The sequence below is a fragment of the Pseudochaenichthys georgianus genome, chromosome 22 (genome assembly GCF_902827115.2).
Source record: "Pseudochaenichthys georgianus chromosome 22, fPseGeo1.2, whole genome shotgun sequence".
Taxonomy (NCBI): Eukaryota; Metazoa; Chordata; class Actinopteri; order Perciformes; family Channichthyidae; genus Pseudochaenichthys; species Pseudochaenichthys georgianus.
In genome coordinates, this window is record NC_047524.1 from 26,652,059 (window position 1) to 26,724,147 (window position 72,089).

A 72,089-nucleotide genomic window follows, 5' to 3' on the forward strand; every position below is an offset into this window, starting at 1 on the left:
CTGCACCCATGCCTTGTTGAGGATTATATGAAATCTTACTTCCCTCTGTAATATATTTCAAGGTGAACACTCATCTAGAGGCAACAAGTAGATTTATATGCCATCATGCTAATGATCATCACTGCTTACATTATCAAGGGATTTGACATATCCGCTGAATTTGCTTTATTACATTACATTATAAGAGTATTAATCTCTCTGATACAGTTGCTCCTGAAAAAGCAAACGTCACATGACATCAAACAGTTAAAAGTCCACACAATTATTTGGCAGTATTTTGATACAAGCATAACAATTATGTGTTTGGTGAAGTATCACTTAGTGAAACAGCTGTTAACACACTTGGTAAATAAAATGTCCCCTTGGTAACGTTTTTTTTTTCCACTGTCCACATCCAAAGAATCCTTGGGTTTCCATCATGATCTTGTTTGGCTTCATACCCTCTCATCCTTGCCAATATCCACAGTTGCGCAAATATGTCTGGATAGTTTCAGACTGTGACACATCAGACGAGTAAATACAATATCAGGGGCACAGGGTACAGAAACAGAAATACAGTATATAATTCATTTAACATAGTGTTCGCAGTAAAAAAAAACTCATTCTTAGTCGGTTTGAATAAAGTAAACATGTATGTGAATTACATTAACACTGCACATGATGTTATTGAAGCACACTGAAAGAAGTTTCCAGGTATCAGTTTGGTATAATCTAACCATCCAGATAATAATATCTTTATGATCATTACAATCTTAAAATGATTCTCAATAATAGCCTCAGTATGTGGTTACAGCACATGCAACCTTACTTCAATACATGTCTTTTCAGTAGTTAATAACAGTACTCCATGATTTAATATTGTACCTACATTACCAGCTGTAGCCATTTCTCAGTGTCAGAAAGTTTGGAGTAGAGAAAGAAACACTGCCGGACTGGAGAGTGAGGAAGAGAGAACCTGGATTTGAGTTTTAAACAACGCTGCCAGAAAAAACTGTTGTGCAAACATTAAGATGGGCAGGGTCTAATCGTAAAGTAAGGCACACAATATGAATCCAACTGAATTTAAAAGTGTGTTTATAAGTGTTGCTCTTGGCAAGGCAAGGAAAGGCAAGTGTATTTATATAGTACCGTTCAACACAAGGCAATTCAAAGTGCTTTACAAAAATGTAAGTGGTAAGTTTCAGAAACCGGCTCGAGTGCACTACAATTTGAAAGTACACAGCCGAAAAGAATCCGCCCCTTCCTTCAGACTTCCTTACAGAGCACCTCCTCCAACACACATGAACGCGCACATGACTTACGCCCGTCTACACTACAGGCATCGAAAAATGCTTTCAACGCTTCGCCCATTCACTTGAATGGGGTGACGTAGTTGATTTTGAATCTTCGCCGAACTGCATTGTTGGGAGCATGGCATGGCTTTGCAAGCATCACGAGCATCTATCGGCATCAAAAATTGAACAATGTTCAACTTTTGAGGCTCGATGCTTGGCATCAGCCAATCAAATCCCGCGTATGCAAATGTGACAGTACAAGGGCTAGCCAATCAAACCGCGTGTATGCTGGGAGAGACTACGCAGGTCATTTCCTCATATTCAAAAAAATGGAGCGGTAGTGAATCACCCGGTGCTGTATGATCAGTCTCTGTTGTGTTCATCTACCGGGATACAAACCGGAGGAGCCAGGCATGGAGGGAGGTGGCAGAGACAGTGGATGAAACAGGGGGTTACGTATTGTAACCCTAGTATATAAGCACAGGCGGAGCCCTCTACTGGACTCTATGGGTACTACTCTCTATCATGCTGTGCGTGCTTTCACCTACTGAGTTTTACGTAAATGTAGCCGGCCAATCGGGGCGAGCCTACCTGAATGCGCGCGCAGGCCCACAGTATATAAGGCGGCTACACCCGCAGCCCATTATCCTATACACTCTTCAGCGAGCGGACTAGGAAAGACAGGGCCTCCAGGTAGAGGGCTCCGCCTGTGCTTATATAAATAGGGTTATAATACGTAACCCCCTGTTATATTTCACACATGCCCCGATGCATACACGCCCTGTCATCCACCAACATCAGCCCACCACACCGTCCCTGACCGGCTTTTGGCTAACATCCAGTGCATCCCCACTTCCTCCCATCCGGTTGTAACCGCAGAGAAGCCGGGGCCGCAATTTGGATAAGGCACACTCACGTGCATATGTCTTCTACACTCACGCCGCTGAATAAGGCTGTTGACACAGCCACAGCCCATGTAGAATGTGCACGGACCCCAGTGGGGAGGGCTCTCCCCGCCTGTCCATAGGCATGTGTAATACACTCGCAGAGCCATCCTGCTCGGCGTTTCTTGGAGAGAGCTTTTCCAGCCACCCCATCCCCAAAGCACACAAACAGTTGGTCAGTGCGTCTAATGGCAGCCGTGCGCTCTACATAGCATGCTAGCGCCCGCACTGGGCAGAGGAGGTGCAGCTTAGCCTCCCTGGTCCCAACATGGGGTGGAGGATTAAAGCCACCTAACTGAATAGCCCTTGATCTGAATGAACTCCTCATACTCTTAGGAGTAAAGGAGGGGTTCGGCCTGAGTGTCGCCCCGCTACGGTCACCCCGGATCAACAGACAGCTTGGGTGCACCGACAGAGCGGTCAACTCAGACACTCTTTTGGCCGAAGTCAAGGCAAGCAGCAATGCTGTCTTCCATGACAGTGCTTTCAGGGAGGAAAGCTCCAGAGGCTCAAATGGTTCTGTGACCAGAGCCTCGAGCACAAACGGCAGGTCCCACTGTGGGCCGGAGGCATGCACTACTGGGCGCTGCCTCCTGACCCCCTGCAAAAACCGCGTCATAAGCGGCTGACTGAAGGCTGACCTGCCTCCAAATCCCTCATGGCAGGACGAAATGGCTGCTGCATACACCTTAATTGTGGAATGAGCCAGCCCCCTGTCCACCAGTATCTGTAAGTAGGTAAGAATAGAGCCCAGCGTGCACAACAGAGGCTCTAGACTCCTTCCTTCACACCATCGCCGGAATCCCGCCCACTTTGGCCTGTAACAGGCTGTGGTAGATTCTGCTCTTGCTGCTTGGATAGTCTGAATAACATTGTCAGACAGCCCCACCTGTCTCAGCCTGTCCCTCTCAGGAGCCAAGCCTGGAGAGGTTGGCCCAGAGTGGGTAACGCCCCTATTGCACCTACTTCCTGAGACAGCGCTCCCCAGACCTGAGGAATCACCCAGGGCTGGCCTCTCAAACATTAGTTTCAAGTCTTTTCAAAACAACATTTTGCAAACTGTGGATCCATTCAGGGTTATGATTAGGGTTATAAAAGCATGCTATGCTTAGGGGTATGGCATTATTGTGTTGAACAAGCCCTACCGTAGCATTGGTGTAGTAAAGAACCATAAAGACACTGCTGTGAATTTCTGCTAGTTACTGTTAGGGATTAATTTTGTCTTTACTCCTAGACATTTTACCTTATTTTGTGTGTTGACATTTATGACCATCCCTGCTTCTAATCTCCCGTAAGGAATGTGTTAATGCAGTCGTATGTTGATTTTACAGCCTGACCTGCAGGGCACAGGGAGGTTTTGCGAGTGTGAGAACGCTGACTTTCAAAGCTCCAGAGATGTGAGAGACATCTCCTGTGTCTGTAGATGTTTACGCCCATCCCCAATATGTGGATTTGACTCTCTGTAAACTAGTTAAAAGGTCTACCAAGATGCGAGGCTGATCAGATTTGACATGGCAAACCACCCGTGCAGTCAGAACCTTTGACTGTGTGACTTGTGATGTGAATTTCTCCGGCCGATGCTTGTATTAAATATCAATCCTCCTTCATGAGTCGGTGACTCCCACTGCATTGCTACACAGAAGTTTCCTCCATAGTTACTACATGTAGTTTTTTGGCTGGTCCAATTACCATCACAATTTCAATCACTTTAATCACGGATGCACCTTACTAACTTAGCTAAATTGCTAGCTATTATTCCCCTGTTGTGTTCAGGTCAAATCTGACCGATTTACTACTTTCAAATCAAATCAAGTTTCATTTATATAGCACATTTATAAACAATTTTTGGTCGAGCCAAAGTGCTGTACATATAATACAAATAGCCTACAGTAGAGACACTTTACAGCAAATACAACAGCACAGATTGTTCAGAATATCAGTATGAGAAAAATGACACCCTCTATCCTTAGACCCTCACATCGTAAAAGGAAAAACATCCAGAGAAAACCCACAGTTTAAAGGGGAAAATGGGAGAAACCTCAGGGAGAGCAACAGAGGAGGGATCCCTCTCCCAGGACGTGCAATAGATTCCGTGTGTAAATCGAAGAGATAATACATTTTACAGCATATAGACCGAATGTTATCAATTGATGTTTCATCAATCATAACATTTGTGTTATATCTCTCACAGGCTCCGCCCTCTACTGGACTCTATGGGTACTACCCTATCATGCAAGCATTCACCTACTGAGATTTCTATAGACGTAGCCGGCCCCGGGGCGGGCCTACCTGAATGCGTGCGCATCTCACTTCCGTATAAAAGGAGGCCTCGCCTCCTGACCACCATCCTTTACTCTTCAGCGAGCGGAGGTGATAGCCTAGCACTGAGTCCGAGACGTATTTTTTGAGAGAAAGGAAGAAAGAGAAAGAAAGATAGCGTGCGCCGATCCCCACCACCTCTGCTCCGAGTGTTTGGGGGACCAGGATATGGCTAAGGCGGTGCCATTTCACATTCGCCATTCCTTCCGAGTCCGGCGTCCATGGAAGTCCACCGCCCAGGGCTGTACTCTCCCTGGATGATGATCATGGCGGCGGGTGTGTGGGCTACTCGCTCATTGCTAGAGATGCCCCCCGCCTCACCAGGTCAGAGCGATTATTGGGCCGCAAGGCCGAATAAGTAGCTTGGTCCACGAGCCTTGCCCCAGTTTATCAGTTCATACAATTCAATTCAAATTCAAAAGCTTTTATTGTCATTGTACATATATACAACGAGATTCATGGTTGCTGCTCCAGCGAGTGCTTTAAAAACAGACATATTAAAACACAAAATAAAAGGTCTGACAGTTACGACCAGCAAGTAGTGCACACAGCTTCGGATCGTCAAGTAGATGACCAGGATTAATAAATAAATAAATAGATGAATAAAATAGAATTATGATAAAATATATATATATGATAAATATTACAGTATACATAAAAACAGACCAGGATTATTGCACAGTGGGGATGTGGGGAGTTATTTTTGTGTGTTTAATGTCCTAATGGCCCATGGGAAGAAACTGTTTGTGAGTCTGGAGGTGCGGGCTTTCAGTGAACGGTAGCGCCGGCCCGAGGGCAGCAGGTGGAACAGATGACGGGCTGGGTGGGATGAGTCCTTCAGGATGGAACTGGTCCTCCTGAGGCAGCGAGACCTGGTGATGTCTTCCAGGGAGGGCAGAGGGCAGCCAATAATCCTCTGGGCCGTGTTAATGACCCTCTGCAGAGCCTTCCTGTCGGCAGCCGAGCACCCTGCATACCAAGCAGAGATGCAGTATGTGAGGACGCTCTCAACTGTCGAGCGATAGAAGGTCACCAGCAGCTTCTGATTCAGATGGTTCTTTCTGAGCAGTCTCAGGAAGTACAGTCGCTGCTGGGCCTTCTTTATCACTACCGTGGTGTTTGTGGACCAGGTGAGCTCCTGGGAGATGTGGACTCCCAGGAATTTAAATGAAGGCACCCTCTCTACACAGTCCCCATTAATGTAGAGGGGGCGTGGTCTATGCTTGTTCTCCTGAAATCGATAATGATTTCTTTCGTTTTTATGGAGTTAAGCAGTAGGTTGTTGACCGCGCACCACTCCGTCAGTTTACGGACCTCCTCTCTATAGGCTGTCTCATCACCTCCTGAGACGAGCCCGATGACAGTGGTGTCGTCTGCATATTTAATGATGGTGTTTGAAGGGTAGGTGGGAGAGCAGTCATGTGTGTATAAGGCATACAGGAGTGGACTTAGCACACAGCCCTGGGGAGAGCCAGTGCTGAGTGTTAGGGTGGAAGAGAGATGGGAGCCCAGTTTCACACATTGTGGTCTGTTTGTGAGGAAATCCTTTATCCAGGCACAGGTGGAGGGGGGCAGGTGGAGGTCAAGAAGTTTATTGATGAGGATGTCAGGGATGATGGTGTTAAAGGCTGAGCTGTAATCTATGAAGAGAAGTCTAACATAGTTCCCTGGATGTTCCAGGTGGCTTAGTGTGGTGTGGAGGGTTATGGCAATGGCATCCTCCGTGGAGCGGTTTGTCCTGAAGGCAAACTGATGAGGATCGAAGGCTGAGGGGAGGCAGGCCTTGATGTGATGCGAGACCAACCGCTCAAAGCATTTCATAACTACCGATGTTAGGGCAATGGGCCTGAAGTTGTTTAGGCAGCTGTTGGCTGCTGTTGTTTTGGGGGCGGGGATTATGATTGCTGATTTTAAGCATGATGGGATGATGGCTTGGGTCAGGGAGAGATTAAAAATCCTGGTGAAAATCTCAGATAGTTGGTCCGCACATGACACAAGTACCTTCCCAGGTACACCGTCAGGTCCTGCAGCTTTCCTGGGGTTCACTAACCTCAGTTCTCGTCTCACTTGGTGTTGATGAAGTGTTAGTGAGGTGCTGCTGTAGACTGGAGGGGGCGCTGTTTGTCTGACTGCCTCAAATCGTGCAAAGAAACTGTTTAATTCCTCTGCTAGCAAGGCGTCAGAATGGACTGTTGTAGTGATCCTGCCCTGGTAATTTGTGAGGTTCTGTATTCCCTGCCATATTTGCCGTGGGTTGTTACTGTCCTGACTGAGCTCAGGCACCTGCAGCCTTGGCTGTTGGGCTCTCAGTGTTTTGTCTCCCTTTTCCTGCCTGTTGGCATCAGCTGATAGAGGTGTTATACTTCTATCTTGTTATGCACAATGTTGATTATTCTCTCTGAACTAGCTAAATACATGGGTCTGGGGTAGAGATCTTCAGAATTGATTGTGGCATCTTAACCGTGTGGTCAAACCGTGGCCCGTGACATGTCTTGTGAATTCTCCGGCCGAAGCTCCAAATAAACCGTCAGTGTTTGCCATCAAAGCTCCGGCTCTCCATCGTGTCTCTCTTTGAGTCCTGACTCCAATTGCTTCAGAAGTTTCCCCCACAGTTATGAATTGCTCCCGGGTTGGAGGCAACTAGGGCCGACATTAACGAAAGGAGTTTCATATGCTTCCTGCATAATAATTATTAATAATGTACGGAAGAAAAATTGGAGCAGGATCACATTTATCTATTTCAGTACAGCTGCTCCTGAAAAGAGAGTTTAAAGTCCACAAAAGTCACCTTGTAAAGTATTACATTTAATAAATCATTCATAAATGAAGGGATTGGACTTTAAGTGTCTTTGGCTTCTTTATTAAATTCCACAGTGGAACTTGAATTGTTAGGTTTTAACCATGACCATGTTGACTTTCTGTCCCCTGATATTTGCCAATATCCACAGTTTCACAGAAATGTTTGGATAGTTTCCAACTAAGTCAAACAAGGACATGCAATATTTAACTTTGGCAGAGGAGGGAAACATACACGATATTCCAAGTTAGTTTGAGTTAAATATACATACTGTAAGGGAAACTTCTGTTGCAATGGAAATCAGGACTCAGAGAGACACGGGAGGAGCAGGAATTCTGAATGTCAAACACTGGGATTTATTGAGAGATCCAACGGCCGGGAGAGATTACACAGCATAGTCACATTTTCATGTGGTCCACCTTGCAATCTCTGAAGACATAGCTAAAATACATGACGACCCCCACTGTCGGTGCATCGAGTGCCTGGGGTCCGACCACGCGGCGGCCAACCTGGGCCCGCTTGCAATCTGCAGCGCCTGCCAGCTGATTCCTCGCCCCGGCCACCATCAACGGCTGGCGCAGTTCGAGGGTTGCTACGTCTCGCTGGTGGAGGACCCAGAGCTCGACGTGGTGGAGATGGAGGACCTCGAGGTGTGAGTGCCCTTCGTGTTCGCCATTCCAGTGGACCGGGCGGGTCCGTGCGTCGGGTAGAACAACGACGATGGCGACACCTCGTCGTCTGATATTTCCCGCGACCGCCAGAAAGGCCAACATCACAGGTCTGCACGAGAGGACTTCCCGGCCGTGATGGCTATGGTGGCGGAGCGTGCAGGCTTGCCGCTCCCCCCACCGCTGCCACCGAGGCCGCTGAGCCGCCTGCGCCGGCTTTCGTTTCACATCTGGCGGTGTGTGGAGGCCACGTGGTGGCAGCCACTGAGAACGAAGGCTCCGGTGGCTACATGGGCAACGGTTTGCAGTTTTTAACAACCTTTGTTTGTATTCTTATAATGCAGTGGTTCTCAAAGTGGGGGGCGCAGAGACATGACAGGGGGGGGGGGGGCGCGAGAGACCAGCAGGGGGGAAAAAAACTCATTAAAGCTCGGCTCTGTGTGTGGAACGAGCCATTTTGTGTGCGTGCGCGAGCGAGAGAGAGAGAGCCCACCGGTACCGGAGATCGTTGATGTTAGCTTCTGGTGCTAGCGAGCTACACTAACGGATATAAGGAGTCTTTTCAACAACAAAGTGGAGGAGAGTCCTCTCCTGTCAGACTGAGAGACTCCGTGAGCTAAAGCAGTGGTTCTGAAACTTTTTTCAATAGTGTACCCCCTTTGAAAAGAAAATTCAGCCAAGTACCCCCTGATCAGCGCAGAAACTATTTGTTAGGGAAGAAATGCCTATATAAAGAGGTACAGTACAGCGCTGCACCATCAGTGTCTGATTTATTAAAACAACAACATTGTAACTGAGAAACACTTAAATGCTACATTTCAAATGTTTACAATCCATCACTAAATCTATGGCAAACCAATTTTAACATCATGCAATAACACTAAGACGACATTAGTTGCATTGAACTGATCTTTTTAATAAGTTGTACTTACAATGTAGTGAGAAACATGGGCTTGTGCTTCACTGAGGATCTTTGTCATTCTGACAGGGAGGCAAACTGCAGTTATTACACTTCTCGTTTTGAAATATGTGTACTCTGTTCATATAAAACCCACACTGCTCAAACGTCCTTACTTTTCCTAAAATTGGTATATTTATTTATTTTGGGGCGTGGGGAATGAAGAGGAAAAAAAGATATGAGCATTTTATGAGCATGGGATTTTGACCCCTCATATAAACATATGCATAATGCTGCGCTATACTTTGCGGCCACATGCCGTTGCCAATCAACGCTTATTGTTTAGGTGTCCTTGGCTTTGATAAGCAGGCAGTCATATGATTAACTAGAACTACCTAGATCTGATAGATTTGGACATAAACGCGAGTGAAGTATAACCGGACGCGAGAGAGATCAGAGATCAGATCAGCGCTGCTGACGGAGAACATGCAGCTCTGCATGATCACAGCTCCGCCGCTGTGAGGTGTTATCTGTGACTGTGTTATCTACTCTGGAACAAGCTAAACTAGTTATAAATATATTTATTCTTTACTGTCGGGTCACTTATTACAGGTTCAGCGAGCTGCACGAGACTGACGGGCAGTCAGGAGAGGGAGAGGAAAAGACCCCGTTTATTTTCCCCATTTTATTATCCAGAATTACTGTAAACCTTTGAATAAAGTAGTTACTATTAGTAGTTTGTTTAAATGCATTACTTATGTTGTTTTTTTCATTAACATAAAATAAATCTCACGTACCCCCTGCAGTACTGCAACGTACCCCCATTTGAGAACCACTGAGCTCAAGGACTCTCTCAGAGTTATCTCAGTGGGTCTCAAACATTTTGATCACCATTAATGTAAACAATTATTTCCGAGACACACGTTTATATGATCATTATAGTTATAAAAAAATAAGAAAATAAATAAAAAACAGGTATGAAATACTATATGACATTAAAAAATGAATAAAGTTTAAAAGGGGAGTGATTTGTAAAATATCCATAAAGAAATAGTAAATCTGTTTACAGTTCTGTTTCATCTGGGTGTTGAGAGATGTATCCATAGATCTCTTCATTTTGCTCTCAAAGTGCACCCGATTGAAGCATTTAACTTCAATATTTAAAAATCTTCCCGGGGGAGCTTGCCCCAGTGCTAATTAAATAAATAAAGTGCTATTTTAATAGGTGTTGTGTGGACCTCACATAGCCCCCCCTATGTGAGGTCCACACAACACCTATACAAATAGCACTTTACCCCTGCTTACACCTATATGCCGTGAGCTGATATTGAGCCTTCATTGTAACAGTCGCGGGTACATTGTGTATTTGCGTGGGGGATTGTTGCAGTAGAAAATTCCACTGTAGCGCCCGTACATTAATGGGAAACCCTAAATGTTTGAGCACCCTCTATGAAACGTCAAGCTACCCCACAGCACCCCCAAAATAAATCTCTGGCGCAAAGGGGGGGCCTGACAGAAAAAGTTTGAGAACCACTGTTATAATGTAACACCATTGCCTGTGATCTGTTCATTACACATTGATATGGTCTGTATAAATATTGCATGTATACTGTGCATCATTTGATACATAATCCTATTATCTGAATTGTATTGTGTGTATGAATATTGTGTCAAGATCCCTAAAAAGTAATTACCCAATTACCAATTGCTAATTAACTGCATTAACTGCAATTAGTTGCTTATGGATTACTTCAATACCATATATGCGAAAAAAGACAAGAGAAAATAAATGTCAATAATATGATTTTTATTCAATCTCAAGTAGTGATTTGATTATAGTTTTTTGGGCTGCAGGTCATTAAATGATTTGTGTGTACATTTAGTGAAAGCAACATAGTTTTCTTATTGTGGAGAGACACTCAGGACTGTCCGGATGCTGTGGAGCGAAAAAACTAAATTAGAGGTAAATCCTGAAGGATTGCAAAAGTACAGAAATAAGTGTAAACCTACCATTTGCCTTGCTTCATCAGTTCAATGGCATCATTGACCTGGGCCAGGGTCATGTTGTGGGTGATGAACTCATCCAGCTTCACCTTCTTGTCCAGGTAGCCTTTGACCATCTGAGGCACGCCATCCTTACTCTTAAATCCTGAGCCACAGAGAACAAACACATTTGGAAGCACATTTGATCTTGTCTCAATAATAATAATAATGGCTGAACGATTGCGTTATCAAGTATTAAGCCATCTGAGAACTATCACAGCACAGGTAGTGGAGATTAAATGAGGGGATTTAATTTCCAGTAATTCTACCGGCTAATAACAGCCCATACAAACAAGAAAAGCCTTGGTTACCTGTCAACAAGAAAATGATTCGGGCCTTACAAATGGTAATTTGACTCACTGGCTCACATTACTTTATTACTAATAAGACACCCCTCTAGAGATTAACAACACATCAAAAATCAATCTGATAGTGACAGTAGTGTCAATAGTTAGTCGGGATGGTCATATTTGATGGACAGGCGTCTGACCTCCAAACAGAGAACCCTTCCATGTGCGTCCAGCGATGAGCTGAATGGGTCGGGCAGCAACGTCGTACAAGTCTGTCCAGCCAACCAGAACGCTGACACCCCAACCTTTCACACAAGACTCCAAAGCATTGCGCAAGAACAAGAAACACAGATTATGATATTGTAAACCTAGTCATATTAGCACTGGTAGAGCCCTCTACTGGAATCTATTGGCTAAACTCTTCAGCAAGCAGTGAAAGACAAAAAAGCTTTGTTATAGCTCACACAGGACTGGCACACCAGTGGACTGTATCCCAATGATTGAAAGTCCTGTCCAGGTAGTACGTTTCTAAACTCGGTTGAGCCCTGGCCTAACCTTGTAAATGTCTAAAAAACAAGTTGTAAACACTCTTCACTGTGGCAGCTTGGATGGCATCACTGATTATACACTGAACAAAAATATAAACGCAACACTTTTGTTTTTGCTCCCAATTTTCATGAGATGAACTCAAAGATCTAAAACATTTTCTATATACACAAAATAACCATTTCACTCAAATATTGTTCACAAATCTGAAAAAATCTGTGATAGTGAGCACTTCTACTTTGCCAAGATAATCCATCCCACCTCACAGGTGTGGCATATCAAGATGCTGATTAGACAGCATGATTATGTGACAGAAAGGGCCGTTTTTCCCCAGAGGGGCCATCCCCCCCCAGAGAAAAAAATGGCCGATTTTCCACTGAGGTCCCTGAACGCCCCACAGCCCGCTCTCGCGAGAGCGCACGGTCCGCCGTAATGTTGTTTTCTCTCAAGAAACGGTGGTAGAAAGTCACCATCCCCAGAAACTCAAGGAGCGACCGGGCTGTGAGCGGGCGAGGAAAAGCCGCAACAGCCTCCACCTTCGCTGGCAGAGGTGTCGCACCGCCCTTGGTGACGCGGTACCCCAGGAAATCGATGTCCGACACCCCGAACTGGCACTTTGCAGGATTGATGATTAATCCGTGTTGGTTGAGCTGTGTGAAAAGGGCTCGGAGGTGGGACAGGTGCTCCTGCACTGAAGCGCTGGCGACGAGTATGTCGTTGAGGTAGACAAACACAAACGGCAGGTCCCGCAGCACCGAATCCATCAGGCGCTGGAACGTCTGAGCGGCATTCTTGAGTCTAAAAGGCATCCGCAGGAACGTGAAACGTGTCTGCCCCTGACAGCCCGTCGTACGCTGCGCTGCCAAGTGTGCACACGAGGGAAGAAAACGTTAAGGCATCAACCAAATGCCTATTCTTAACGTCCACTAAGAGTCCATGAGCACACAAAAAATCCGCTCCGAGGAGGGGAAAAGAAATGTCCGCTGTCACGAAATCCCAGCTGAAACGCTGTCCTCCGATGCACAGACACATAGGCCTCACGCCGTACGTGCGAATGGGACCGCCGTTAGCCGTCGTCAATCGCGGTCCGTGCCCCCCACGGGCGACGTCTTCACTCGACGCTGGAACTACACTCCGTTGAGCGCCCGTGTCACACAGAAACAGGCTCCTCGAAACGCTGTCGCTGACGAAGAGGAGCCTGCACGTGCCGCCGACGCTCAGACCCACTACTGAGCGCCGGCCCCTCCGTTTCCCGGGGGTTTGTAGCTGCACGGAGCGATGCATCTCTTCGCCCTTGTCCCGAAACGTGCGTGGTAAACGCACTCTCCGGCGTCTCCACACCGGCTCGCCACAGCCGTGTCCGGCCTCCGCCACGCTTTCTTGACTGCAGGTGGGCCGCTGAGCGTCGCGGCTAACGTCTCTGCACCGGGCTGTTGTGTAGCCAGGAAAAAACTATCTGCTTCCTCAGCTAAAGCACGGGGCTCCGTGACAGGCGTGTTGGCCAGTGCCGTCTGGACCCGGGGAGGCAAGTGATGCAGGAAAATCTCTGTGAATAAAATCCGGGGATCTTCCCCTCCTAGCAGATTTAGCATTTTCTGCATTAGCTGGGATGGCTTGCTGTCTCCTAGGCCTTGAATGTCAAGTATCTGGCGGGCCCTCTCCTTAGCAGATAAGCTAAATGTCTTAAGGAGAAGGGCCTTAATCGCCTCATATTTGCCATGATGTGGGGGGGCTGCGATGAATCCCACCAACCTGGACGACGCAGAGCTGCCCAGCGCTGCTACCACATGGTAGTATTTCAGGTCCCCGTCACGGACCTGTCGGCAGGCGAAATGCGCCTCCACATGTGCGAACCATGCCTCCGCGGCGTGCTCCCAGAATTCCGGCAGCTTTACGAACACATCGCGTTCAGCCATGCTCGTTAATTTCCCGGAAACTTTCTCGGAAACGTCGGGGTCACCAGTGTAGTGCCAGGAATAGGGAGTCGGAGGCGATGTATTAAGAACAGAGTTCCAATCTTTATTAGCCATTAATAACAGACAGGTTATCACATCAACTGCTCTGCTTGACGAGCTAGCAGGAATGGAAGCTAACGCTACAGGTGTTCCCACTAAAGGGTCCGTGTGGCAACACAATAAGAGAGGTGAATTATGTCCAATAACGTGTCACCACAAGATAATAAAATAAACATTAAAATAAAAAAAGACATGAATAAAGTGACAGTGCAGTTTATGGAATAGTTCAATTAAAAGCAGCGACAAAAAGAAAAGTCTTCAGCCTGGATTTAAAAGTAGTCAGAGTGGCAGCGGACCTGCAGGTTTCTGGGAGTTTGTTCCAGATGTTTGGAGCATAATAACTGAACGCTGCTTCTCCATGTTTAGTTCTGACTCTGGGGACAGAAAGCTGACCAGTCCCTGAAGACCTGAGAGATATGGATGGTTCATAATTTAGCAGTAGGTTAGAAATGTATTTTGGGCCTAAACCATTCAATGCTTTATAAACCAGCAGCGGTATCTTAAGTTTATATACGACATTACTGTAATGGTCAGATCAAATCTGAAATTAGACTTGCTTCACAGCAGCTCCATTTGCAACATTAATAAGGACAACATAACAAAAAAGACCCTTTAGCGTGCATTTGAGCTGTGATTTAACTCTGTGTCTTTACTGTTAGTATTGACTGCGGTGCACAAAGGAGTCCTTCAGTCTGACTTTATTAAAACGAGGGACTCTGTATCTCCGATAGGATTTCAATAATTCATATTCTCTGTTCAGCACATGGTTTGGGTCAGAGATGATGTTGTTGGACAGCCTCACTAGGTTATTATGCAACCCAGTCTCACGGCATTTCGTGTTCACCAACACGATTTTTAATCTATTGATTCGTGTTCACCAACACGATTTGCCCCTTTTTTTTTCGTGTTGCACAGCACGATTTTAAAAGCAATGTATTTCTACTGGTAATGTGTTTCGTGCCTGCAGGCTGCAGCACGTCTTTTTCTCCGGTCGGGTCGTGGAAGACCGAAAGCTGTGTGGTTCATAAAAACATGTTCTTACTCAATATCAAGCCACAGTTATTGCTTTTATTTTAAATCGTATAATTTCGGACTTTTGTTGTCGTCTGTGAGGAAAATAAATGGGGCTCAGAGCCTCAGGATACTGAAATCTGTATTTTTTAAATCTTTTTTTCCTTCTAATTTGTTATTCTTTTCAAAATAACACACTGTTATTTACTCACCAATAACACTCAATTATCCTTGCTTTTATTTATTGGTTTGATTCCATAATCTCGGGCTTTTTTGGCGTCCGTCAGGAACTGAATTTCAGAATAAATATAACCGGAAACAGACGTAGGCATTTCGAGCGATTACCCAAGATCCTCAGCTATGGTTTTAAGCTCGCTGATTGGATGTGTTAGCAGCAATGCATGCTGGGATTTGGTGTTTATATTATATGAAATCCGGAAAACATTTTAAAAGTATAAAATAATACTTAATTCCGAGTGCTCTTGCTTTTCTCTTTGAAAGTCATCACATAACGGCATTGTAATACACGGTTCGGCTGCATTACATATTACAGATCTGCCGTAGTTCTTTATTTAGAGAGCCCTGATGAGAAGACCTTTGGAAAAACTGGAAGAAATGGCGCCGAAACTGAATACTTGACGTGGATCATAAATATATCAACAATTAAACAACATCTTCAATTTCTCTTCACACAATACGTCTCCTTGCAGTATCAACACTAATTCGGCTGACTTTTATATTTGATCTAATTCATAGATAGGTTATATTTACACCATAACGGTGCACAGCTGATAGAAAAGGACTGTAGTTTTCAAAGATATTACTGATTTTCTTTAAATGTAAGAATGTAAATACTGAGTCTGAAATAGTATAGCAATATGCTGTAAAATGATGTGAAAGCATGCATAAAACTATACATCTTCAGATGTTATACATACACACTAATAATACAAAGTTATTATGGCTGTGTGCACCTTGTGTGCACCTCCTAGTGGTTAAAGCACGTTATTGAATTATTGTTTTTATGTGTTATATTTGATTAAAAACATATTAAGAGTACATACTTTCATAGGGGGAAAGTATAGATATAGAAATATAGAATATAAAAAATCAAGAAGATACTATAAGTCAGGGGTCGGCAACAGGCGGACCGCGGTCCGGATCCGGACCCAGACGCCGACCTATACGGACCCGGAGCTATAATCAATACATTAATAATTTTTCGGCGCCTCCCGCTTTTTTAACGCTGATTTGGGTGACTTGTGTAATTCGTGGAGAACCGAAGAGTTTTCGTTTTGGGGGTGGGGGGGAGGGAGTCAGTCCGACAGACGGACAACTTCTCACTTCAAAAAAGAAGAAGAAATCTAGACCGCAAAAATAATTAAACAAGCGAGTACCTGTTTTTCCTGGCCAAGGACAGGTTCATGAACACAACACGAGCGTAACGTGTCTTCACGTGGTATATGTCTCGTCTGAAAGGAGTTCTGAGCACCGGAACGCCGCTCCAGCCCTATTATTGCAATACCCATAAGGAGCCGTACACATGCCGCAGTGTTTGCGTGGCTGTGTCTTTAGTTGTAAGCACAGTGGCGATCTGTTGTTATTAGCATCTGGTTAGCTAGCTATGCTAACGGATTAAAGAGCTTTTCTACAACCAGGTGGAAGAGAGCTATCTCCTGAGAGGCTCACATAACCTCAGCTCAGTGAGGTTACGGCACACCTTGATATGATCAATACAGTTATTAATGAGACTAAATGAAAAACTGGTATAAAATACTATATGACAGCAACAAAAAAGTTGTTAAAAATAACAAGAATAGAGTTTAAAAGGGGAGTGATTTGTAAAATATCCAAAAAGGAAAATATGCTACAGTTGTGTTTCATATGGGTGCTGAGAGATGTATCCATAGATCTCTTCATGTTGCTCTCAAAGTGCACCAGATTGATGCTTTTAACTTCAATATTTAAACATTACACATATCCACAGTATTTAATGTTAATTGACAATAAATATTGTTGTTTTTGAATTGTACTTTCTTTATTTGATTGGCAGTCAGTTGTTGATTACATGCAGACGTTGATAAAGCTGCTGTCACTTCAATATCACACTAATTCATGAAGCAACTTAGACATTTTGATGTTCCGGACCTTTGCATGGGGACATTTTCTCTAACTGGACCTCGCTGTCATGTGGGTATACGGCATTAATATAATGCTGCACATTATGGACACAAGTGAATTTCACCCATTTATTAATTATATGTTTTACATTTGATAACACCAATGTGTTTAATAATGGCAACTTCTAATTGTGGGAAAAACGAAAACGTTCAGTAGAGACGTCCCCTAGAACATTTTGGGAAACACAATAGCCAGCATGTGTAGTTCTGGAGGGGTGTTCGATTCCAGTTTTGGATAGTCTGGCATGGTTTCGTTCCATTTCACACAGCTGTTTGACGCTCGTAACTTTACGGGAACTGTAGTCCTAAACGATAGCTGTGGATTATGGGTAGTGTAGTGTCTTCGGCCATCCTAAACTCTGAAATGTTGACAATCGCAATGATGCTCGAAATGTCCCTTATAGGCCTACGTCTGTTTCCGGTTATTTTTATTTTGAAATTCAGTTCCTGACGGACACCAAAAAAGCCAGAGATTATGGATTTAAACCAATAAATAAAAGCAAGGATAATTGTGTGTTATTGGTGAGTAAATAACAGTGTGTTATTTTGAAAAGAATAACAAATTAGAAGGAAAAAAATATTTAAAAATACAGATTTCAGTATCCTGAGGCTCTGAGCCCCATTTATTTTCCTCACAGACGCCAACAAAAGTCCGAAATTATACGATTTAAAATAAAAGCAATAATTGTGGCTTGATATTGAGTAAGAACATGTTTTTATGAACCACACAGCTTCCGGTCTTCCACGACCCGACCGGAGAAAAAGACGAGCTGCAGCCTGCAGGCACGAAACACGTTACCAGTAGAAATACATTGCTTTTAAAATCGTGCTGTGCAACACGAAAAAAGGGGCAAATGTGATGGTGAACACGAATCAATAGATTAAAAATCGTGTTGGTGAACACGAAATGCCGTGAGACTGGGTTGTATTATGGTATGCTGACTCATAAAGTCAACAATCTTTGAGAAGATTTTCCGCTGGTGGAGCAGTTTTGATTTGAAAGCAGTCGACAAACTCTTGTACCAGGTAGTATTGCAATACTGTAGAATCATTACACCCATATTTGTAGGAAAGTACCTGCTTGTTTTTTTTCAGTATGAATTAAAATGGGGACCGTATGGGAGTCAGACGGTGAGCCAAAGAGTATTTCCTCTGTTTTCCTGGTGTTAATCTCAAGAGCATGTTATCAGTCCACCCAACCACCTGATTTACACCCTGTTGGTGCAGCCCAGGGTTGCTGAGTTACATAACAGAGATATTAAGACTGTATCAGAGTACTTAATAATCAAAGTCATTGGAGGCAGTCACAATTTCTACAGGCTCGCACTACCTGTTAGTATCTGGCATCTGTTAGCATCTAGCTCTCCTGCTTACAAACTTTTAGCCATCCCTGCTTATACAAGTAGTAGTTTTAGTTGTCTGCGATCTGCCGAGGCCTACTTCCACCTGTCGAGTACGGCTGTATTGAGGTGTTTTTCCTCCGGAGACGTCGCGAAGAGACGGAGCGGCTCCACCTGTTGCTGCATGCGATCTGCGATTTACGGAGGCCTGCTCATCGCGAAGACACGGAGCGGCTCCACCTGTTGCTGCCTGCGATCTACGAAGGCCTGCTCCCACCTGTAGAATTCGGCTGTACTGGAGAGGTTTTTACCCCGGAGTCGACGGAGAGACGAAGTGGATCCACGCTTCGGGCTTGGCCTGCTTCCACCGGGCGTGTGCTGCTGTGCGCAGGAGGATTGTACCACCGCTGGGGCCTGCTTTCCACCTGTCCTGGTTCTGCTGTTGCAGAGGCCTGCTTTCACCCCGGGGATACCACGGAGGGACTGGAGCGCATCCACGCTGCTGTTTTCGCCTGTCCTTTGCTGCTGTGCTGTTTTTGCTCCAGGAACATCGCGGATACTGTGTGCTGGTCTGGGAAAATGGCCCATATCGGGATTCTGCTGTGCCTGTTAACTGTTTTGGACTATGAGAAGATCTCTAGTCATTCTGAGAAGTCTACTGGATTCAGGTCTGTTCTGTCACCTGCAGTGGGCATCCCCTGCAAAGGTTCGGATGTGTTGCTCAAACAATTACCGGTTGCCTTGTCACAGACAATCTGCTCGACAAAATATGTTTGTCTTTTTTGTTTTCCTGCGATGATGGTTCTTCAGGACTGGTTCTTAAGCTCTAATCACACTCTCGCAGACTTTTCCGGTGTTTCTAAATTAGATGACAATGTATGTGTGTCGTTTAAGAGGAAAAGATGCCTGGTTTTTTTGTTGTTATTACTGTCAGGAAATGTACAACCTAACCCTGGCCTAGTCAGATTGCTACTCCTGCTGATTTTAAAGCTAGGTCTGGGTTGGGTTTCATCCACTTGAATGTGCGCAGTCTGTTAGGTAAACTAGATTTTGTCCGTATCTGGGCGAGCTCAACTGACGCTGACGTCATTGTTTTATCAGAAACATGGCTAAATAAATCTATTTTGGCCTCTGACATTGCCTTAAATGGTTTTAATGTGTATCGTACCGACCGGCCTAATAAAGGTGGTGGAGTTGCCATTTATGTTAAGAATAAGTTCAGTGTAACCACATTAGTTTCCAAATCTATCAGTAAGCAATTCGAATTTTTAGCCTTAAATATAGAAGTGGAAAAGGGTCAACAGGTTATGGTGGTGGGCTGTTACAGACCCCCCTCAGCTGGCAAGGACTCCTTGTCTTCGCTAGCAAATCTTTTATCGCAGCTAGACTACAAGGAAATAGTGCTACATGGAGATTTTAACTGGGACTGGTTAACTGCAGTGTCAGAGGATTTTAAAAACCTTTGTATCTCTTTAAATGTTACTCAGATTGTGGACAGTCCTACTCGCCCAAATATTAAGTCCCCTAATAAATCCTCCCTAATTGATCTCATTTTAACTAATGTTCCCCATAAATATTCATCTGTGGGAGTATTTGCAAATGATCTGAGCGATCACTGTGTTGTAGCCACAATTAGGGACACTAAGGTCCAAAAGGTTAAACCTCGCATTATCATTAAGAGAGACAAAAAACATTTTGTGGAGCAGGGTTTTGTGCATGATCTGTTTGATTTTGATTGGGGTAAAATCGAATCTGTGTAAAAATCTGTGTGCTGATGTAGAAACCGCATGGTCGTATTTTTATCTTGGTTTTATGGAGATCATTGATAGACATGCACCATTGCACCCCTGCGTACATTTAGAGTAAAGGGACGAGACAATCCTTGGTTTTCTGCTGAACTGTCCAGTCTCCTTCATGAGAGAAACAAGGCCTGGGCAAAGGCTAGGCAATCAGGCTCAGAGGTAGAATGGCTGCGTTTTAGGCAGCTAAGGAATAGCTTCACATCGCAAATCAAAAGTGCTAAGTCTAAGTACTATCTGTCAGTAACCACAAAGAATCTGAATAATCCTGGAACATTTTGGAAAGCCATTAAATCGTTATCCACCGGCGATATCCGTAATTATTACATGGCTTAGTTGAATACTCGATTCTGATTGGTCAATTCAGAACACGTGACACGTTGTTAATACCGAACAGACAGACCGCTGTCAAGGACTTATTGACCGTTGTTAAGGACGCTCACATCTTCATAAAGAAGTCCGGTCGATTGAACTGTATACAGTTGGGCCGAAAAGCAAACTGCATGCAGTTTGCTTTTGGAACTGGGACAAGAAAAACTGCGGAGAAGTAACGGGCAGAAACCCTCCTTTTTACGCAGCGGTCCAGACATAGACATCAAACGGCGACACATATTCACTTGCCAGTTACTTTGTCATTAGGGCAGGGATATCTAGATACTTTCCAAGGTTTGACATCATGAATTGTGCTACTTTTAAAGCAAGGAGCGATGTTTTCAAATCTGTAATCAAAAAGCTCCTCAAAAACGCTATCGAAGCCTGCCGTTGCTACGTTAGTTCAAACAGTAACAACGGACTATTTTTCTTCGCGGATGCATGTCCATTTAAATCAATACATACAACTATTTTTTAAATCAATAAAATCATTTTCTAAATCCATAAAAGCATTTCAATTAATATTGGGAGTCATAACGTTACTTTGTTGAGAATGTGGCCATGTAATAAGCGGGATAATGTGCAGCGACTTGGTCATTATGGGGAAAAGAACACCTTCATGCCGATCTAGATCCCTCCGCTTCGCGTCGGGCTCCTGATCAGCCTGTCGGTGTTCTTTTCCCCATAATGACCGCGTCGCAGCACATTATCCCTTACTGAGCTACCTCCGTGCATTACCACAGCATCTGGCTCTATATCGGACAGGGCTACGATGCTAAATTGCTTTAATGAGCATTTTGTGTCCTGTGGTTCTCTATTTGATTCTGTCACTAACTCTGCTTCTGTGAACACTACAGTATGTGACTCTGAAAAACGTGTGTTGGAAAACCCTTTTAGTTTTACTCCTTTTTAATGTTGATGTTGTTCGTGAACCTTTAACCAAGCTAGATCCTAAGAAACCGGCTGGCCCGGACAACGTAGAGCCTTTCTTTTTAAAGATAGCTGCAGATTTTATTGCTCCACCTCTCACTACTCTTTTTAACCTCTCCCTCAGCACTAACACAATTCCAAAATTGTGGAAGTCAGTGTATGTCCTGCCTTTGCTAAAAGGAGGGGAGGCCACCTTATTAAATAACTATAGGCCAATCTCTTGGTTGTCAGTTCTGGCTAAGGTTCTTGGACGCTTAGTGAGAGAACAGGTAAAGGTGTTTTTATGTACAAATGACATCCTGTCTAAACATCAGTCAGGCTTCAGAAAGCAACACAGCACCATCACTGCCACAATGAAAGTGGTGAATGATGTGGCGAGTATTTTAGATAATAAGCAGAGTTGTGCAGCTCTATTTATTGACCTTTCAAAAGCGTGTGACACCGTCGATCATCACATTTTAAAGCAGAGGCTAACCAGTATAGGCATGTCCAGCCATGCAGTGGGGTGGTTTGTGAACTACCTCTCTGAAAGGTCCCAATAGCCGCGTTCACACTGCGGTACTTTTCCCACAAAGGTTCATGCGAACTTAGTTCATGCGAACTCTTTAGTTCTCATGAACTAAGTACAGATCGCGTTCACACCAGAAAAAGTCCCTGGGGGTGGATTAGGCAAATGAAGCCGCTGACGTCACTTCTTCTTCTTCTGCTTTGGGTTTACTGGCAGGCCGCAAACCACTTCACGGCGTATACTGCCGCCCAAAGTCCCCAGCCGGAAGTCCCCGAAGTTGGGGACTGGCTTCAGTAGAAGCTGCTGGGACTCCCAGCAGCTTCTACTGAAGCCTTCCGAGTAAATCGCCAGAACGCCGACACCTCCTCATCTCCACCGCTCCCATGTTTTATTTTGTGTTGTCATAAGTTAGTCTCTCTGCGTTTCTGCGCTGGGCTAATGCTAATGCTAATAATGCTAATGCGAGGATAATAAAATGGCGGCTTCACAAAACTTTTTGGGAGTTTTACGGGGCGTGGTTTGCAATCCGCCCAGCCAATCAGGAATATAGCTCTTTTCTCAAAAAAGAGCCGCTCGAAAGTCCCTGCTCTCTAGCAGGGACTTTCGAGGGGGTAAAAAGGTTCGCATGAACTACTTTTAGTACCGACTCTTTTTGGTGTGAACGCGATCATGAACTAAGTTCGCATGAACCTTTGTGGGAAAAGTACCGCAGTGTGAACGCGGCTATAGTGTTCACTTTGATGGGCTGTCTTCTGAGTGGTTGAACATTGCAAATGGTGTTCCCCAAGGTTCTGTTTTAGGTCCACTTTTATTCTCCATCTACATCAACAGTTTAGGTGAAAATGTGGATGAAGCTACTTTACATTTGTATGCGGATGATACCGTTATGTACTGTGCAGGTCCCTCCATTAAGGAGGCTGGTGTTAAATTACAGGCTGTTTTTAACATTATTCAGACTCAGCTCTCTGAACTAAAGCTTCTTTTAAATGTTGAGAAAACCAAGGTAATGCTCTTTTCTAAAGCTAAAAAGACACCAGAGCCTGTTTTAGATATTGTAACTACGCAAGGAATAAAACTTGAAGTGGTTACCTGTTACAAATACCTTGGTATCTGGCTTGATGATTGTCTCACTTTTAAACTTCATGTCAATAACCTGCTTAAAAAGCTGAGGGTTAGGCTAGGTTTCTTCTACAGAAACAAGTCATGTTTCTCGCTTGAGGCCAGGAAAAGGCTAGTCACTGTGACCTTTTTACCTGTGCTGGACTATGGGGATCTGGTCTATATGAATGCACCTGCCCATTGCCTGGTCAAGTTAGATGCTGCGTATCACAGTGCACTAAGATTTGTGACAAACTGTAAAGCATTAACCCCTCACTGTACCCTGTATGCAAGGGCTGGTTTGCTTTCACTAACTGTACGGAGGCTCAGTCACTGGTACATTTTTATATACAAAGCCATGTTAGGGAAACTTCCATCTTATATCTGCTCCCTGATCTCACGGAAAATTGTAAGTGGCTACTGCCTGAGATCGAATGCTGTGGTTTTATTACATGTGCCAACTGCTAGGACTGTCTTAGGGAAGACAGCTTTTAGATGCGCAGCTCCTCTGTCTTGGAATAGTCTGCAAATTAAATGGAAACTGAACAATCTGGTGCCACTAAATGTTTTTAAAGCTCGGTTGGATGCTAGTCAATCGGAAGCTATTGGTACCTGTTTATGTGGATAATGATGTAAATGATGCTGTATGATGTCCTTTTGTTGTTCTATTTATGTTTTTATGTTTCATGTGGAACTACTTGAGCCGGTCTCCCTTGGAAAAGAGATCAATGATCTCAATGGGATTTATCTGTATAAATAAAGGTTTGAAATGAAATGAAATGAATATATTTTACATGAACATTATGGGAATTTGTATTGATTTTAATTGTATAATGTGGGTGTTCAGTGTTGATGTGATTTTCTATGCACATGTATGTATATTTAACTCAAACTAACTTGGAATATCGTGTATGTTTCCCTCCTCTGCCAAAGTTAAATATTGCATGTCCTTGTTTGACTTAGTTGGAAACTATCCAAACATTTCTGTGAAACTGTGGATATTGGCAACGATCAGGGGACAGAAAGTCAACATGGTCATGGTTAAAACCTAACAATTCAATGAAGTTCCACTGTGGAATTTAATAAAGAAGCCAAATACACTTACAGTCCAATCCCTTCATTTATGAATGATTTATTAAATGTAATACTTTACAAGGTGACTTTTGTGGACTTTAAACTCTCTTTTCAGGAGCAGCTGTACTGAAATAGATAAATGTGATCCTGCTCCAATCTGTTTATGTTTTTATGTTTCATGTGGAACTACTTGAGCAGGTCTCCCTTGAAAAAGAGATCAATGATCTCAATGGGATTTATCTGTATAAATAAAGGTAAAAAAAAAAAGTCAATGTCAGCTTTATTGTCAACATTTCTACATGTGTTATATACAGCACTCTTGAAATACCGTTTCTCGCAGTCCCACTGTGACATATTTACATAAAACAAGATAAAAAAAGGGCCTAGATAAACGGGGTATAAAACTAAGCAATAGTAGTAATAAGTACTAGTTAATAATATATTTATAAAAACACAATCCATAGAACATGAATTGACATGAATGGAAGTATTCTTTAGTGCAAATGAGAAAATGATGTTCAAAGTACAGTTTCAGTGCAGTAGCAGCGGAGATGGGTAGAAAAAGTACTGGTGCTGGATGAGGGAAGGTTGTGTGTGTGTGTGTGTGTGTGTGTGTGTGTGTGTGTGTGTGTGTGTGTGTGTGTGTGTGTGTGTGTGTGTGTTTAAAGTCCAGGTCCATTTGGGGCAGGGGGGAAAGGTGGGAGGTAGGGTGGAGAGGTCAGGGGAGAAATGTCAGAGGGGGGAGGGAGGGAGAGGAGGGGATAGAGTTCAGCATCCTGACTGTGGAACCTTCTCCCTGAAGGCAGGAGGCTGAAGAGGCTGTTGGAGGGGTGGGTGGTATCACCCACAATGGGTGCTTTGCGGGTGAGGCGGGTGTTATATATGTCCTGTAGTGATGGGAGTGAGGCACCGATGATCCTCTGGGCAGAGTTCACATTGCGCTGCAGGCTCTTGCGGTTGGAGGCGGTGCAGCTTCCAAACCACAGCGTGATGCAGCTGCTGACGATGCTCTCAGTGGCGCCTCGGTAGAAAGACAGCATGTTGGGGGGTGATGCTCCGGCTTGCTTGAGCTTCCGGACGAAGTACAGGTGCTGCTGGGCTTTCGCTGCTAGTGCGGTGGTGTTGTTTCTCCAGGTGAGGTCATCAGTGATAGTCACACCAAGGAATTTGGTGCTGGTCACCTGCTCCACAGCAGCGCCATTGATGGTCAGGGGGAGAGGGGGTTGGTAGTGGGTTCTCCTGAAGTCAACAACAATCTCCTTTGTTTTCTCCAGGTTGAGGAAGAGGTTGTTATTTTGGCACCACAGGGCCAGCTGGTTCACTTCCTTCCTTCCTTAGTCTCATCGTTTTGGCTGATGAGACCCACCATCAATCAATCAATCAATGTTTATTTATATAGCCCAATATCACAAATGTTACATTTGTCTCAGTGGTCTTCACAGTGTGTACAGAATATCAGTATGACAATACGACACCCTCTGTCCTTAGACCCTCACATCGTACAAGGAAAAACTTCCAAAGAAAACCCAGTTTTAAAGGGAAAAATGGGAGAAACCTCAGGGAGAGCAACAGAGGAGGGATCCCTCTCCCAGGACGGACAGACGTGCAATAGATGCCGTGTGTAAATTGAAAAGATAATACATTTGCAACATAGGTAGTCCAAATGTTTGGAAATGCATGTGTGTATAATAGGAAGATGAATCCACGAGGATATCCATCCAGGACCTATGATCCAGGACCACAGCCACGACTCAAGATCCAGCACTCGCGATCCAGGACACAGGACCGCAGGATCATCCATGACTCCGGATCCCAGCGTATATAGACACCAAAAAGAAAGACATTTGGGGAAGCTGGGTTAATCGGAACATGAGTGTACACGGGTATAGACAGAGAGAAGGAAGAAGTAAGATGTCCCCCGACAAACTAAGCCTATATCAGCAAAACTAGGGGCTGAATCTAATCAGCCCTAACTATAAGCTTTATCAAAAAGGAAGGTCTTAAGCGCACTCTTAAAAACGGATAGGGTGTCTGCCGCCCGAACACAAACTGGAAGCTGATTCCACAAATGTGGAGCTTGATAAGAAAAGGCTCTGGCTCCCATTGTACTTTTAAGGATTCTAGGAACAACCAACAACCCTGCATTCTTGGAACGCAATGCCCTAGTAGGACAGTAGGGTATAATGAGTTCTTTAAGGTAAGATGGCGCCTGCCCATTAAGGGCTTTGTAGGCGAGAAGAAGAATTTTAAATTCTATCCTGTGTTCTATAGGGAGCCAGTGTAAGGCAGCCAGAACAGGAGTAATGTGGTCCCTTTTCCTAACTCTGGTTAGTACACGAGCCGCAGCATTTTGAATCAGCTGAAGCGACTTGATTGACTTCTTGGTACTCCCTGATAATAAAGAGTTACAATAATCCAGCCTAGAAGTAACAAATGCATGGACTAGTTTCTCTGCATCGTTTTGAGGCAAGATATGCCTGATTTTTGCAATGTTACGTAGATGGAAGTAGGCGGTCCTTGAGTAGTGTCGTCTGCAAACTTCACGATGTGGTTGGAGCTGAAGTTGGCTTTGCACTCGTGGGTCAGCAGAGTGAAGAGAAGGGGGCTGAGCACACATCCTTGGGGGCCCCCGTACTCAGTATGAGGGTGTTTGAGGTGTTGTTGTTGACCTGTACAGCTTGTGGTCTCTCTGTGAGGAAGTCCAGCAACCAGTTGCAGAGAGAGGGGCTGAGGCCCAGGTCTGTAAGATTTTGTACAAGCTGCTGGGGGATGATAGTGTTGAATGCCGAGCTGAAGTCAATGAATAGCATTCTAACATAGGAGTCCTTAGTGTCCAGGAGTGTGAGGGCTGGGTGGAGAGCGGAGGAGATTGCATCCTCTGTGGACCGTTTAGCTCGGTAGGCAAACTGAAATGGGTCCAGCAACGGGGGGAGGGTGGATTTGATCTGCTTCATGACCAGCCTTTCGAAGGACTTCATGATGGTAGAAGTTAGTGCGACGGGGCGGTAGTCGTTGAAGCAGGATGGAGATGACTTATTTGGCACTGGAATGATGGTGGTTTCCTTGAAGCACGAGGGAACAACAGCCTGGCTCAGGGAGATGTCTGTGAGGACATCTGTGAGCTCCTGGATTTGGAGCAGCTAATGTCAAACTAGCTTACTTTAGGTAGCGCTTGCATCATCTATTTGTAAGAATAGGTCTGTGTGGGTGCCACATAGAGAAAAAAGTATTGACCTTATAATTATTATTTTCCTAAATCCTCTTGTTGTGGACTGAGGAAGCAACTTTGATTGACCTTTTTCATTAAAAAGGGTTTCACTATACACATTCCCAAAAGGCAACCAGTCATAGGCCATACATTGAAAGGCATCTCTAATTATATGAAACCTCAAATACCAAAAATACCGATAATGTAAACTTGAGTCATAAAGGCATTTCATGTAAATGATGTTTTAAAAGTTGAATATTGTGTTAGAAATGTTTGTGAAAGTTGAACGTTTTAGTTTTTTTCTAAATGATCTCCCGATTCGCACAATGTAGCCTTCATTCAGCCAGTCCACAAAGAACCTTCGCTTTTTAAGCCATAGACCCCGATAACGTTGAAAAAGTATTTTCCAGTCATTTGTGGACAAAGGATTAGACAATAGAACAACAAAAGAAAAAAGGTATATCATCAGCGTATAGATTTGGTAAAGGAGTCTTGACAAAACTGAAAGAAATTCAAAACAGCATTTTTTTATTGTTTATTAATGATCTATTGATATCATGAACATGGGTGACATTTTACATGTTAATAATTTGCTGAAAATGTGGCAAATAGTGCATTTTCTATAATCAAATGCATTGCAATAAGTCGACGGAAAACACACCCAGCACTAGTTATAAATACTGTTGAAGACAAAGTAGTAAAAATAAATCAAAGACTGTAAAAGATGAGCAATCAACGTTATGACACTTAATATAATCAAAACTGTTAGAAAATGCTTCAAAAGGCACTATATCAGAAAATAATTATCTCTGATGTGTGGTAACTCGTCTATTAATGGCACACTCAACACAAGCTGCCAGTAATAGTGATAACCATCTTTTCCAGGTTTCTCTTTAGTAAACAAAGTATTCCGATTAGCTCCTTTGCAATGAAACAATATAAACTTTGTACAAAATACCGGGATTATCTCCATTTTACATCAAAGCTGAAAAGTTTTCCTTTTAAATGTACATCATTTTTAAGACCAAAACCGTTAAATGGTTCAGTGAAGGATCACACTGTATTATTCAGAAAGGGCACAGAATGTTTTACATGAGACGATTTTTTTATGAAGTACCTATTGTTCTGAAAAGGTACTTTTATTAAAAGGATACATTGGATGTTTTGAAATGGGGTTGTGCGCAACTTATCCATAATCAGTGTACTATAGAATGATGCAGTGATGTATTTTTGTAGGCCAACCTAGAAGTTATCATCAAAAGGGCTCCTTTGAATGTTGCAGAAAATAAGATGAGGCAAATTAACAGTTTATTTTACACGTTTTGTAATAATGTCCACATTTCAACTAGACTTTTATGATTTTTGAAGTTTCAATGCAATCACTAGAGGTAAAAAGCTTATGTTAGGCTATACACATCACGGTCACATGACTGTGTGTCACCACCGCTAAGCTAAAGGCAGCTAATGTTCGATGTGATGCGTTTAATAGTCTCATTTAGCCGGCCGTTATTAAGAGTTAGAAGCTTCAGACATTCACCAGTTGGGTATATGATAACGTATTTTATGTTCTAGAAACAAAACTTAAAAGTCTTGAGAGTTAACCACAGACCTTAATTCTGGCATCTAACCAAAATCAAGTAAAAAAAAACGTAGACTTCGAGACGATGGAACCTGAAGACTTATTCCTGCACCACTCTAATACCTTAAGCAGATGACATGCCTCAGGAGAAACAGAAAAGCACAGAAGCGAGCAATGTGCGGCTGTGGATTGGCACCGAATAGAACGTTTTTTTAGCATTTAAAAAAAAATCTACTTGCAACCTACTTCAGGTAAATTCCTCATACAACTGCATTTCAAAAAGGTCTGCACTGTCCCTTTAAGAAAAGCATTATTAAGACATCAGGTCATAAGGTCTTTACATTATTCTGCTTTCATATCAAAATATAGTCTAAATGCCTGCTTTTAGTATGATTTCATGGCTTTCCTGTGTGCAAACATAAAACAATTCAACAAAATATGATAATCTGCAACAACATACATGTGTAACTTTAAGCTTATGGACAATCATTTGTAATTTAGGTATTTTCTAGTAAGAAAATAAAAAAAGGATTAAGATAAACACTGATATGGAAGAAGGCAAAGAAAACCGTCCTTAAACCCAGACAGATATATTAACTTTCTCTGGAAATAAGTAGATTTTTATGTCAACATTCATAAGAATACTGTACTGTATATTGTTGAGCACGGGCTGTGGTGCAGAGCAGCTTCATGACTGATTACTGTACATGTGTAATTATGAGGAACGAGTGGTTACACAATGCTTATTAGTATGCGTGTGAATGCGTGGCAAGTGTGAATGTATGCATGCAAGTTTGGTCACAAAAATGCCAAGATAAACCCAGAGCTCAAAAGACAGGTGTAAAAAAAAGAAATCAAGGTAAAAGTGCAGCGCGTTAATACCGGGAAACCATGCAAGCAATCACACACATCCTTGGAAATGTTAATGACATCTGTGTCACCGCAAAGCTTTCTCTCTTACATAAGACAATGTTATCATACAAAGAGCAATGATAATACTAATAAGAACCCAGGTGATAGGATGGAAATGAAAATATCTTTAATTCAAACACAACTCAAATCCAGACATGTTTTGTTTACACCTGACACCTATAATATATTGTTGAAAAATAGTAATATTATAATAGGGGTATATTTTTCCATACAAATCTGAAAGCCAACTGGACTATATATATATATATATATATATATATTGGACATCTGTCTTTTAAAAAAGGGCCAAATCCATGTGTAACAGGCAAATCTGGTTTTATTTGTCTTTAAATGTTCAATGGGACTTGTTCGCATTCCATTTTTTATAGAAATGACTTATTAGAATCAATATGGATTACAAAGTTAGCGTTTACGAAAACTGGTATTTTTATTAAAATAGAGCTTTTATAGTTCAACCAGTGACAGCTGATACAATCACTTTTGAAATGATATCTACTATTTTTGAAATAGTAGGATATAAGTTATTTTAATACAACTCAAATGTTGTCACTGCAAATTGCAAAATACTATTAGTATGAATTCCCAATTAAAAAAATTCAACAAAATAATCGAAATAGATCATTAAAATACCAAAAAAAAGGATGTAATGAAATGTTAGGCGGACTGATGGATTAGCTGAGCTTCACTCCACAAAAAAGTTGTTTTCTTCTTGCATTTGAAATGAATACAGATTTTGTTAATGCCAAGTACATTGGATTTAAGAAGCTGTACCACATTGTTGGAGTTATGCAGCGTAGGGCTTTTCATTATCCAACACTAAGCTAATATGGCTAATTACAGGCTCACTACTACTTGGCTCCATTTCCATTTTGGCATTGTTGCACTGAAACAGACTTGGTTCAGCTGAGGCAAATTAAGTTGTCAAGCAGTAGTTTATGGATGCTAATTGCTAACTGTTTTTGGGAATATTGCTAACTTTTATTGGGAATATGCCTTACTTAAAATTCCGACGAGATGCCACTATATAAAGAATCGGAATCAGAATATGGTATCATGAGGAGTTACAGGCAGAGACTGTTTCTTTTTGGGGCTACAATTAGCAACGCCTTATATTGCCAAAGTGTGGTATGGATCTTGCAATTCAACTCTAGAATTAAAGATAAGTAACAAGCCAATGTCAAACGCATTGGTTAGAAATGTGTACTTAATCAGGTTGAAGAGCAAAAAAGTATCAATAGCAGTGCTTCTTAGACAAGTCCCCTAAAATTGTGAACAAGTTCTACCTGTGTTTACTTACAAAACTAGTAGCTTCCTGGTAGAGTGAGCATTGCCACACAAACAAGTCTGAAAATAATGCCAGTTGGATGTTGGGTATAATGTTAATATATCCTAAAAATGGATCCACCTTGTATGATATTTTTTATTAAAAAAGAAGAAATGTGGTCAGTAACTTGTGGGTGTTCTGATTCAAGCCAATGTTGATAACCACTGATCTGAACAATACTCGATGAAAGTGTATTATTGATGTTTAAAAGTAATCCTTTTTTACCCATAAAAGTTAAAGATGGATATATTTGTATGGAAACTTGACATTTTCCATTTCAAATTTGGCATTTGTCCACATCACATACGCAACCATATGGCTAACCCTAAACATGACCAATGTTACAAGCACAGCAGACATATAACTACAAGTTATTGGACACAAAATGATAAACAGGAAAAAAATAGTTTTAAGTGTCCCATTTGATGCGGATGATTTACGTTATGGCAAGCTAGTGACAAGGGGCACCTGTGCACACATCGGTCCTCGTGGAAGACTTGTGATCCATCTCGACCCGTTCCGAGTGTTCCGGGGTTGTTAGGTTCACGCCGCTTCAGGAGAGGAATCAGTCGTCAATGTCCTCGAACACATTATCGTCGAAGGACCGCGCCACAGACGGCTGTATCTTTTGCCGGGAATACTTGAGATTAACAAGGTCTCCCACCTCACTGATGACACTCAGCGCCTGTGGAGACATTTGTTCAATAAAAAGGCTGTCAGCATGAAGGGAAATATGTGGCTCCAGGAAATGTAAAACTGCACCAAGCTAGATTTGTACATCTTTCATGTAAGATTACATCAAAACTTGAGCTGAAACCTTAAACCTTAACTCTTTTCAACTTTTCTTTCCCATTAATTGGCAGGAGGGGTAGTCACCACCAGTAGGACATCCTGTAATAGCACAGGAGGTGATGAGTTCATACAGATACATCATCTACACAGCAGCAAGAGTTCATTCTGTCTGAAACTCTTCCCCGAAATGGAAGATCTTCCGTCGTAAAAGCGCTTCTTGAACGTTTCTTAAAGTTAAATCAGTCAATGCTTAACAATATAAACAAGTTGTTGGTAAAACACAATGAAACGAACAGTTGTGTGTAGGTCGAGTGTGTATTTGTGTAGAACAGTTAGTGCTTAATCTGATTACCTGAATTTCTTTTGTGCTATTTGATTTGTTTTACATATCATTAATGTTGTACAGTAGTACCTGAGAGACCAGTGAGAAAAATAATTGGATGATCTTTTTTTAAATCTGATATCAATTGTTTATGATTTAAGAACAGGTGGTGAAATTATCACTTTTCCAGTGTTTGTTCTTGTAATTCTCATTTGGACCACAAGGGGCTGAAGTGCACCACTACCCCATGAACTGATATGGGGAATAGGATTGAAAGCATTCACACTTTTCTTTCAGGTCAGTCTTATTATCTTAATTACTGTAGTTTTTGATTGGCTATAAATGTAATTTAACCATATCAAAATATATATTTAGAATGCAAGGTCAAACTCAACTGGAAGAAAACAAGTACAAATTACATTTAGATTATTGGGTAGTGGTGCTGAAGTCAGTATTACAAAAACAAACAAAAAGTTCACATTCCAATTTTGGAAGACTTGTTTTCACAGATGAACCTTTTTTTTCATAGTCATACATACATTATAGAAATGATTACATTATAAAACAAAATATATCAGCCTTAGAAAATGGGTCACTATAATATTTTATCTGACTTTCATCTTAGGTCTTCCGTGTTTTTCTTTTTGAAATGCCAATAGGTTACAACAGGGGTGAACACGAGATTGAAGGTTTATGTGGTAAATGTTTTGACACAAATATAATCTATAAGGGTGACATGCAGAAATAGCACAGCAATAGTGTTCATTTGAAGTTGTGCTTTTGGCCACCTGACACCTCTTTGCGTCAGGTGGCCATTAGTCAGTCTTTTTGGCTATTAAGCTGCTCATTGCTCCACTGCAGATTAAAAAGCCACAAAAAGTAGTCTGTCTGTTTTGACTTTTTCAAGAAGTCAGAGTAGACTTCTATGATCAAAGATGTGTGGGTGCTATTGAAGGAGAGGGCTCGACTGCCAACGCTTACCAAAAGATAAAAGAAACTCACAAATCGTCACGACACATCAAAGTACAAGAAAGTGATACAGCAAGGAGGCCTAACAAAAAGATCTTAACAACAGCGACTCCCTGTCCTCGCTTTTTTTGTCTTGAGAGCAAGACAAGGAATGGGAGTGGATAACAGCCCCCGCACTTCCTGGAGCCACATTTGACATCCGAGCCACAAGGACACCCCAATTAGAACAGGGGATTTAAGACTTTTGCCGGATGACCTAGAGGCTGAAGTTAAAGATGGTGACTGCAAAAGGACAAGCAGGCAAATATAGTAGAAGAGGAGCTCTTGCAGTATTTGAGAGGAGTGGGCGGCTTTGTGATGTAATGCCCAGAGACAGCACTGACATTGAGACACTGAGGAACATGAGGGTGGGCGTCTGAACTCGTAACAGATAATGCAGTCTCCCCCTCAATCCATCTCTCCTCTACTCTGACAAGCTGTGAGGTGGTCCCACCTGAACAACCATCCACAATTGGTCTGATTTTGTCATTTATTTCCTAATTTAATTAAAAAAAAACTTCCAATAAATAAAATGAAATCAACAGAAAATAATATCGGAGCCTAGCTCACCCTCTTTGTCTAAAAAGAAAATGTGCTCTGAGATACAAACAGGAAGCCTTAGTACCCTGACACCACACTGAGGTGACAAAAGGGTGGTGCAGTGAGGCCAAGTTAACATTGCAAAGACTCTCTTGACAAACGCAATGAGATGTCCCCATTGGATGTTTGGGTATATTGCAGGAATGTGTCATACTTATGTGTTTTGTTCCGCGGAATAATCTCCACATATTAACAACATTTTTACGATTTATTTTGTGTAATTGCAATTGCGAGAAGTAAAAAGCAATCCTTAGAATATAAACAAATTAGATCACGGTAAGGGGGAGAATAATACTGATGTTTGACCAATCAGTGTTAACCGTTTTGTCCATCCAATCAGGACCGAGTATTTTCAGTGGCCATGAGGTTCTAGTAATACTGTGTAAAGCTAAACACTAACTTTCCTATTATAGAGAATTTAGTGTAAGAAAAACAGATAGAACTAAGACTTTTGCTATCTTTTTTACTTCTTGTTGTTTTTCTCAGATCTAATTTCTTGCCCAAGAAGAATTAAATTAAAACAGTTTTATGTGATAAAACCGTGTTTATATAAATGAGTTACCCTGTCGAGCACGTCCTTCGTGTGGGCGGCGGAGATGCAGAAGCGTGCCCGGGACTCGATGATGGGCGTAGCGGGGAAGCCCACCCCCACCACCCCGATGTTCCTCTTCAACATCTCCCTGCTAAACGCTCTGTGGGACAGAAGAGACGCGGCAAGAAATGACATACCAAAATATAGTTCTAATAAAGACATTAACCTGTGCAACATTATGGCAAGCTAGTATTGTTCATTGAGATTTATTGTTTAGAACATTTATACTTATTGAATTGAGAAAAAATACATAGCTTTTATAAGTGGGTATTGTCCACAGAATTCAATCTATTACAATATGTAATGTAAAGCGCTAAAATAAATACTATGACTAATTATAAGACTAAGACTTCTTTTTTTTAACAAAGCCTATAATTAGGGCTTACCTTAAACATCTTCCTGGATCTTATATTCATTTAACTTTATTTGTGTTTTACATTCAAATTAGCATTTAGTTAATTAGATTGTTTATGTTGTCATGCATTATGCATTATGTATTTTCATTCATGTTTGATCTGCACACACTGTATAGCCCCCTGATGAAAATGTGTTTTTTTATTAATACAAAAATCAGGATCTTTTGAAATATGTAAACTGGCTATATCTCACATCAAATAATATTATTCATCATTCTGTATTGTTCTAGGTTTTAATGCGTGAAAACGACTTTAAGCAGCGAGTCAAATCTGTAGGCTTACGCTATCTTGGCGGGCATGTAGAGCATCATGGGTACAACAGGCGAGTCCTCGTTTCCGTAGATGATGAAGCCCATCTTCTGAAGCTTCCTGCGGAAATACACTGCGTTCTTTGCCAGCTGATGCACACGGTCACAGCCTGGGGAGGATCAGAAGAGAATTTTTAACAAGAGTTGGAACCACAATGCTATTAAAGTTAATGATCTTTTAGTTTGGGGGTCTTTGACAATGGTCAGCCCAAAGACCCCAAAGCTAAAGTAGGAGACTCTTACATATGTATACAATTGAGTTGGATATAAGGTTCGGAACGGTCATTTGGAATTCTCTAAGCAGAACCGGAATCAAAACCAGAATTGTGAAATGCAAACGATACCAAACCCTAGGGCGTTTTTATGCAGTTGCTCTGAATTTACAATATTATAGAATTTTTAAGAAAAGCACCGGTAAAGTGACTATAGAAGATGGGAAATATTTGAACAGAAACCGAAACGCCTGTTTGTTGGAACAGATTGATCGGGAGGATCCTGCTGGCTTGTGTTGTGACTTTTATCGTCGTCTTCCATCGCTGGCAGACTGAGCAGTGAAGCTCATTTAGACAAACATATCCCGGTTGATACTCATAGTAAAACAAAGTCAAATAAATAAATAGTACTAAAAACACAGATGATAAAATCCAAGGGGGGCAACAATTATTTGTCTTACAACAGTAGTGATACGCATTACGCACAAGGATTCATGGGTAACAGTTAGACTCACTACATATTACCATAATGTGTATTTTCAGACATTTTAAATGTGAGAAGATGAGAAATATTTAAAGCGAGTTTGATGAAAAAAGAAAGGGAAAAAAAGAGTGTTGATAAGCAGCTGAAAACGAACACATTCATGAGATGTGAGAGGAAACATCTGAGGGATGCAGCCCTCGGGGGAGGGGGAGTTTTGACTTCTCTGTAATGTTTTCCTTCTGCCACAGGAGATAGAAGATTCACTGATTCTTTAAAAACACGACTACAAACTATGTTAATTTGCCCCCAAATGTAGTCACAAAGAACTACTATTATCATAATATTGCACCAAGACATACACGTCCATGCAAATAAAATAAAAAGTAGGTCAACAGAAGTGACTTTTTTGATACAGAAAAGCTAACCTCACCTCAAGATACATCTGGATTGACCTTGGTATAATAAATGGGAAGAAGAAGGGTTTCTATTTATTATATCTCACACAGATACAGCTTCAACTCTGTGTTTTTTAGTAGTAGTAGTAGTAGTGTGAAATAAAACTACTGATTTCATCAGTTTGTACTGACACCCAGTGGCCACTGCTTACAATTACAGCATTGAGATGAAATCCACTCAACACTGACAATCTGAACATCTCAATTATTAGTTAATTTTAAATGATAAGATATGCTCTTTCAATAAAACAACTCAAGGCCAAGTACGGTACTCTTCATTATGATGACATCAAGGTTTTTTTTATGTAGTCAGGTCATGATGCACTCAATTAGTCACAGATGGTGATTAAGGGGACACTCTAAAGGTGAATAGGTTAAAAACACACAATAGCTCACTATGAAAGTTCCCCCGTTGATTACTTATATTAACGAAGACATATAATGCTAATTTTCAGGTTTGTATTTTGTACCTCTGCTGTGACATGTGTCCATGCTTTAATGTTGAAAAAGCTCTTTATTTTTCTCATACTGCCTGTGCTGCACATTGTCTTATTAAATAAAGGTCTATTTGCAATCACTTTTACAACAGAAAACTCAAAATTGGATAAAAACTCATTCTTGTTTCAGCAGCATAAAAAAAGCAATCTTGCAGCCTATGGTGTTAAGCCTTAGAGACACAACTACACAAAGTGATGCCCTATCAATCTATTTGTTCCTGAATATTAATTAAAACATTACAGCACACTCAACATATTAGGCAGTGTTGGGCAAGTTACTTCCAAAATGTAATATATTACATATTACTTATTACTGTCTTTTAAAAGTAATAAGTTACATTACAATATGAATGTCTCTGAAATGTAATGAGTTACACTACTTTGTAGTTACTTATGAGTGACTTTCACCAAAATAACCTCAAAAGAATGGCTAGGTGTTTTAAATGCTAAAATGTAGTTTAGTGCAGCTCATTATACATCCAATGAAGGGCAATGTGGTATAGCATAACAACTGTGTAGGCCCTTAAGGCTACTAACAACTTGTATTACACGGCTTAGTTGAATACTCGATTCTGATTGTAACTTCTTAACATGTGACACGTTGTTAATACAGCAGTACAGACCACTGTCAAGGACTGTAATGAAGGTTGCTAAGGAAAGAAAGAGAAAGGAAAAGAGGTTAAAAGACGGAGCGCTGGACGTCAGATAAATCACCAGAAGAAGGCAGACAGGAAGTAAACACTAACAGGACACGGAATGGGCTCTGTAGTGTGTTTAGTATATGGCCGTGTGCAGGTCCGGTTCCAGAACAAAATGACTCAGGGTGAATCTGAGGTTACAGGGGGCGCAGCAGTAGTAGGTTTACATGAGCAATAGGGGTGTAACGGTATCCGTATTCGTCCCGTACCGTCGCGGTTCGGACGTCACGGTTCGGCACATGCAGTCACACGGCGAATACACCTTTTTTTTTACGAGTGGGAAAAAAGTCTGTCCTTCAGGGCAGCATCCACTACACTATTTATAATCCAGGGGGCGGTATTGCGCCTAAAAGCTGTTTGCCAGCCGCCATTAAACAACAAATGAAGAACAAGAAGAAACACAACAACAAAACGAACTAAATACAAGAAGAAAGGTTAGTATGGCGATTTCAGATAACACTCAGGAGCTAGAACCCACCTGCTTCTTTTAAATCAGCTGTGTGGGAACATTTCGGGTTCCCTGTGGACTACAATAACGATGAGGTGTGCGAGTGGTGGATCGGACGAGGACGGTGTGTCGGCGTTGTTCTACAGCGGTGCGGTATGCTAATGGGAACACACGCCAAACATGCTAAATCATATCAGAAGGCATCACCCAGATTTGCCAATCACATGAGCCCGGCAAAAGACAACAGCTGTTCAACAGCTGATCCCCGCTGTTTTTAAGAAGCCAATAGACATGAGAGCCGTGAAACCAAAATAAATAACGGAAGCTTTTGGCATATGTTTTTCAACGACTTTGCGCTCTTGAAACACTTTCTTATTATTTATGATGTAAGACATCCTTTTTAGTTGTACAGCTTGATGAAACCTTTTTGTTTGACATCAGCCATTATAGATACTATGGCCATCTGAGTGTGTGTGGTACTGTTTATGGTTTGTTTTTAACTGTTTAATACAGTCAATTATTAAAAATGTTAGAGTTCCTTATTTTGAAACTGAAACTTGCACTACTGTTCAAAAATAAATAACAACAAACCTGGAATTATGCATTTGGGACTTTTTTTTGCTTTTTCTTGTTGTACCGAACCGTACCGAACCGTGACCTCCAAACCGAGGTACGAACCGAACCGTGACTTCTGTGAACCGTTACACCCCTAATGAGCAATAGTGGCAACAGCAATGAAAAATAGCATTGATGGTCCCAATGAACAGATTATGGCATTTGTTATGTTTTGAAACCAAGGAAGTGAGAACATTTCAAGTGAGTTAAAAGTGCAATCCTGAAATATTTCATATAGTCCAAAGTGGACTGTGGCAAAGAAAAGCACAACAGCTTCAAAACGGTACTGATAAAACAAATGAGAACATATTGTAAATCAAGGTAAATATGATTTTAACCAGCTCATGGTTTGAAAAGGCAAACATTGAAAAGCAAAAGTATTATTAAAACCATGTACTAATCATCCCTTTGGTCCCATCATATACTCTGGGAAGAGAATATTTACTGTGCTTGAAAACTGGTATCACATCATCATCATGTGAGGTTGACTTTGTGACCTGGAGAACATTTCAGCTGCAACATTAGCTTGTTGATAAGCTTGGGATATGAGATCTTTTTGTAGCCATTCGTGGTGAAGGCATCTGTGCCATTGTATGCATTATTTTTGACGACCCTGTTTTGCCGTTTTTTTTACTGTATATAAGCTAACCTGCATACATGCATGCATTTGCATCAGACAAAACTAAACTGCAATCCAAAAAACACTTCAGTAGCTCCACTAGCTCAAAAGAATCCTCTGGTTACCTTTAATGTTGTTTTGCCACTCACCTATCGTTGTGCCATCCTCTCCCATAATGCACTTCATAGAAGTGATGACTTGCTCCACCACAGGTGGAGACATGGAGGATGCGTAGACCGCACTGTGGGAATGGGAGCGCAGGTACTCAATAAGCTCCTAAAGCCAGCAGATACACAGGAGATGTAAGGAGATGTGCATGAAAATTAATTATGTTGTACATCCATTGAGAGTTAAGAAACTGAGGTTCTTTTGATAGTAAAGGTTGCTGACCCTTGGCTTGGCCTAACCCTCTTATATATATATATATTTATATATATATATATATATATATATTTAAATGAAACCGCAGAAAAATAAAAATCCTCCAGCCTCACCCTTTTCCCCGCGATGTATCCCCCTGCAGCACCGAAGCTCTTGGTGAATGTTCCCATCATGACGTCCACATCACAGGGGTCCAGGCCAAAGTAATCGACCACGCCTCTGCCTCTAGGACCCAGGGCCCCGATGCTGTGGGCCTCGTCTAGGTAAAGGTAGGCCTTGTAGCGCTTCTTCAGAGCAATCATTTCTGGCAGGCGCACTATGCTGCCCTCCATGCTGCAAGGAGGAAAGGACAAAATGGAAGGGGTTAAAGCCAGGGTCAAGCAAACGTCCTTGTTGATTACTGACTAAGGGAATACAGTATGTTCCCTACTCAAGAACTTAATAATACGAATGTTATTCCACGAAAATAAGCACGTTTATGTTTTTTACAACATGGTAAAACTCACTAAAAAACAGGCGATAGACTTTGTTCCTATTGACAAGTGCATTTTTTATATAGATTATAAAGATAATAATGTACACTGATACACAGAAAAGTATATAATTAGCTGGAGCCTTTTAACTGCAGATTGCTATACAAACAAAAATGCAATGTTGCTTACTGTGTGTACAACCAGTTAGATCTATCCCAGCACTAAATCAGCTGTCAACTTGCAATCCTGTCCTAATACAGCTACTAATGCTGAATCTAATGGAACCACACGAGCCATAAATAAAAGATAAGAGCTACTTTTCTGACATTGAACAGTAAGGAAATCTTATCTTTAGAGCTGATGACTACCATTGTTCTACTCTTTTTGGCTCAATGATTTGTATGGCACAATAGTAAACATTGATGTCCCTCCTCCTTCCTCTCAGCACTGATAACACCTGATTTGTGTGGTCTGAAACAACGTTTTATCTTTGAATAACCTTGTCACTAAAAAACAAATCAAAAGAATCACAAGGGTAGATCAACAGAACGTGAATGGTAGGTTTCGGTAAATATTTAACTTGGGGAGAAAATGGGTAAGGTACCTGTAAATGCCCTCTACAACAATGAGAATCTTCTTCCATGGTCTTCGGGTCCTGGGCTGCCCGTGAACTATGGCCTCCCTCAGCAGTTTCTCCAGGCTCTGCATATCTGGAAAGGAAACCAGGAGATTTGAGTCAGATTCTTCAATAAAGTTGCCCTTGTTTTTAATCACATTAGCCATGGGGAGACCCCGTTGATTTGTATTTTTTAAGATTCAGAAAGAAGAAACAGATGTACTTTTAGATTAACTTGTGGTGATTTTTGGTCTGTGGCTATAACTGACAAAATAAGCTACTTTAACAAACTACTAAAATGATTAAGCTGTAAAAATAGACAGGCAACTGGTTTTAGGCAGCTAGCTGAGATTTTGGCTAGTTAGCTGGTAGCTAATGGCTAAATGTTTAAAGGTTACTAGCAAACCCGAACCAGCTAATAACTCAAACAGCAAGCTTTTAGTAACATCAACTAATTATTATTATTAGATAAAAGATGACCAAGATGGATTATCCACTAAATAAGACACCAACTGATCTACCCGATTAAAAGTAAAAAAAATGCTAACAACCTTTAATGTGGACATTGCTTCTGAGCTAGTTAGCCCAATGGCTATCACACAGCTAGAGGCTTATTATTTGTAGGCTAATTAGACACATACACACATTATATTTATATAGTTATGCATAATCCATATCGTGTTCTATAAGCAAAATCTTTTATGAGCTCCCCTAAATACAATTCTCAATGTACTTGATTTAGCATGCGAGCACAGTTAGCATTAGCAACTAGCACTTCTCCTCTGCAGTTGACGTACATTACAATTACAGATACTTGTTTTTGTGTGAATACAATGAAGTTTGAGTAACAGAAAGAGCGGTTACAGAAAACAGATGCAGTATACAGAGTCTCAAAATAACTTTTTCACAGCAGACTTTTCAACTTGTATTCGGAAAAAGCACAGTTACCAATAAAATAACAAAGGCTATTGTTCCGTTTATTCAAATGTCTCAGTAAGCTGTGAGAGTGTGGCAGTGAGTCAGCATCTACAATACAAGCAAAATAAAAACCATCCATAAAAGTGGCCAGTTTTCTTCTTTTGTTTTACCCTGAGCTTTTTATATTAGCAGAATGTCAAAAATATCTTCCATTAAAAAGGGTAGGCTACTAATTAAAAAAAAAACTAAAAAAAAAAACACATTGTATTTTATAGGTTCTAGTTTTTTTTTTATTGCACTTCCACACTAAAGAATTCTGTATAGAGACCTTTAACATGTCAAAGTCCACGTGCTTCAACACTTTCCAGGAAATAACAATCTTGCTGTGTCAGGCTTTAACCAGAACACTTAGTTAAATGCCCAGTATTGTATGTGGCACTGTAAAGCATGTCAACGACTATATCAAAGAAAGTAATGACGTCAAATAACAAGAAAGCGGCAACCTTCATCACATGGAAAGACATGAAGGCAATCTTTGTTTTGCAGAGTCATTCAGAACATCAATGATGTATTAGACCATGAAAATAATAAAAGCTTTGGACTAAATATAAACTGGAGGACTGACGGACAGAAATCAAACAATCAAAAATGTGAACACTTTTAACTGAATCAAGGTATGATAATATTTCATCTGTTTGCATGTTTGTTTGTTCCTCTCTATTGTTGTACTACTGTTCCTATTTATTGTTGTACTGCTATTTATTTATTGTTGTACTGCTATTTATTTATTGGTGTACTGATGTTGTCTGCTGTACTCTATTTAATTATGTTTTTATTTTCTAGTCTTGTTGTGGTCAGTTAACATCTTGCCAAGGACAACAGTTGAAAATTAGCCTGCTGGCTAATACTGGCTCATTTACAGCAATGTGAATTAATGTGCACTGTCCTTTAAATAAAATAAACAAACAAAATAGAAAGGAGCATTAATAATCACAGCACAGAAGTAGGAAAAATACTACTTGTGACTCACTGTTGTGTTTGAAGACTCTGATTGTGGACCCGGAGAGTCTGGCTCCCAGGACCAGAGAGGCGTGGTTCAGTTCATCACTCAGAAGCAGACAGCCCTGCAGGACACCAGAAACACTTCAATATGTACACACGTCGCATTTGGAATAAAAAATAAAAATAAAAATATTTATATGAAGATAAGAAGTTTAAGTAAAATGTCCAATAAAATATATTGGAATACAAAATATATATATACAAAAAAACCATAATTTTTATGTAAACACGCAAAGTAAAAAATATGCGATAGAGATGAAAGATAATAAAATATTTATACAAAAATAATAAAATATTTATACAAATATAATTTAAATTAAAGATGTGCACTATAATAACTAAATGAAATAAATTAGAATAATAATAATTTGGTTTATATGAATATATTCTAAATAAATTAGAATATATTCATATATATATATATTCAAAGTTAAAGTAAAAATAAAATAAATTAAATGCAAAGGAAAAAAAATGCAATAGAGATGACAAATGTTTTAATACATATATATATATATATATATATATATATATATATATATATATATATATATATATATATATATATATAATAAATAAAGTAAAAAAGGCCAATAAAAAAGAATACAAATATTTATATAAAACACAAGTTAAAGGTGGGGTAGGTAAGTTTGAGAAACCGGCTCGTGATTGCTAGAATTTGAAAATACACAACCTGAGAAAATCTGCCACTTCCTTACAGAGCCCCTCCTCCAACACACACATGACCAATGAGGGCACGAGATAAGTTTGTGCACAGATGGAAGGCTGACAGGCAGGTAGGCCATCCAGTTACTTTAGCCGGGCCGGCTAAAATGATTGGTCGTGTTTTTTACAGTATTACGGCTTCCACAGAAGAAATTTTTTTATGGATTTTTTGTCAAAGCACTTAAGATATTCATTGCTATCGGGATGTTAAGAGCATTCCATGGAATATAACAAGTGTATCTCGAGCCGGTTTCTCAAACTTACCTACCCCACCTTTAAAGTAAAACAAATTATATAATTTTTTTTTTTTACATTTTTCTTAAACATAAGTCAAGTTAAACTAGAATCACACATTTATACAAATATAAGTTATAAACGACTTTAGTTGCTGATGGGGAAATAAGCTGTGTTAGTCTATTTACTCAGAGTGCTGTGTATACCAACAGGAAGTGTTTCCTCATATCCTGCCACGTGGTTCTGTGTCTGTGTACTACTGATACTTTGAGATGTGATTTTAACAAATGGATTTGTTGACCCTACATGTACTCAGACAAAAGGTGCCTGGTAGAAATCAATGTCAAAAAGTGCTGTTACAATATGGGCATAGATTTGTCTCATAATTATTTGTGTCAACATCAAAAATAATTTGTGTGTAAATATGTAATTTGTAAATGTAAAACACCATCCACAATGCATTTAAAAGATTTGCAAACTCACAAATACATTTGCAAATGTAAAACGGATCTGCAAATACGCTAAATATTTTTACAAATAAAAAAAAGATCTGTGAATATCTCTCTCCAACATTGATAACTTTCGATCAGGCATTTGTGAATGTAACGTAACCCTATTACGTAACCCTATTACAACAGAGATCAACAACCTATAACAGGGCCTATGCACAGAATGCAGATATTCAATAGTCATTCTTGTTAAAGAATATGAGCATGTCTACTCAAGGGAGAGGTGGGTGCGGAGACGATTCACAATCAGGCCAGCTGTAGAGAAGACCCTCTCAGCTGGAATTTGGGCATAAGATGAGGTTTGAGTCTGCGTGATCTGCGTGTAGGGAGGGGCAGCAGCCATATCATTCGCTAGAACTAGCTAGATCTGATGGATTTGGACATAAACGCGAGTATATGCAAGTATAACCGGGCGAGAGCGAGAGAGCGAGAGAGAGAGAGAGATCAGCACCTGCAGCTCTGCCCGCTGTGAGGGACCGGTGAGCTTTAGACCTAACACATTTAGCTATGGCACTGTCGTATACATTGAATTATTCCATTTGATCATATGTAATCAACTTAGGCATCCCTCCCAAACAAATTAAATTACAATACAAATATTCATAACTCATATTCGAATACCTGAATAATTTCGAATATTCGATTAATCGTTCCCATCCCTAATGCATATATTCCTGTCTATTGCTTTTATTTGTATCTAATGTTATTATGTTTATACTTTTTTCCACACATTTCACAATTTGGGATGAATGAAGTATCTATCTATATATCTATCCATCTATCTATCATAGATAGATTTTTAAAAAACATTTTTAAAGACAGGAATATATGCACACAGTAGAAAGGACACAATGAATATTATAACATTTAATGTAGCCTTGCTATGAAGGCTGACCTAAATACGGTGCTTTTCTACAGATTACAGATTACCTTCGAAAGTTGTCAATGTTAAAGAGAGATATTCACAGATCTTTTTTGTATTTGTGAAAATATTCAGCGTATTTGCCGATCCGTTTTACATTTGCAAATGTTTGTGTGAGTTTGCAAATCTTTTAAATGCATTTGCGGATGGTGTTTTGCATTTACAAATCACATATTTACACTGTAAACAAATAATGAGACAAATCTATGCCCATATTGCAACATATAGGACATGTGACTGAGCAAGCCAAAGAGCGGAGACAAGCAATGGAGGGGAACGTTTGCAGCAATGGTATTCTTCAATCGTAAATCACAGCTCTACAGAGGAAACATCTACATCTTGTGGTCTTACCTTGCCAGACAGCGCTGGAATGTTCATGGAGTTGGTTGCGAACCCCATCCCAAAAGACATGGCCGACTCCACGCCCAGGAACCTGGCCACCAGCTTCTCCAACTCCTCGTGTCTGTCCAGGTTACCTGAGGAGCAGAACACAGGAAATCACAATAAATACATTAATTCATTGAAAATGATCCTATTCTATTCCATATGGATTTATTTGACTAATTTCAGTATTTTATGATTGCACCATTATGTTCTTGCACTATCTTATTTTAGTAACACCATTTTGTTGCTTAAAAATTGAGGAAAAGGGACTGCATATATATATATATATATATATAGCACCTTTACTGCAACCTCTCAAAGCGCCTTTACATACACGCCAACATGAAGAAGGTCCTGCCGAAGTACTACCAACTCATCAGCTGCCCGACGCGCGGGGGAAACATACTGGACCATGTTTATTCCCCTTTTCAACATGGATATAAGGCTCTCCCTTCGGCAAATCAGACCACATCTCACTGCTTAGAAGCAGAAACTCAAACGGGACAGACCGGTAACAAAGAGGAGTCAGATTCAGCTCTGCAGGATTGCTTTGCATCTACGGAGTGGAGTGTGTTTGAGGACAATACCATCAACACACGCACGGACATCTGCTACATTGGGAAATGCATCGATGACGTGGTACTGAAGGTTTCTGTACGAACATTCCCAAATCAAAAGCCCTGGATAAACGGTGAGGTGCGTGGCAAACTGAAAGCGTGCACTGTCGCCACAGAGCTGGAGATTTGGAGGAGTACAGGAAATCTAAGTATGATCTCCGGAGAGCAATCAGCAATGCAAAGAGAAGGTGGAATCTGACTTCAAAGGCTGTAACACCCGGAACATGTGTGCGGGACTAAGAACAATGACAGACTACAAAGGAGCAGTGGGGGGTGCTGCGGGAGTGTCTGCGTGCGCATCTCTCCCAGATGAGCTGAACAGCTTTTTTGCACGTTTTGAGAGCAGCCAGGCTGTGGGGGCCCAGAAGGACCAGGAGCCCTGCCCTTTTGATTTAAACAGGGCAGATGTGTGTAAATCCTTTAAAGGGGTTAACCCACACAAGGCTCCTGGACCTGATGGCCTCCCTGGCTGTGTTCTCAGGGTGTGTGCAGTTCAGCTGGCAGAGGTGTTCACAGACATCTTCAACAGGTCCCTGCTGCAGTCTGTAGTCCCCACATGCTTCAAACACTCCACCATCGTTCCTGTCCCAAAAAGACAATAATCACCAGCCTCAATGACTACCGCCCAGTAGCACTCACCTCCTTCATCATGAAGTGCTTTGAGCGGTTAGTCAAACCCTCATCACCTCCTCCCTCCCTGACTCTCTGGACCCCCTGCAGTTTGCCTACAGAGCAAACAGGTCCACAGACGACGCCATAGCCCTCCCCCTCCACACTGCCCTCTCACACCTGGAAAAAAAACATGAGCGTGCATAACTATTCACCCCCCTAAAGTCAATACTTTGTCGAGCCACCTTTTGCAGCAATAACAGCTGCAAGTCTCTTGGGGTATGTGTCTATAAGCTTGGCACATCTTTCCACTGGGATTTGTTTCCATTCTTCTTGCCAAAACTGCTCCAGCTCCTTTAGGCTTTTTTGGCTCGTGTACAGCCATCTTTAGGTCATACCACAGATTTTCGATTGGATTAAGGTCTGGGCTTTGACTAGGCCACTCCAAAACGTTTAAATGTTTCCCCTTAAACCACTCTAGCGTTGCTTTAGCAGTATGCTTTGGGTCATTGTCCTGCTGGAAGGTGAACCTCTGCCCAAGCCTCAAATCTCTGGCAGACTGAAACACAGTTTCCTCAACTAGTTCCCCGTCTTTAGCTCCATTCATCACTCCTATTTTTACCAGCTTCCAGTCCCTGCTGCCGATGAAAAACATCCCACAACATGATGCAGCCACCACCTTGCTTCACCGTGGGGATGGTGTTCTGAGGGGGATCAGAGGTGTTGGGTTTGCGCCAGACATAGCGTTTACCTTGATGGCCAAAAAGTTCAATTTTAGTCTCATCCACATGTTTGGTGAATCTTCCACGTGCCTTTTGGCAAACTCCAAACATGTTTTCTTATTTTGTTTGCGACTCTTCCATAAAGCCCAGCTCTGTGGAGTGTACGGCTTACTGTGGTCCTGTACAGATTCTCCTCTCTCTGCTGTGGAGCTTCCCAGCTCCTTCTGGGTTATCCTCGGCCTCTTTGTTGCCTCTCTGATCAATGCTCTCCTTGCACGGTGTGAGAGTTTTGGTGGGCAGCCCTATCTTGGCAGGTTTGTTGTCGTGGCATATTTTTTTCCATTTTAAAATAATGGATTTAATGGTGCTTCGTGTTGTTCAACATTTGTGAGATTTTTTTATAACCCAACTCTGTCTCATACTTTTCCACAACTTTGTCCCTGACCTGTTTGGAGAGCTCTTTAGTCTTCATGGTGTCGTTTTCTTGCTTAGAAAGGCCACTTGCTGTGGTATGGAAGACGGAGGCCTTCTACAACAGTTGTATATACAGAGATAATGAGGCACTTGATTGCACACAGGTGAACGTTATTTCAATAATTGTGTGACTCTGAAGGTCTTTGTTTGGGCTAAATAGCAAAGGGGGTCAATACATATGCACACACCACTTTTCAGTTTTACATTTTTTGTTATGTTTTAAAACGTGCTCTTTTTTTCTTTCACATCACCAATTTTTACTAACTTTGTGTGGGGTCTTGCCATAAAATCCCCCCAAAAATATTATATTATTTTGGGTTTTAATGCAAGAAAATAGGAAAAATGGCAAGGGGGTGAATACTGGAGAATGCTGTTCATTGATACAGTTCCGCCTTCAACACCATTGTGCCCTCCAAGCTGGTCATCAAGCTCAGAGACCTCGGGCTCAACAGCGCCCTCTGTGACTGGATCCTGAACTTCCTGACAGGCAGACCCCAGGCAGTGCGGGTGGGAAACATCACATCCTCCTCCCTGATCCTCAACACCGGTGCCCCTCAAGGCTGCGTGCTCAGCCCTCTCCTCTACTCCCTGTTCACTCACGACTGCGTGGCCACACACAGCTCCAACAGCATCGTGAAGTTTGCTGATGACACGACCGTCATCGGCCAGATCACCGACGGCGACGAGACGGCGTACAGAGAGGAGGTCGAGGTTGTTATCCTGACATCTTGTGCCAGGATAACAACCTCCATCTCAACGTCAGCAAAACAAAGGAGCTGATTGTGGATTACAGGAAGCAGCAGAGAGAGGGACACGCCCCCATCGCCATCACTGGGACTACGGTGGAGAGTCAGCAGCTTCAGGTTCCTCTGTGCCCACATCACTGAGGACCTGACATGGACTCGTCACACCACCACCATCACCAAGAAAGCTTGACAGCGGCTCTTCTTCCTCCGCAGGCTGAGGAGGTTCAACATGGACTCCAGGATACTCTGCAACTTCTACAGGTGCTCCATAGAGAGGATCCTGACCTTCTACAGGTGCACCATAGAGAGCATCCTGACCTTCTACAGGTGCTCCATAGAGAGGATCCTGACCTTCTACAGGTGCTCCATAGAGAGGATCCTGACCTTCTACAGGTGCTCCATAGAGAGGATCCTGACCTTCTACAGGTGCTCCATAGAGAGGATCCTGACCTTCTTCAGGTGCTCCATAGAGAGGATCCTGACCTTCTACAGGTGCTCCATAGAGAGCATCCTGACCTTCTACAGGTGCTCCATAGAGAGGATCCTGACCTTCTACAGGTGCACCATAGAGAGCATCCTGACCTTCTACAGGTGCTCCATAGAGAGGATCCTGACCTTCTACAGGTGCTCCATAGAGAGGATCCTGACCTTCTACAGGTGCTCCATAGAGAGGATCCTGACCTTCTACAGGTGCTCCATAGAGAGGATCCTGACCTTCTTCAGGTGCTCCATAGAGAGGATCCTGACCTTCTACAGGTGCTCCATAGAGAGGATCCTGACCTTCTACAGGTGCTCCATAGAGAGGATCCTGACCTTCTACAGGTGCTCCATAGAGAGGATCCTGACCTTCTACAGGTGCTCCATAGAGAGCATCCTGACCTTCTACAGGTGCTCCATAGAGAGCATCCTGACCTTCTACAGGTGCTCCATAGAGAGCATCCTGACCTTCTACAGGTGCTCCATAGAGAGGATCCTGACCTTCTACAGGTGCTCCATAGAGAGGATCCTGACCTTCTACAGGTGCTCCATAGAGAGGATCCTGACCTTCTTCAGGTGCTCCATAGAGAGGATCCTGACCTTCTACAGGTGCTCCATAGAGAGCATCCTGACCTTCTACAGGTGCTCCATAGAGAGGATCCTGACCTTCTACAGGTGCTCCATAGAGAGCATCCTGACTGGCTGCATCACCGCCTGGTACGTCAGCTGCCCTGCCCTCTATCGTAAGGCTTTACAGAGGGTGGTGAAAGCTGCACAGCACATCACCAGGACGGAGCTGCCATCCATGGAGGACCTTTACTCCCAGCGGCTCAGGAAGAAAGCCCTCCGGATTACAAAAGACCCCCATCACCCCAGCCACAAACTGTTCAGTCTGCTGCCGTCTGGCAGGCGTTACCGCAGCATCCGGACTAAAACCACCAGACTCAGGGACACTTTCATCCCAGAGGCCGTAAGACTGTTAAACACCTGAACTGCTGAAACAACATCCACAATATTCATCTGGCTGCTACTTAAAAATGATTTATCTATTAACCTATATCATATTTCAATTACTTGCATATGGACTCTTATTGCACTATTTCACTTTTTTAAACTATTTTCTTCTTGTATTTAATATTTACTTGCACTATATTTTTCAGTTTCTGTGTTTTGTGTTGCACTGTTGGAGAAGCCTGTGACACAAGATTTTCATCGGCATAACTACACTGTAGCTATGTTCGTTTGACAAATAAAGAACTTTGAACGAGTCAGAATTCTTCCATTCAAACCCATTGACACAGAGGAAGAGGCTGGAGGAAAGATAAACACACATTCACACACCATTGGCCATCTGGGGCAATTTGGGGTTAATTATCTCGCCCAGGGAAAATCTGACATGCTGCAGGGGTTGGGTATCATACCACCGAACTTCCTGAGCCACCGTCGCCTAAAACTGCCTTCCTCCAGGGTTATCTGGGTGTTACTCACGTTTTCTAAAGTACATGTGAAATTAGAAAACACCGAATCAGATATTCGCCACTGTCTATCTACAGTATCTATCTCGAAGCGGTTGACTAATCACAACAGAGCAGGCCAGCTAACCAATCAGAGCAGACTGGGCTCTGGTTTCAGACAGAGGGTGAAAAGAGGTGCTGCAGCACAGGCAGTATGAGAACAATAAAGAGCTGTTTGAACATTAAAGCATGGAGACACGTCACAGTAGAGACACTACATACTGATATGAACCTGAAAACGAGCAGAATGTGTCCTCTTCAAAGAAAATCAATGTTTGTTGTGCGGTATAAATAAAACAAAGATATATTTCCCCTTAAACTCTAGGTATTTACATGGTTAGTATCTAAACAGACTGCTTCATAATGCTTTATTTACAGTAGTGATGTCACTCCTGCACATTATTTCTGTATTCCAGTAATTGCAAAGCTTATGGAGGGTAAGTCTGTATTTTGGCATGTGTTCGTACCAAGCTCTTGTCTGGTACTCGCTACTCCCACGCCGTACTTCATGGTGATCTCGGCTGCAGCGTCAGCACACGCACCCTTGTTCTCAGCGAAGCCCAGATAATTATAGGAGCCCAAGTTAATCACATCCTGCAACACCCGGCCTGATTGACTGCGAGGGAGAGCAGAAGAAGATCAGACAGAGGAAACAATCGATGAGAAGAATCTATGGTTTTTATTTTTCCCTTACGCGAAAGTCCAGTTGTAGTCGGGGGACGTCCTCTCCAACAAGTCCATTGTGGGCCCTGGCACGCCGCATAGGGGCCGGTTCCAGTTGTCTCTGATTCGGATGTAGATGTTTCTGGTGTAAAAGTTCTCGAAATCCTGGTAGAGGGGCACAAAGTCCTACACATGGACCAATAAAGAGGAGGAGGAGAGAGGGGTACATTAGCTAAGCATCAGTATGGACATATAGTTAACATTGCAGATATTTACAATGTTATTTTGGCAAGTGGTAATGTCATAGTGACCTAACAATATTTGTATTCAAGATATCCAATAGGTCATTCGGACAAAACAACATGAGAGATATCTGAAGTTTGACTACATTGCGACCAGGAAGAATGAAAATATCAAAGATATGGCAGTATTAGTATGTGGGGTATATCTAATAAAAAATGTAATATAAAATGTTATACTTGATAGAATATACAATTGAATGATGTATATTCTAATTCCAGTTTTGAGTTTGCTACGACATCATTTTGACTAGTTAAAACACAATATATTTAAAAAGGAAAATTAAGGGAATTATGGATTTCTTGATTCTGAATCATGGCTACTCATAAATGCTTGGCAAAAGTTGTTCTAAATTTACGGGTCAAAATGTTGTTACAGATATCTAAAATTACAGTGTTGACTCGTATACATATAATTAAAAGCAACTTGAATTAGAGCTCTGACATGGCAGAAAGAGGTTGCAGATATGGATGATGAAAATCCATTCCAGCTAATAACTGTAGAAGTCCTTGACCTACTGCAGTGAAGTGGTAGGAATGTATCAAATCTACCAGTAACATCAAAGAACTACATGCCAGGCATTGTTTGGGAAGCTTAGCTGGAAGGAATATGATCTTTCACATTAAAACACATGACTGACAGTTCATGTTCCTTGGTTCTTGGTGGAAACATCCGTTGGGGGGAGCTAATGACTTCCCCAAGTCTATCTCACTAGCTTCCTTTCCTCAACATAACCAAATACTTTGAAACAATGGGCTTCACTATCAAAAGTTACACAACAGGTTGAAAACAATCCCAGTGGTCAAGGACGTGTTCCAAATGTTCTGATAACTCCGCCATTGGCTGTTTACTGACAAAATGCAATCTTTGGCGCACATTCCACTGAATTGCAAAGGGAAAAAAGCGATTTAGGGGTAATATTAGTGTTATAGTGTTTCAACACAGAGAAAGACTTATCTTATCATCATTATCATTTCCATTTTGTGATATCATTGTGGTTGACAAGATCACATCAAATGCTCTGAGGTTTTGTTTGCAAAGTGTTGTTTCCTCTTCAAACACTTAAGAACTGCTGCTAACAGTGTGTGAAATACGAGAGCCCCGTAGCTTCGACTATTGGTAAACTATGTGGAGTGCAAATATCACTTTAGTCCAGTCAAGTTAACAAAACAAGAAATGGATTAAGTCTAGTTTTTTTCCATTCTTTGTCACTGTTGTTTTGACATTAACATGGAAAACTTCCATACTAGAAGCAGCACGTGCTCAGCCTAGAAAATCACTTCAACAGTGTGCTGAATGCACACATTTCTGCCGACGCGAGGAGCAGCGGGCTCAATCTGGCAACAAAAAGAACATGTCGACAGTGTTCTTATGATAAATCTTACTGCTAGAAGAGTGGGCACTGTAAGTTTATCCATAGGGTATTAAATAATGAGAATAGCTAGCTAACTAGAAAGATTTTTTTACATTACATTTCATTGAGCTGACGCTTTTATCCAAAGCGACTTATAATGACCGATTACAGGGACATTCTCCCTGGAGTAACTAAGGGCCTTACTCAAGGGCACACTAGTGGTGGTGTTCCTGGCGGGATTTGAACTCACAACCTTCCGATCTTCAGCCCACCTCACTATATCAGACAACCACTACCCTAGATAAGATAGACAGCTAAAGTTGGCAAGTTGGCTAGATTGGTTATCAGATAGCTCACAATCGATAGGTAGTTAGATACACAGGAAGGCATTACAAAATGTCCCCATATGAGATTTCAGGCCCTTTTCATACGTCGTCATCCTGCAGTCACCAACAGAGAATGGAAGCTGTATAACCAGTTGGCTGCAGTGTAGCTGTTAATATAATTCATGATGTATAACGTCGCTGCTATTGCCAAACCAGAAAGAAAACAGGAAGTCAGGGGGGCTACATAAATGAATACAAAGCTGTGCACTAAAGGATCAGGTTTGTGGCTTCTCCTACCCTCTGTTCCTCCTTCTCCCCGGCGATGTTGCATCTTTCGATCTTCCAGTAACGGAGAAAGTCTCGCAGGTAGCCGAAGATGGTCAGAATGCCGTAGCTCATGTAGGTGAAGACGGCTGGCAGCATTGGTGTCTGCTCGTAAGACTCAACGAACGGCCGACTGTACGGGACGCCATGATGCGATGTTGCATTGACCTGGAGACATGGAAAGCAAGCATTGTAGATAAATGACATGCACATTGGAATTTCCAGTTTTCATCAAATCTATCTCCCAATAATAGTATCTGTGAGTTCATATTACTATTTATTTTCATTTGGGAAATAACAATATTATAGATTTTGAAAAATGTAAATGTTCTGGTTGGAATGTGCCCACAACAGAAAAGCTTAAAAGTTGACAGAATAATCATTACAATGATGTATTAAGTATTCAAACTAAATATTCTGTTTACTGTTGGTTTTATGTGGACCCAGTGCAGTGGTGGAACTAAAGTATGTACTACTAGCTTCTTTGTCTTGGACATTGTACTTCTAACTCCACTACATTTATTTTATTACTTTAGTTAGCACAGGCAGTATGATACAAATAAAGACTTTTTTGAACATCTACATGTCACAGTAGAGGCACAAAATAAAAATAAGAACCTGAAAATGAGTATAATAAGACCTCTTCAACCTTTCATGTTAAAATCCACTTCATATAAATGTGCAGCCTGACGTCTTGTGACTTCCTCTCCTTTTTTCCTAATGAGAAAACAGTTTGTCTTCTGTTATAGTTGGCTGAGATTGCTGCAACTCATTTAAAGGTGACTTATGTGCAGTCTTATTGTACGTAGAGGGGAGATAACATGGTATTAGCTCTGGTGCAGCTGTACACTAACTATACAGGGCAGAAAACACTGTTTGACAAATGACAGGGGGGAAAGCTTTTGCATTCCAAATATGGGAAGATCTAGCTTGTGTTGACGTTATGTTTTTATGTGCATTTGCACACTCAACATGGATATGATCTTTTATACTGAAACTCCACATGTCTATTTTCTGGACAGAAGCTCACTACTCTCAGACTTGTTGCAGTTCGCCTTCCCCATCATGCGCGTCTCGGTGCTCATGGCTATTAGGCGCTGCATGTGACCAGTCATGCCTCCCTCTCAAATACCTTACAGAGTAGCAACGCTGACATCTGCACGCACAATAATCAGCTGAGGTTCACTCACCACTTTATCAGCCTAGTTAGCTGAAACATGAGCAGAAGAAACGGGGTTTTCCCAGCACTGCAATGGCTGGTGAGCACAATGACCGGTCAACAGTTATCTAGCTTCAAAATGTCAAGATGGAATTGATTTGAAGAGAACAACCAAGGAAGATGCAAGTATTTTAGCATGTTCAGTGTCTCCCCTGCCATTGTCTTGGCCCCACCAACGGAGCCCCGCGCCCCCCCTGAAATTCAAGCTGTTTAAAAAGAAAAAGAAAATTATAATTTAATTTATAATTTTTTTTTTTTTAATATATATATATTGCACCAAATTGCAACTAATCTATATCTACTGTCACTTTTCACATTGAACATGTGCTCTTTCATTTTAAGTAGTGAGTTTAGTGTTGTTGACCCTAAGAAACACTGATGCATTCCTCAATAACACTAATCCACAGCTCCTCTCTCTGCTCCAGAGGATTTAAAAAATATATATCCTAATGCAGCTTATTTGAATAAACTGGAAGATTTAAGCTCATGTGTTTTCCTGTATTGTGTTCTATAGCTTTCTGTGCATGTAAATGATCTGCAAAGGCTAAAATCCCTGTGTTTCCTCCAGAGGGAGTTTCTCTCCCACACACTATCCCCCACCGCCTGCCTGCTAGGCCTACATTGGACTCTTTGTTTACTTCTGTAACATAGTGACAGCACTATGTAACACTCTTGCTTCTATTGGCTAGGCTCCAACACATTGTACCTAATATGCTAAGGGTGGGACATCTCCAAGCAGTTGACCAATCACAACAGAGCCGGTCAGCTGACCAATCAGAGCCAACTGGGATATCACAGTAGAGGCACAACATATAAATATGAACCCTAAATTAAGGCCCTTTAAAAAAAGTATCTGTATCACAACATGACAATGAGTCTGAACGTTCACAATGTCTGAGGGGACATATTCATTTTCACAGAGGGTGAATCCAATGGTGCAAAATTAATTAATTAATGTTGTTTTGAGGCACGCATGTAGTCTCTATGGACAGCAGGTGTATTGGTTCAAAGTCTCCCTATTCACTAACTCATCATCTTTTTTATGGAGGGAGTTGCTCACTTTTACAAACTTGTATAGCCACTGAAGTGTGCAATATCCACCATCAAATGAGCCTAAATGCTGATGAGTATGTTATAGTTTAAAAAAGGGAAATAAGAACACAAAGTAATATACTAAAGTGTGCACCACATAACAATTACCCTACTTATTAAGATGGACTATGTCTAAAATTATGATTTCATCCAGGGAGAGAAATGAATTGCCCCAAGTTGTTTACTAGCTCTGATGTAAATGCATCATGAGCTACTTGATTAATTTAGAAATCGTGGTTATATCTTCGTCACAAGTGAACATATGTTATCAAATGTGTAAAGAGATCTGCAGAAAGACCTAGTCTTAAATTCGGCATACATATTATGAACTTAAATTCAGTGCAATATGTCACGTTTCTGAGTTGTCACACCCGCCTTTTTTTTTTAAATCAACCTCCCTCTTATAAAATAACTGAGTGGGCGGTGGAACGCAACACGAGACCCCTCATAAAGTTTACATTTCAACACATTTAGATAATAATTGATGCAATTCTGATGCTGCCGAATTGAAAAGAGTATCGCAATGATTCAGATCAATGGATTTATTCATATATTTTGGGTGAATATAACTTTAAGAAAGGTCGACAACTCTTTAAACTATAATATTTCATACGGGATTTGGCGTTCGCTCGGTAATCGAGAAAAGCAAAGCTCGATGACAACAAACTGTCAGACAATAAGGAGCAGGGCTCGGTTAATACATGTAAGCTGTCATGCAGTGTTATACTAATATCGCCTAAGTTCATAAAAATTACAACATGACAGCATTTCTGGGTGTTTCCGGATCCACACAACAGATGCCTCCCAGGCTTCACCAGCCTCCACTCCCCGTCCCATCCCGGGCCTCACCTCCTCCTCCTCGGGCTGGCCGTGGTGCTTGGACTTCTTCTCATGGCAGCGGTAGAGGCTCTTCGCCAAGCCGTTTCTCTCCGGCTTCAGTCCGTTCTTCACACGCTGACACACGTCCCCATTCGCTGTCTTGGTGCTGGGGCTTTCGGTCATTGCTGGCCAACGATTGTGGAGCCGCTAAGGTAACTTGCATGTAGGAACACGGTGCCTGCCTGCGGTGCAAGGCGGTGACAGTATCCGAGCTGGGAACGTTTACAACCAAACTACAAACTCTTTCACACACGCCCAACACACACATGCATCACACACACCGAACCCACACTATGGAACCTGGAAATACAGACCCTAGATACCGGAAATCAACGCCCATTAGGGAGCATTGGAGGAGGGGCGGGGCCACGTGTTTCACATTTAGAGAAGGGCGGGGCTTGTTGACGAACTTGATTGACACTTGAATCAGTAAGGGGTTGTGGTCACAACCCCTAATATAACATTCGGCATACGGCTCGAATATTATATTGTTGTTAAAATACTTTTTGTTTTACTCAAAAATAAAACTGAAATGTAATTAAATGTTCACAACACATCATTAAATATGGCAATAAAAGCCACTTGTATCCAAATGACAACTTTTAGCTGGAAATATACCGGCTAGATTTTTTATTAATAACCAATTTAAAAAGATGTATGGATGGAAACTTTTCACATTAGTGAAGCAGGAGGAATATAAAATAAAATATAACCTAAAACTCTTACACTGGTTATAAACAAGAGGTGAAATAAGTGCCATGGTATATTAAATACAAATAGGCCTACTGATGTTATAGAGGTCCCGATTTGAGTTTTGTGTTAATGTATTCAATTGCAAAGATATAATGTAACCCTCACCCTAACCCTAATGTAATAGTGGTTGATACAAAGTTATTTAATATTAATATAATTCACACCAGTATAAAATTATTGACATTTTATTAAAATGAGTGGAAAATGTAATTGAAACACGAGAAAGTATCTCGTGCACACGACAAAATAACCCGTTATCCTGACTTTTTTTTGTTTTTTGTTGAGAAAGTTACCGGTGCACCAAGGAGGAAGTGGAGCACACAGGAGCAGGGCCGTCCCTGGCCAACTGGAGGCCCCACGCAAAGTTATATGATGAGGCCCTCTGTTTCGTGAGCATCGACGGGGGGGTTGCTAGTGGAGCCTCGCAGCAGCGATACCACACTAATTGCGCCGCATAAGCACATAGGTGCACTGCATTTGCGGCTCAGTTGAGGCTCCCCCCGCAAGGTGAGGCCATGATCGGGAGACAGGAGACAACCATTTCATTGCAGACTGTTATGAAACACACACACACACACACACACACACACACACACACACACACACACACACACACACACACACACACACACACACAAGGGGGGGGGGGGGGGGCAACAGCGGTAATTCAAGTTTAAAAGTCTCAAAAAAGCTACAACTACTGTCACAAACTGGATGAATGTGAAGTATTTTGTTAAAGGAGGATTAAAGCGTAATTAAGGAGCACTGTTGGAGTGACTTTGATGGTTATTGGACTCAGGATTAATTCATTTGGATTCCCGCTGTATGAAGAAATTAAAGGACGGCGCAAGTGGGAACAACTCACAAGGGGATTAAACTGTTTAAAACACATGCTCAAAGTAAGCCGGATTTTGCCGATGTGTTTATGTGGATTCAAAAGTCGTAAATAATCTACAAAATGGAGGAGACCGATCTGATCGGAGCAACTGAGACAAATAATCCAACTGAAACCGGCATGGCCAATGACTATGTTTTACAAATGCGCTTAAGCCTGGTTTGGACACTTTACGGGCAGAAGACACATTTCTATTAAAAAAATAATTATACATTTCTGTTTTGTTATGCCTATAATAGCTACTAACTTGAAGTAAAAAAAAAAAGAAGTCTAAATATGATATTTGGCCTCAAATCATCTGAGGCCTGGCGCCCCTCCTGCGATCTTTGGCGCCCCCCCCCCCCCCCCCCAGGGGGCGTGCCCCCCAGGTTGGGAACCACTGATCTAGAGCAGTGGTTCTCAAATGGGGGTACGCGGACCCCTAGGGGTGCGTTGGAGTACTGCAGGGGGTACGTGAGATTTATTTTATGTTAATGAATAAAAAAAACGTAATTAATGCATTTAAACAAACTAATAGTAGATTAGCTACTTTATTCAAAGGTTTACAGTAATTCTAGATAATAAAATGGGAAAAATAAACGGGGTGCTCTCTTTTCCTCTCCCTCTCCTGACAGCCCGTCAGTCTCGTGCAGCTCACTGAACCTGCATAGTGACCAGACAGTAAAGAATAAATATATGTATAGCTAGTTTAGCTAGTTCCAGAGTAGATAAACTAGCTAAGTGTGTTAGGTCTAACTCTTAGTGTGTTTTGCTTCGCTCACCGGTCCGTCACAGCGGCGGAGCTGTGATCATGCAGAGCTGCGTGTTCTCCCTCAGCAGCAGCTGATCTGATCTCTGATCTCTCTCTCTCGCGTCCGGTTATACTTCACTCGCGTTTTTGTCCAAATCTTTCAGATCTAGCTAGTTCTAGCTATAGATCTTATATTAAACGTTGCTTGGCAACGGCCGCAAAGTATAGCGCAGCATTATGCATATGTTTATATGAGGGGTCAACATCCCATGCTCATAAAATGCTCATATATTTTTTTCTCTTCATTCCCCATGCCCCAAAATAAATAAATAAATAAATATACCAATTTTAGGAAAGGTAACGAAGTTTGAGCAGTGTGGGTTTTATGTGAACAGAGTTACACATATTTCAAAACACGAAGTGTAATAACTGCAGTTTGCCTCCCTGTCAGAATAACAAAGATCCTCAGTGAAGCACAAGCCCATATTTCTCACTAAATTGTAAGTAGGCCTACAACTTATTAAAAAGATCAGTTCAATGCAACTAATGTCGTCTTTAAAATTCGTGAGAAAGCGGTCGCAAAACAGTTGTGTGATTACTTAAAAAACAATGATTTATTTGAAGATTTTCAGTCTGGCTTTAGAACACATCATAGCACAGAGACAGCTCTGGTTAAAGTCACAAATGGCATTCTAATAGCCTCAGACAAGGGACTTGTCTCTATTCTTGTTTTGCTCGATCTCAGTGCTGCATTTGATACTATTTTGTTCACATTATATATGCTTCCGTTAGGCAATATTATAAGGAATCATTCTGTAAACTTTCATTGTTATGCGGATGATACTCAACTATATTTATCAATCAAGCCTGATGAAATTAATCATCTAAATAAAATTCAAGACTGCCTTAAGGACTTAAAAACGTGGATGACCTTAAACTTTTTGATGTTAAACACGACCAAAACTGAAGTTATTGTACTTGGCCCGAAGAATCTACGAAACAAATTATCTAAAGATATACTAACTATGGATGGCATTAATTTGGCCTCCAGTGAGACTATAAGGAATCTTGGTGTTATATTTGATCAGGATTTATCCTTTAACGCCCACATAAAATCAATTTCAAGGACCGCCTACTTCCATCTACGTAACATTACAAAAATCAGACATATCTTGCCTCAAAACCATGCAGAGAAACTAGTCCATGCATTTGTTACTTCTAGGCTGGATTATTGTAACTGTTTATTATCAGGGAGTACCAAGAAGTCAGTCAAGTCGCTTCAGCTGATTCAAAATGCTGCAGCTCGTGTACTAACCAGAGTTAGGAAAAGGGACCACATTACTCCTGTTCTGGCTGCCTTACACCGGCTCCCTATAGAACACAGGATATAATTTTAAATTCTTCTTCTCGCCTACAAAGCCCTTAATGGGCAGGCGCCATCTTACCTTAAAGAACTCATTATACCCTACTGTCCTACTAGGGCATTGCGTTCCAAGAATGCAGGGTTGTTGGTTGTTCCTAGAATCTCTAAAAGTACAATGGGAGCCAGAGCCTTTTCTTATCAAGCACCACATTTGTGGAATCAGCTTCCAGTTTGTGTTCGGGCGGCAGACACCCTATCCGTTTTTAAGAGTGCGCTTAAGACCTTCCTTTTTGATAAAGCTTATAGTTAGGGCTTTTGCTGATATAGGCTTAGTTTGTCGGGGGACATCTTACTTCTTCCTTCTCTCTGTCTATACCTGTGTACTCTCATGTTCCGATTAACCCAGCTTCCCCAAATTTCTTTCTTTTTGGTGTCGATATACGCCGGGATCCGGAGTCATGGATGATCCTGCGGTCCTGTGTCCTGGATCGCGAGCCCTGGATCGCGAGTCGTGGCTGTGGTCCTGGATCATCGGTCGTGGATGGATATCCTCGTGGATTCATCTTCCTATTATACACACATGCATTTCCAAACATTTGGACTACCTATGTTGCAAATGTATTATCTTTCAATTTACACACGGCATCTATTGCACATCTGTCCGTCCTGGGAGAGGGATCCCTCCTCTGTTGCTCTCCCTGAGGTTTCTCCCATGTTCCCTTTAAACTGTGGGTTTTCTTCGGAAGTTTTTCCTTGTACGATGTGAGGGTCTAAGGACAGAGGGTGTCGTATTGTCATACTGATATTCTGTACACACTGTGAAGACCACTGAGACAAATGTAACATTTGTGATATTGGGCTATATAAATAAACATTGATTGATTGATTGATTGATTGATTGATTGATTGATTGATTGATTGATTGATTGATCACGCCAAATACGCTCAATCCTATGGATGAAAATACATGGTTTAGGGAAAACCAGTTCAAGTAATCTATTTTCATGCTGGCCTAGCATAGGTTAAGTACAAGGTGCTTGGTCTACACATCAGATAATTCCACCTCACTAATTTAGTTGCTAGATATGCTGCAATTTACCTCTGGTTATGAACACTTTTACCAGAGATGAAGCTTCCACGGTCGGTGCCGCGAACCGAAAACATGAATCTCGCTATCTGTACGTTTTCTACACCTTGGTCTCCTCTGACCCTGAAATGTACACAGTTGACCAAAGGACTGTCAAAGAAAATACTCATCCAAAAGTGTCACAGTATTGATCTAGTGTGCAAAGAGTGTGCTTTTTTTCTGTGAATTCACCTTAAAGGCACTCCATATCTTTGTGTTGCCTCTAGGAAGAAGCCATAGGTTGTTGACGCACGGTTGTTGGTTGAAGCACCCAAGTACATTACCTGCAGAAAAGCAGAGAATATTTAAGAATAGGGCAATTACACACAATAGCTAGGCAACATTCTGTTAAACTGTGAATTAAAGAATTCCTGTTGCAATAGAAATAAGCAAACACTACTGACATACAGTATACTGACTCATAATTGTGCAACAAAAATAGGCAATGCACAAAATCTCCTTTACATCTACTTTGACTTTGCTGCTTCCTTTTTAGTCCATACACTTTCTCCATTTGGACCAAATTCCTTAAGCAAAGTCAGGACACAGCGTTGGGACCTCTTGTGGTTTTAAGTAGCTAGCAGTAAACCCGTACAAAAAATACATGTTTGTTTAATGTGTGTCTACTGAAGTAAAATGCAGTCTTACCTTTCTCGAATACCCGTCCACTCCACCAAATAAGACAATGTTGTAACTGAAAAAACCAAAGAACAAACTGTTATAGCACTCTGGAATTGAAACACTGATTCTCCAAAACTGGGACATTACAATGAGATTATTTTTGAATCACTTAGCGAAATATAAATACCACAACCGTATCAATTTGTGGTTGGTATCCACGTGCACAAGTGAGAGAGGCCCTCGCACTGAATATGTTCTCCTCACAACACAGCCCAGACTAGCCAGTCTGGAGAGGATGCCTATGGAATCCACTCGATGCATTGAGGCAGCCATTCTTGTCCATTGTACACGTAGACCAATAGATAACAACCGTCCTTTGACCATTCGGTATCCAGCAGTGGGCATGTCATTCTTGATAGATATGACCACGTTATCCAACTCCTCATCACTGATGGAGCTATAAAGTTCTGAAACGGATAAGCCAAACTCTCTCATCCTTCTAAAGATTGTACTGGAAGAAACACCAAGCACTTTTGCAATGCAAGGCACCGATAGGTTTGTCCCCAACATCTCAACCAACTGCTGCCTCTCAATTTCAAACTTAGGACGTCCTCTTAGACCAATAACTGATCCCACTGCTGTATTTGGGGCTTCTGAATCTAAATATTGCCTAAGTAGTCCAAACAGCTCTTGAAGAGCTTGGATTATTCCTTGCGGTATGTCAACATGTCTTGAAAGTGCTTGCAGGAGGTACAGCTCCTGGCGACATGCAAACTCCAGGAAATCCAGGTCAAGTGGTGCTCGAATGAGTGCAAGCTCAAACTTCGACAGGAGTCTCTCCAGGATCTGCCGTTTCAGAATATGCTGTGAAGAAAAATAAAGTACACTTTAATTAACTAAATTAATACTTGAGTAAGACTCCTTGAATATATGTGTTTGTAAACCCTAACTAAGGTGTAACAGTCCTTTTTTCAGATGGAGCTAATATTTCCTTCTGGTCAGAGTTTGTTAATTCAGTTATGACGCTATACCACAATTATCTATTCACTATTTTATTTGTATTTAATTATATTTTTAAGAAATGTGGTAAATCTTTACTGAAACATTTATGTCAAATACAGAATAAGGCACATAAACATCAATGTTCATCATAAACATTCCAAAAAATAAGTGCCAAGAAACTTTTTTTTTTACATTTGCATCATTTTATCCTTTTTGTATAGTATTATTTATTTGAGAAAGGCAATAAAAACTGGGGACATTTTGAAAAAGCGACATTTGTGAATAAAATATTTTGCTAAAGTAATCAAAATGATTAATTCCAAATTCAGTTTTTGAAAGCTACATTTTATATTATCATATGTCAAGATCGAAAAGGTAATTGGTTCTTATCTTTATAATAGAATAGTTTGAATACTTTTGAAAAATATGTAAAAATGTATTATCTAAAAAAACTCAATCCATTTATAAGTAACGACGGCTCTTGTGGAATAACCACAGAATACAAAACCATGCCTTTAATTAAAACAATCATTCGTAAAGTAACTTACGTGAGACGTTTCCACAGCCATATTTCATCACGTTTGGAGAGGGACAAACAGTACTTCTTGGTTTGAATCCAGACAACGGCCAATCATAAAAGAGGAGGGGTGTAACCAATTAGATTTGGCGTTACTGGGACACGGTACGCCCACTTCCTAACATTTCTCCGCACGCGAGAGCAGGCCAGAGTTTCACGAGCAGATGAGCAGGAATTGCTCGCGAGAGCACAGGAGACCAAGGAGAGCTCATGTAGATGCTGCACATGCTCAAGGAATGTTTCTCCCCTGCAGGCTTCAATATTGCTCTCGCGCGAGTGCCGTTTTAGTGCTCGCGAAAATAATATACGTCCGCGGCTGCTTGACTTGTGCTCGCGTGGATCTCATATGCCCTCGCGATTTATGACAGAGATTTGCCGCCATACACTCTGCCTGCTCAGTTCATCCAGGGAACACAACTTGAACCTGGCCGTGTTTGTTTTTCTTCATGCTTATATATCGGACTATTGTGACTCGCTCTGAGGGTTAAAACAGACGGTGCATGAATGTGGTTTTGCGGGAAGTGAAATTCGAGTACTTTATTCATGTATTTATGATTTTAATCAGCTATGTAATTAATGTTAAGGCTTGGGTTAGCATGTAAGCGAGTGGTAGCTACATCTGTGCTAACGATGCTAATCGTAGCCTCCAAGTTAAAACCATAGACTGTATATATAATAGGGATGGGAATTTGAAAGCAAATGTATATTCGAATATTCGACCCCCAAAAAACGGTTATCCGATTAACCGAAATGTACATATCCTGTAAACAATTGTTTTGGGAAAAATGTTGACAAAAGAAGAACATTTGTTTTGAAAAATAAATAAATACATGTTCAGAAACCATAAGTATAGAAACCAAGTCGAATTTGTCAAATGTAGCTTTCATGCCTCCTAGGGCCTGGCGTACACATGCGTGGACATCACATTTTTGGTCATATGACCACAGTCGTTAATTCTGCTGAACTGGGGCCTCATGGCCACGTATGTGGGCACTTACACTGCCATCTGGTGGTGTCAGAAGAGTACAACACACTACGGTAAAAATGCAAAATGGCAGCAAACACAAGGGATAATTCAAGTGGCAGCTCCAAATACAAACCTCGACAAGGTAAGAAGTCCTATCCTATTTCAAGGCTTTTTCTGATTTAGATATTTATCAAAGCATTGTACGTTTGTCATGACATGCAAATTTGACAACAAATGTGTAAAAATAACAATTTGGTATGCTGCTAAACATGATGTACATGTATGTGTACATCGGGACTTAGGTTGGTCGAAAATGCTAATATGTTAGTAAAAATGTGCACAAGTAAAATAGCTTATAGCTAACTCTGATGCAGCTAAAAAGCTGTACATTGTCCCGATTAAATAAATAACGATTAAATAACTAAATACATACATACATAAATTAGTTGGGTTGAAAATGTTAATATGCTAGTACAAATGTGCCTTGCTATAGCTAATAGCTAGAGTTGTTTATAGCTAACTCTGGTGCAGCTAAAAAGCTGTACATTGTCCCGATGAAATAAATAACAATTAAATAACTAAATACATACATACATAAATTAGATGGGTTGAAAATGTTAATATGCTAGTACAAATGTGCCTTGCTATAGCTAATAGCTAGAGTTGTTTATAGCTAACTCTGGTGCAGTTGAAAAGCTGTACATTGTCCCAGTGAAATAAATACATATTTTTTCATGTTTTTATTTCTAGAGCGTTTTTCTGTGCAAAGAGCATTGGAGCTACTTGGGTTAATTGATGGAGACAACTCAGATTTGGAAGACTTGTCTGACAACGATGATCCCATCCTGGATGCCAATTATCAACCCCCACCACAGGAGCAAATCAGCAGTGAGGATGAGGATGACAGTAGTGATGATGAGGACCCCATTCCTCAGCCCACTGAGCACAGCAGAGGACGTAAACGTCTCCGTGGTGCAAATAATGGTTAGCCAAGACCCAGTGGATATTTGTTTATTTTAGGCAGGGCCTCAGGGCTAGGTGAAGGATAGGAAGCAAAATGCTTATTTACAACACTTGTTGACAGGTTCAGGGACAGGGACAGATACAGGTTCATCCCGCACTCCCAGACGGCGCCGTCAAACTCAGCAGATCGAGGCTGATCGCTCCGATGATGACTCGGAAGAGCCAACACCAGGACCAAGCACTCAGGGACAGCCCAATAAAGGTAATTGTTATTATTTTAGCATGCCTTGAGGGTACATTTTCAAATTTCATATAAACGTCCACTCAGATTCAACTACGTTATGCATCAATACACCTCAGTGAATTGCTTGCATGGGTAAAAATATGTAACTTACTTACTATTTTTTTTCTGATTCTGGTTGTGCAGGACGTGGGTTGCGCTGGAGGGCTACTCCATTGACGCCAGACCTTGCCCAGTTTGAGCATGAGGACGAAACTGAGCTTGACAGAAATGGCTGGACCCCACTAAACTATTTTGAACAGTATATAGATAGAGATTTGATGAAAATGATTTCAGATTGCTCTAATGCTATGTCACTGTCTAGAAGTGGGGACCCACTCAACACCTCTGTAGATGAGGTTTACCACTTTTTTGGTGCCTGTATTTTGATGTCCTGCATCCGATACCCAACAATCAGGATGTACTGGTCCAAAGCCTTGAGAATCACTGCCATCACTGACAGATTCACGTGCGACAGATTCTTCAGACTGAGGGGATCAATAAAAGTGCTAATTGATGATGATGTGCCAGAAGATCTGAGGAAGAGGGACAAATTCTGGAAGGTGAGGCCTTTTCTGGATCGGATTCTGCAAGGCTGCAAGTCTCAGAATCGACCTGATTGCGCATCTACTGATGAGCAGATGATTCCTTTCACAGGAGCCTGTCCATACAGACAATATCTGCCAATGAAGCCAAACCCAGTTGGCATCAAGAACTTCGTTTGTGCTACAGCATATGGCATTGTGCTGGACTTTGATCTGTATCAAGGTAAAGGTGCACTTCTTGAGCAGGTCGAAGAAGAAGAGGTGGGCCTGGGGTTGGGAGGCTTAGTCTTGGCTAGTCTGTGTCAAACTCTGCATCGTGGCACGAAAGTGTATTGTGACCGGTTCTTCACAAGCATCCGATGTGTGGAACAAATGATGAAGAAGGAGATGTACATTACTGGTACAATAATGAAGAACCGACTTGCTGGCGCGAAGGAGAAGCTACCCTCTGACAAAACCATGAAAAACACAGGAAGAGGTACCTCATCAGAACTTTCCACTGAAGATGGAAAGATGTGTCTAGTGAAGTGGTACGACAACAAACCAGTATTGATGATGTCTGTTGTTCATGGCACAGAGCCTGAAGACACCTGCCAGTGCTGGGACAAGAAATTGAAACAATATGTGACTGTCTCGCGACCAAGCATTGTCCGTGAGTACAACCTCAAGATGGGTGGAGTTGATTTGATTGATAGAATGATTAGCTACTATCGCATGAGCGCCCGTACTAAGAAGTGGACGATGCAGATGCTAATGCACTTCACGGATCTGGCTTTAGCCAACAGCTGGCTACTCTACCGCAAAGACCTCGCAATATGTGCTGCACCAAAGAAGAGCATCATGCAGTTCCTGGAGTTCCGTACGGAAATGGCTACGACCCTCTTGGCCCAGCATCACGGTCAAGGAAGCGATGCAGACCTCTCTGAACAGTCAGAGGAAGAAGACAACTCAAATCAAAGGAAGAAACGTCCTGTGATGGCAGTTCCCCATGTCTCGGTCCGCAGGAGGGCGAATGCCCATCTCCCAGAGATGATCAGCCTGAAGAACGCGGCGCGCTGCAGGGTAGCAGGCTGCACTGGAAGAACCCGAGTGCGTTGTGTGACCTGCAAAGTGTTCTTGTGCTTGCAAGGCGATCGCAACTGTTACACAGCCTTTCACACATAGGTGTGTACATGTTCCTAAAGAAAAGGGCATTCCTATTTATTTTTTTTACATGACCAATGCAAGATTTCACAAAAGCCATACTGTAACTGTGACTGTCCAAGTTTTTGTGACTGTTTCGTTTTTTCACAATGATGTTCAAAACACATACAATAGTAGCCTGTGGTATTATTAGATGCAACAGTGACAATGCAAAATGCTTTGAATGTTTTATATTTTGTTACAGGCATATGATGTCTTCCTGCAACTGTTTGTAGCGTTTTAAATTAGCCGTACTGTAGTTGTGACAGTCCAAAAGGAGCAAAAGTGCAGTGTTTTTATGTTGTTTTTACTCTCAGATGATGTGTGTATAAGTTATTAATACATGCAAAAGCAGCCAGGAAAAACTGCTGTGTTCAAGGTGGAAATAAAAGAGTTTTTCACTCTATTACAAAAAGGTGACTTTAATGACTTTTTTGGAAATTCAGAACGAGTGTCCACAAAAGTACATCATGTCAAAAGATGATACTTAGTTTTTATACTTATCAGGTTCCAATAAGCCCAAATAGCAAAGAGAAATAAAAAATGCATATAAAAAAACAGCTCGGGTCTTAGGAGGTTAAAACATAACTTGGTTTTTAAATGAAAGAGGGATCATACACGAACAACATAACTGGTTAGGGTAACGTAACCCTATTACAAAAGAGATCAACAACCTATAACAGGGCTTATGCACAGAATGCAGCTGTTCAATACTCATTCTTGTTTAAGAATATGAGCATGTCTACTCAGGGGAGAGGCGGGTGCGGAGACGATTCACAATCAGACCAGCTGTAGAGAAGACCCTCTCAGCTGGAATGTGGGCATAAGATGAGCTGAGTCTGCGTGATCTGCGTGTAGGGAGGGGCAGCAGCCATGTCATTCGCTAGAACTAGCTAGATCTGATGGATTTGGACATAAACGCGAGTGAAGTATAACCGAACGCGAGAGAGAGATCAGCACCTGCAGCTCTGCCCGCTGTGAGGGAACGGTGAACGGAGCAAAACACACCTTTAGACCTAACACACTTAGCTATGGCACTGTCGTATACATTGAATTATTCCATTTGATCATATGTAATCAACTTAGGCACCCCTCCCAAACAAATTAAAATTACAATAAACATTATTCATAACTCATATTCTCATACCTGAATAATTTCGAATATTCGATTAATCGTTCCCATCCCTAATATATAAAGATTAAAACGAAATAGACAAGTGTTAAGCGTTAAGTGGGATAATACTGTAGAACAAACGGCTTCTGTTTGAGGTTGGTAAAATAAGGTCATCCTTGTAACTTAGAGAGATATTTTATTATGTAGGTCGGAACTGTATGCATCTTTAAGGTTAATTTAAATTGGCTATGCTCAAGTATGTACACAAGCTAATGTCAAAGTAGTGTATGCAGGGACGTGCACAGACATTTGGAGGGGCTATTGCTCTAAACTGGAACCTGAAAGACCTTTTGAAAATTGTAACTTGTTTTTAATGTAAAAGAAACCAAACGATTATTACATCAACTAAATTGAACAGTAATTCACATCTCATAACAAAATATGCTAAGGTGATTACTTGCATTCGGTAACTTGATTTTAAAAATAAAAACCAGGGACATGTTTTGTTTTGGGGTCCATATCTCATCAAAAATATCTAATGTTAGTAACTATTAAAGACAAAATGGGGACAATTCTGTTCTAATGTAGTTTGACCATTGTAACTGCTGTGCAGACATAGCCTACTGATAAAATAGGGCCTCTAACTAATTATCTTAAATAAACTAACTAATTAATTAAACCAGTTCAATACGCATTATTTGTATTCTTATCATTCTTTATGAGCACAGTAACGGTAAGGTATCGAATTACTTATTTATTTAGTATTCCATAACTTAGTAAAAGAGATGGTCAAACTAAAGTAGAGACATGGCAGAAATCCTACAATGAAGCGGGACAGTGAACTGTTCTCCTGTATGTGAGAGGAGAGGGTGATCAAGAAAAGAGAGCGAGCGGCCCCGTTGAGGGAGTTTACAGATGAGAATACACAAAAAGACAGAAGCACAATAACAAAGGCTATATTTAGGTGTTTTTTTGTAAATAACCGACGGTGTCAAGAGGAAGTAAAGTCCCCTGGTTTGTCCCTTATACCCAAACTGGCTTCCAAATCCGGCAGAGAAGTTGTTGGTGCTGCCGGATTTGTACCACCCCCTATATCTTTGTCCAGGATTGTCACAACTTCACCAAAATCACACTGGTGTTGCCTGTTCCCCTCTAGTTTATGCGCACTAAAGCATTTTACTCTGGGCCCAGCAGGTGAAAAACTAAAGAGGGAATGCATTTTTCAGGGTATGGTTGTAGGACTAGTACCACTGAATGGAGCAAGTTTCATGAATGTGAGACTTTTATTTTGTAAGATCGCAAGGGGTGCATAACGTGGCAAACATAAGCTGACAAAGACTATGTAACATTTGTAAACATATATTTTGTTTATTATATGAAAAATATGCAAGACAATAAATGGCAAAGATATGTAGAAAATAAACGTATTTAAGATACGTTCATAACTAACGTAACGTGGGAGAAAATATGTTTCTAGAAGATATGTAGAAAATAAACGTATTTGAGATGCGTTCATAACGAACGTTAACGTGGGAGAAAATATGTTTCTAGAAGATATGTAGAAAATAAACGTATTTGAGATACGTTCATAACGAACGTAACGTGGGAGAAAATATGTTTCTAGAAGATATGTAGAAAATAAACGTATTTGAGATACGTTGATAACAAACGTAACGTGGGAGACAGCCCGAAAAGGCAACGTGGGCAACACCTCCGCTTCTCCGTCCCGCGGGCCCACCACCTACGGGAAACAGCGATGGGGTCGGGTGCGCTGCCAGAAGGGTGGCAGTGAAAGCAGAGGGTCTCGACGGACCAGACCCGGGCGACATAAGCTGGCTTTGGGGACGTGGAACGTCACCTCTCTGGGGGGGGGAAGGAGCCGGAGCTCGTGCGGGAGGTGGAGCGTTACCAGCTGGATCTGGTTGGGCTCACCTCTACGCACAGCGTCGGCTCTGGAACCTTACTTCTGGATAGGGGTTGGACTCTATTATTCTCCGGAGTTGCTCAAGGTGTGAGGCGCCGGGCTGGTCTGGGGATACTCACAAATCCCCGGTTGGGTGCTTCGTTGTTGGAGTTTACCCCAGTGGACGAGAGGGTCGCCTCCCTACGCCTGCAGGTTATGGGGGGGGGGGGGGAACTCTGACTGTTGTATGTGCTTATGCACCAAACAGCAGTCCAGAGTATACAGCCTTCTTGGAGACCCTGGAAAGAGTCCTGTATGGGGCTCCTGAAGGGGACTCTTTAATCTTGCTGGGAGACTTCAACGCAATGATGGAGACACTTGGAGGGGCGTGATTGGGAGGAATGTCCCCCCTGATCTGAACCGGAGTGGTGGTTTGTTACTGGATTTTTGTGCTAGTCATGGATTGGCCATAACAAACACCATGTTTGAACATAAGGATGCTCATAAGTGTACGTGGTACCAGAGTACCCTAGGCAGAAGGTCCATGATCGATTTCGTTATTGTATCATCGGACCTGAGGCCGTATGTTTTGGACACTCGGGTAAAGAGAGGGGCGGAGTTGTCAACTGATCACCATCTGGTGATGAGTTGGGTCGAGTGGCGGGGGAAGCCTCTGGATAGACCTGGTAAGCCCAAACATGTAGTTCGGGTGAACTGGGAACGTCTGGAGGAGGCCTAAGTTCAGGAGGCCTTCAACTCACACCTACGGCGGAGCTTTTCGGGCATTCCTGTGGAGGTTGGCGACATTGAACCAGAGTCGGTGTTCAAACACTTTGAGGAACTCCTGAACCCGACAACTCCGCCCTCTATGTTAGAGGCAGAGCTGGAGTATGATGGGGGATCAACATCAATCTCCCGGGGGGAGGTCACTGAGGTCATCAAACAACTCCACAGTGGCAAAGCCCCGGGGGTGGTTGAGATCCGCCCAGAAATGCTGAAGGCTCTGGGTGTTGAGGGACTATCATGGTTGACACGTCTCATCAACGTTGCGTGGAAGTCGGAAACAGTACCGAAGCAGTGGCAGACCAGGATGGTGGTTCCCCTTTTCAAAAAGGGGGATCAGAGGGTGTGTGCCAATTACAGAGGCATCACACAACTCAGCCTCCCCGGGAAAGTTTACTCTAAGGTACTCGAAAGGAGGGTCAGGCCGATTGTCGAACCTCAGATTGAGGAGGAACAATGCGGATTCCGTCCTGGTCGTGGAACTTGGAGAAGGCGTATGACCGAGTTCCCAGGGAGTTACTGTGGGAGGTG

The 72,089-nt window shown here is 41.7% G+C and overlaps 3 protein-coding genes across 3 annotated transcripts in view; 1 reads left to right on the top strand and 2 right to left on the bottom strand.

Moving 5' to 3' along the window:
* The window catches only part of LOC117467274 (alcohol dehydrogenase 1-like), an 8,065-nt gene extending 7,092 nt beyond the window's left edge, over window positions 1-973 (bottom strand). Inside the window, exon 1 of the mRNA XM_034110808.2 lies at window positions 869-973. Within this exon, the coding sequence (XP_033966699.1) occupies window positions 869-886 (18 nt within the window). The 5' untranslated portion in view covers window positions 887-973. The remainder of the gene's footprint in view (window positions 1-868) is intronic.
* A 26,852-nt stretch (window positions 974-27,825) lies between these two features.
* Window positions 27,826-57,082, bottom strand: LOC117467449 (serine palmitoyltransferase 2-like). The gene is made up of 12 exons (XM_034111085.2): window positions 56,725-57,082; window positions 53,538-53,732; window positions 51,292-51,446; window positions 51,065-51,213; window positions 45,406-45,530; window positions 42,635-42,728; window positions 40,675-40,780; window positions 39,711-39,930; window positions 39,366-39,492; window positions 35,163-35,298; window positions 34,435-34,564; window positions 27,826-31,835 (listed from the first exon to the last, which is right to left on the bottom strand). The coding sequence occupies exons 1-12, from the start codon at window positions 56,875-56,877 to the stop codon at window positions 31,716-31,718; spliced, it is 1,710 nt and encodes a 569-aa protein (XP_033966976.1). The 5' UTR covers window positions 56,878-57,082; the 3' UTR covers window positions 27,826-31,715.
* Window positions 57,083-64,872: 7,790 nt separating this feature from the next.
* On the top strand, window positions 64,873-67,740 carry LOC139436025 (piggyBac transposable element-derived protein 3-like). Its single transcript, XM_071207172.1, has 4 exons — window positions 64,873-64,930; window positions 65,539-65,745; window positions 65,873-66,013; window positions 66,386-67,740. The coding sequence occupies exons 1-4, from the start codon at window positions 64,873-64,875 to the stop codon at window positions 67,738-67,740; spliced, it is 1,761 nt and encodes a 586-aa protein (XP_071063273.1).
* The last annotated feature ends 4,349 nt before the right edge of the window (window positions 67,741-72,089 follow it).

Coding starts and splice junctions, on each gene's coding strand:
- LOC139436025 (XM_071207172.1), top strand. CDS start 64,873: ATGGCAGCAAACACAAGGGATAATTCAAGTGGCAGCTCCAAATACAAA. Junction 64,931..65,538: donor CAAATACAAACCTCGACAAG/GTAAGAAGTCCT, acceptor TTTTATTTCTAG/AGCGTTTTTCTGTGCAAAGA. Junction 66,014..66,385: donor TCAGGGACAGCCCAATAAAG/GTAATTGTTATT, acceptor ACACCTCTGTAG/ATGAGGTTTACCACTTTTTT.
- LOC117467449 (XM_034111085.2), bottom strand. CDS start 56,877: ATGACCGAAAGCCCCAGCACCAAGACAGCGAATGGGGACGTGTGTCAG. Junction 51,214..51,291: donor GACTACAACTGGACTTTCGC/GTAAGGGAAAAA, acceptor TCTCCCTCGCAG/TCAATCAGGCCGGGTGTTGC. Junction 39,493..39,710: donor GATACATCGCGGGGAAAAGG/GTGAGGCTGGAG, acceptor TGCTGGCTTTAG/GAGCTTATTGAGTACCTGCG.